Below are 69,600 nucleotides of genomic sequence, written 5' to 3'. Positions count from 1 at the left end.
TAAAACAGAAAAACATAGATATAGATATGGTGATATGATAAGTGGGAGTGGTCATTTCTCTATCACAGATTTTCACTGAAAGAAAAACAATGAAAATCCTGATGATGTGACATTTGTTGCAGTCTGCACCAACCAAAAAGCTTTTCTTACATCTGGAGAACAAGATCTGTCGGCCAGGGCAGCTCTGCAGCCCTACAGTATGTCATGATGATGCTGCTTTGTCACACATTTTACCTTTATCAAAAATTTAAGCTTCTTGGAATTTGGACACTGCACTTGGCCCTACTACAAACCTAAAAATGATCAAAACACAATTTGAAGGAAAAGGAGCAAATCCTCGCATTTGTGACACTGGAAACATGAAATGTTACTTCAACAATTATCAAACTATAGTTACTGATTAATTTTCTGTCAACTAATACTTTCAGCTCTACTTACATGTTTTAAGGTTTGTCTGCAATACTATTTTATATATTTATATAAACACACATTCACAGATACCCCCCACACAACCATATACTATATAATCACTACATTTCATATGTATACGTATTCCTTTGAAATGTGGACAGTGTTGTGATGTAGGGAAGTAAGTAGAAAGTACAAATGAAAAGAAAAGAAAAGTGCAAGTATCTCAAATATGTAAAAGGAATAGGATAAAGGAATGTCTCACCATCTTGTCACCAACTAAGACCAGCTGCACATCATCTACCATGAAACCAGACAATCTCAGTTATGAATTGCGTCATATGTCCATAACTACTTCTTCTTCTTCTTCTTCTTCTTCTTCTTCTTCTGTTTTTAGTTGGTAGGCAAACAATGACATAGCACCTTGCAGCCACTGACCGCTATGGAGATTATTTGTGGGTTTGGCCTTTCCTGTGAGCAGAACCCCGCCACATAGTTTATAAACAGTTTGTGTTAGGTACCCACTAAAGTTCAGAATCGATGAATGAAGGATTTGATGTTCCCTTAATGGTAAATCTGCTCCAACGACCGTTAGCATTAGCTGTTAGTAGGAGGTGCTTCAGGTAACCGTCCCTTTACAGTTACCAACAGCTCGTTTAGCAGCGGTTGATATTAACCTCTTTGTATTGCCAGGTAGTTAAATCTTTCAATTAATTTTGTAATTTAGAGGAAATTGAAGTTAACTCGTTATGGCCAATGGATATCCTATCCAGCAGTAAAGCTAACGAACTTTCGCAGCAAGCTAACTTAAAAGCCATTATTCCAAGCTAGCTACAACTTAACTGCTAAGCTAATTGTTAGCTCAAAAAACAAAAGCGCTTGAAATGTGTTTTCTTTGTTTACTACGTCATTCTGTCATTTTCCCAATTAAGAGATGGGCCGCTTTGCTTTGCACATATTCCTAACTTTTCTTTATTTGAATAAGCCTATTAGTGAGAGATGGTAATTCGGACTTTATTCCACTAGATGGCAGGCGTGTACAATTTCAGAGTCAGCACTGCTGCTTGAATCTGACTTAATCAGCGTGAGTGACAAGTGTGTTTAAGGGTTAAGTGGTTGAGATACGAGGACATGAATGAATTGTTTATAACACTTTGTATTTAAATTGTATTTATTTAATCGTTTTTACCTAAGAAAGATTTTAAAAATCACAAAAAATTGAGGCAGATCCTGAAAAAAAATTACAATATACTCACATACTCAGTGTATACTTTTAAAGTAGGAGACATACACAAACACCTTTATTTATGTATTTGTTTATTATAAAATACAGTGCCATGCTTGCGAGGAAATTTATTTATTTACACACACACATAGACACATTTTCACAGGGTGTACGACATATTAAAGACAAGAAATGAAAAGCTAATTTGCAAATGAACGTGAATGCAAAAGATATCTTATGTTTGTACTAAAAACCGAAAATTAATGTAAAGAGTTCGAATGTGTCCTTAGTCTTAAAGCAGCATAAGGGGACATCAGTGCTGATGACCTTGGATTATACAGTAGTAAAACACACACTGACTGCCACCCTAAGCTATTTATCTTTTTTTCCTATACTTGCTGCATCTTTTCATTACCCATGAAAATGTATTCATTTTGTAATGGTTTATTACAAAACCCTTGGGTCAGAGGAAATGTATTCTGACTTATTAGTTAGAATTGTTTTGTCCTAACTTGTGTTTAAATCCAGCACAGCTGACTCTGAGGTGTGTTTATGTGGAGTGCCCTTTCTTTAGAACAGACTCAAACTGTTCAAAGGTCAAGTAGCAGAGGTTCAATCTCCCCAAGGGATTACATATCTTCTATCTGTATCTTTCCTTCTCCAGGCTCCCAGGGGGGAATATCAGATGCTGTACAACCTTGAAGATGAAGAGAGTGAAGGAATGGTAACAGGGGACAGAAATCCACCAGAAACAGAGCAGGAGACACCCTAAAGAAATCTCCAGACCACTGCAATGCAGACAGGTTAACTTTCACATATGCATTTAAACCTGGAATAATGTGTGGACAAAGCAGTCAACAGCCGTACATCTGCCCTAAATCTCACAGTTCCTCAAATACCACCGCGTTCATATAGCTGTCAAAAAGTGAATCAAGCTGTGATGAAACAAAGTTGTTCATAACCCAGAGGATATTTGGTGGCAAACTCTCTGGCTGCTTGTCAAATGTTTATCTGGTAGCCTGTCAAATTCAGAGCAGTTATTCTATTAAGCTTACACACTCATTTGTCTTTTCGGTGATCCAGATGCCAGAAAACTTTATGACAAGCAGCTACAACATGCTTGCTGCTCAGAGATGCTGCTCACTGCAGCTGTATCCTGAGTGGGCTACAATGTGCATGTGATATTAATTAATGCACTTATTGTGCCATTTCAATTATACAAAGAATGTGTTTATTTTTCAGCAGCTGGGTGTCTACCAGCAACACATTAAGGTACAATTAATCCTGCAGTAGTCTCCTCTGCAAGGCAGAGTTTAGGGTTGAGTGACCTTTCAACATTTCTTGATAGTTGATGACATTTACAGAGCAATTTCCATTATTTAACTAGCAAGTAGAATTTAACATCTCCAAATTCAACACATTTGTACATAAAAAAGCACTCACGGCATCTGCAGTGTAACTCATCAGAACTCATGAGTTACAGTCGCACAATATTCATTTAGAGGCCTGAAGGAACTTTTTGGGGTGCAAAATGTACTGAAAGGCTGCTGGCACAGTTTGTAGGACAGCTCTGGCTCTGGAAGTGATTAGCCCTCAAAGCTTGGGTGAGAATATTGCAGAGAGACAAGGGCGGCTGGGCGCAGCATGTGTGTGTGAGTGTGAGTAGGACATGGAGAAAGAACTTATGTGTGTTTTGAGAGAGAAAGAGAGAGAGAGAGAGAGAGAGAGGGAGATTGGGGCGGTTCTGTTATGCAAGCAGTTCTCAGTATGCATGTAGATTGGAAGATGTGTGGCTCCTGTGGTTGGCTGTCCCCTGTGTCACTGCCTTTAAAAAACAGTTGCCAAGAGAAATGTCTTCTTTACAGGCTTTGGCTGCCAGATGCTGGGGATAATGGATAGAACTGCGAAAGGGAAGATGGAGAGGTGTGTGTGCAGCCAGCCACGCAGACATGCAAGTGAGCATGCACACACATTATCAGCACACACGCACACACGCACGTTTGCACACTTTGTGGGCAGGAATCACCATAATGCCGAAGTAAGCCGTGAATAATTCATCTACCAGTCACTGTTGTACAACTGCCACACACGCTGACACACAGGGGAAGCATTAGGCTCAGTAAGTCGTGTCACACGAAGTCGTCATGAATGAGCATATGGTTTGGGCATGCTTACAGATTCCAGAGGTGCCACATTTTGTGGATGTGTGCAGGATGTGTTCGGAGCGAATAGTTGTGTACATCTGTGCAGCTGTGAACCAACACATGGGGCGCCAGCATGTGAACGCGATGTGTGTCTGTGAGTGGGAGAGCCAGTGACACAGGAATGTGTCACAGTTCCTGCAAGCCACTCAGCTCCTAAACTGCAGCAAATAAACATTCCTCTACTGCTGTGTCAGTGCTGAGCCCTTGCCCAATGTCGCTGTAAAACACAGCTTATAATTAAAACCAAAAAGTGAGCATTTCTCCCTTTGTCTCCAACAGTATTACTAGATTAGAGATAATGGCCTCATGCCTTCAGACATATATCACTGCTGTTATTGACTCAGTGATGGGCACACTGTGGTCCAGATGATGTTAAACTGGGCCAACTAGTATTACAAAATTATTTGAATCATTCTAGTTAAAGGTCCAGTATATAAGCTTAAGTGACATCTGGCAGTGAGGTTGTGGATTGCAACCAATATGACTGGACCTTTCCAATATGCCGTCTTCAGCCATGGTGATTTCTCTTGTGTCACACTGGTATTATCACAATGTTCACATTGCCATTTATCTGATGGAGATAGGAAAGCATGGACACTCATGAACTTGTTCAGAATAATAAGCTATTAATCAAGTCATCAAATAACTGCTTGAAAACGCGGCCGCACTTTATGGGTAAACATTAGAAACTTGTGCTCCTACCCTGTCGGTCTGCACTGATTTGAGAGGAGCGGTACTAAGTTCGACAACTTTACAGCTGGGCTTGAGTTAAATTTTGGCTGTTACAGTTCTATCAGGCGTTACAATGTAACGGTAGGTAGCTAGATAGTTAGCAGCTGTTCTAGGGTAACAAAAACACAACAATTCTTAGTTTCAGGTGATTATACATCAGGCATGGGGCCCAAATCATTTTGTCCAAGTCACAATCATAATTATTGATATTATGTTTAATTTCTGCCAAAAGATCCTAAGATAATTTTTTTAATTAATTTAATTGCATGTAGTCATATTGTCTTACTGTGGATATTGATATTTCTCAGATCTCATATCTTGACACTTAAAACAAGACATAATACTTACCGAAACTTCATACATTCAAATCCAATGTTAGAGATTTGGATGAAGAGACATGTTAACATCCGATATAGCCAGACCCATACTTCTGCAATTTATCACTGACTAGTCTGTTTGATGTGAATAAATGCAGGCTTCATCCCTGCTGACAGGTGAAATGATGCACTGGCTCATGTTGTGTCATATAGATTCCACCACAGTTTGTGGTCCTATTTCATGTGGATCTCAGAGCTGAAACGTCACAGTACTGTACCGATACATTGTCAGATGTCTGTAAACATATTCTACTGTTGGTTGTCTGTGTCTAAAGTCTTTCCCTGTCATTAAAGCTCTGTTTACAGGATGACTAGCAGTGTTTGCTAGCATATGATCTCCCCTAGAATATACAGTGGGTTACAGTCGCGCTCTGACGCACAGTTTTCCACCTAAAACACTTAATCCTAGTGGAACAGATTTTGACATGTCACTTTATCTGTTTGTTGTCTCTTGTCTGGTATTGCCAGGTTAACCATTCACAGATGTGTGATTGGGGAGTCTAAGCTTTTCTTGTTGGATAATTGTTCTCACCAAACTACTGCCTGTGCATTGCAGTTTGTTTGTTAAAAGCTACTTAAAGTTGACCAGTGAGTGTTTGCAATGGACTAAAGGACCACTTTAGGTATCTTTCTCAGAGGTGTTTATCGCAGCAGCCTTGAGGTTGAGAAAAGTATATAATATCAACAAAAAATGGACCAATAGAGAAAAGGGCTGTGAAGCCAAGACAGTCAAGAGGTCACGCTGTGCTCCTGCAGAGGGGTGGAGTGGTGTTGATAACCCCTATATATTATCACCTCATGCACATTAACTCCCACAGGCAGGAGGTGAACACTTACAATGTCTTCATACACGTGTGAAGAGTGCTGGCATATTACAAACGCACATGCACGCACAAACACCGCAAAGTTCTCTCCCTCCCACCTTAACTGCAGGGCTCGCTCTCCATCTCGCTCCACTGGGGCACCGAGCCTGACCACAGACATCATACTGATTGCTCACCATGGTCGAGTGGTCTGTCCACATTCCCACCCTGATTCACTATGTGCACAAAACCCAACAACGGAAAACGGCGGTTTGAGAGTGTCTGGAGGTTTGCGGACAGGAGCAACCGTCCGCTGTGTCTCTCCTAAATCTCTTCTCATCCCATCTCGACTGCCCTGCTTCATACTCCAGGAACACAGGAACAGCGGAGACCCAAACTGATGTGTGTGTGGAATGTTTTGGACTCTTGTGTATGCTGCATTTTCTGGACTGAATGCAGGCTTCCCTCTCTCCTGTGTGACAGGTTGTGGCAGGTCGGTAGATGATGAAGCGATGGAGATGTTAGGAGGCCACGGCCATTGTGATGCTGGGTGGCTGTTACTCTGGAACCGCCATCTGCCGAAAAGGTCAGTTGCTAGGGGACGATTCTCCTGAACCGTGTCTGCCTCCCAGCTGCCATCCACACACCCACAGTCACACACAGACACACACACAAACACACACACACACAAACACACACACACAAACACTGGCTTGCACAAAACTCGAACACATATCTACACAATCTCACTCTTGTCATTGTTTCCTAGTTTTTTGGTACATTTGACCGCTATTAATCCACTTTTCTGTAACTTTAGGTGAAGTTTATTTGATTATAATTCTTTATGTAATAAGTGTGTGATGATTACATAATAGCCCTGCGGTCACTTAATGGCACCAAACAAATGCCTCTGATTATTACATGAGCGGTGTAAGGGTGTTCCTGTCATAACAGTGCCCCTAATTAATTGGAGCTTGGTCCACAGTCTAATGCTAGAATTACAATAAAATCAAATCAGTATTGCGTGCCAGATCTGATCCCAGCCATGCCACATTGTCCATCGCAACCACTGCGAGCAGCAGCCTATCATTCAGTGTGGTGACCCAAACCCAGTTCTAAATTCTTTATCATACGCCTTCAAATTAAAGCCAACTCCACCCAACAGGGCAAACAATTTTTCCACAATTTAGGAGGAATTTTTTTATGAAGCTGCTATGCCTTCATTATGCTGTATCATCTTCTCTGTGTATTCTGTGGCGGTTTACCTGATAATTCTGTGGAGCACGGTTTTGGGAAGTGAAGGCTGTTGAGCTTACATCATGAACACTATTTTCTTTTTAAATGTGACACTGCAATTAGAATATATTATCCCAGAATGTGAAAAAACTAACACTCACAATAAGCTGATTTTGGTGAATTTTCATTCAGAATAATATTGAATCTCATATGAGTGACTTAAGAAAGCTGTCTAGCTCGCTGACGTCATGTCCTTTATTGGTGTCCTGATTTATTTTGAACTGCCTAAGCCTGTCACAATGGCTGAATGCTTGGCCTGCACATTATATCCCACACAAAAACAATTGAAATCAGATGTGCGTAAATACTATGGATTCCAAACTAAAACTAAAAACAAAAGGGAGATATGGTTACCACCATTTATTTATCCTTCACTTGTTTAGGAGGGCTTTATGATTCATGATTACTTATTTGATGTTCTTTGATTGATTGTTTTCCACTTAAGCAAGGTCATATCAACTCCATGCCTAATGGCTGTTTTTTTTTATTGTCAGCTTACTTATTTGGCAAAATGGTTTCATGAACTTTGACCCTGTGCTCCAGTTTCATTTACCAAATCAATGTGATGATACACCAACAACAATAGTTGTATTTGCAATACAAAGATATGTGTAAACAGCGAACTGATTTTTGTATTTAAGTGTAACGTTAAAGATGTATAGTTAAACACAGGGGTCTGACCCATCTGATGTTTCTGTTGTGTTTACTGTGTTGCATTGCTAGTGTCTCTGATAAACCAACACTGGGGTCAAGCTGTCATTTTCTCAACTCTGTGGCCCTACAGGTAGATTTGGTCTCCAATATAAAGTTGTGGAAGTAAAGTACACATTTTAGGTTAATGAGATGTTTACACTTACCGGAAGTTATTGTAAACAAACATTGTGATTGGTTCTATAAAAACACCAGATAGTCTTTTTGCTGATGAAAGAGAAAAGGGAAATTCACCATGTAACAATTAGTAAAACTCAGAACCAAGTATTTTTATGGCATGAATTAAGGAAGTGACAAAGTAAACATTGCTGCTACAGTGTTGAAATAGCAATGTGAAGCAGTACATATGCCAATCATAAGCAAGCCGCGGCTGCATGTCAAGTGTTATTATCTTCAGATATTGGTAATACAGTAGCTGACAGGATCCAAACAGACTGTACAATTTTGTTCCCTTTTTTGTCCTCTCTTACACTCTGTCCTTGCTCTCCTTCCCTTTTTCCCTCCCCTCACCCTCACCTCCAGCCTGCACGGTGTCTCCACCGGCCTTGCAGAGAGAGACAGTGACTTTTGTGTAGTGGAGCCGTTGTTTTTGTTTGTGCCCTTCTCACCACGGCTGCCTGCTCACCGCCTGGCAGCCCCGTGTGTCAAAGGTGGCTGCAGCAGAACAGACTGTGGGAACAGCCGGTTAGCCTCCCCTGGTCCCCTGCTCCCCAACCAGAGGGGCAGCCATCAATCCAGCGCTCCCCCTGTCCCTGCACACACAAATGCCCAACCAAACACACACTCACACACAAAAAAAGCCTACAACGCTCACACCCTCTACCAATAATCCTCGGAAGCAATTTCATCTCGACTCGGGTGGCGGCCCATTGTCGCCAGCCCCTTCAATCTTTCCTTATTAACTCTCGCTTTGTCCCGCATCCGAGCTTCTGGACTCATCTCTCCTACATTCCGATCGGTGCTGCTCCCAGCACTCCCAGGCAACCTCCATTCGCTAATCCCACTGCCTCCCCCCGACCAGCTGCCCCACCCCAAGGAACTCTTACTGCTTTTTTTCTCTCCAACCTGCCGATCACCTACTTACAGAGTAAGGTAGGAGCATTAACTCCATGGGTTTTCTGAAGGCAGAGCGTGAAGGCGGGGTGGGTGAAGGAGGAGGCGGCCACAAAGTGACTCCAGCCCAGACAATTAGAACAATGAGCCGGGCCTGTAGGGGGCTAACTCGCTGCGTCACGCCTGGACGGTGGGGTATTTTGTCAGTTTAATGAATTGTCCGTCAGGCCAGGGCCACATCGCAGGCTGCGCAGGGAGAGGCCAGCAGGGACCCAGACACTAAGTCGGTATTTATTACACTGCCTTTGTCACTAATTGAGCTAATTATCACTGACTCCTCAGCACTCCCACAGGCAGCGCCCCCCTCCACTCACTCTCTCTCTACTAGCGCTCTCACTCTCACGCCTGGGATTTGAACTCTGCCTTCCCTCTTCTTTTCTTAAATCTGTCTGCCACTTTCTTGTTCTTTTGTTTCTTTCTGTGTATCCATGAGCGGTTCTCTCTCAAGACAGGTTTGTATCATCTTCATAATTTGTGAACATTTGCATCCTCCTGTCTTTTTGTGACTCTATTTGTGAGATACTGTAAAGATAAAATATGTAACATTTCTGCATTATCCCAAAAGTTTCCAATGATGTTCAAACTCTCAGAAAGCCGTAATTTTACTCTTGTGTTTCATTTGCTAACCTGTTGCTATAACCTTCGGGAGAGAGTCCAAGAATGAGCGAGTGTGACTAAATATAATGTGAATAAAACTTGGAACATTACCGTTTTCTTCAGCACTGGTGGTTGTTCAACAGTGAAGACAACAGTTCCCTTGAGCCCAAGCTACTAACATCTTTTGTTTTGATTGTGAGACCCCTAGCGGCAGAAATTTCATACTGTGTGTTGAAGCCAAATCATACATTCACCCCTGTTACTCAGTAATACAAGACAAAATGTTAGTGTTTTAGAGCAATCACATTTGTTACTCTGGGCCATTATATATTTTAAGTTCTCATCTTTCTGTTTTGGTAGGCTATCCACCCTCATGTGTCCCCATAATTTTCAGCATTTTTATTCAATTTGCTCTGATTTGTCCTTCGAATCCTTTTAAACGCCCTTGTCTACAGATTTTCTACTTTCTTTGAGATGCTGACCAATCTCTGCTCAATTTATTGATTTGTTACATAACGTCTTGTTAACTTTTCATGCCACAGGCTAAGCCACACATTGCGATCCCCCGCTTTTACCCTCAGACATCAAGTAATGTAATTTAGAAACTTTCACATCCCTGCTGTTCACCTACAACTTGTTGCTCTGTTTTCTGGACCTTTGGGTGTTTGGGTGCATGTTGATGGCTTTACTTTTCCTCCACTGCTCTCTATCTGGTTGACCCTGGCTTGCTCCTGTGCTGTGGTGAGAGAAAGGGGAAAGGTGTCCAAACTCCTGTGGTTAGTCAGGTTGCCAGGGGCTGGGGGATTGTTTTTTTAGTATTTTTCAGATTATTTCTTTAATTCTTTCCAACATTAAGAAAATGAAGCAAAACATTCAGTACTGTATAAAATAAGGTATGTGGCTGGATAAGCAGGGGCCATCTCTGGTTGGGAGCACAGATGCAGGGATGTTTTGTGAGCAGGAGAAAGAGGCTGCTTTGGTGGCGGTAATAGGATTAAGCAAAGGACACCCAGGGACAGGCTTATATGTTCACTTGGTTGGTTGTCAAAACTATCTCAGACAGAAACTACAACAGACATAATAGCATCTTTTGACACATTCAGGAGGGCAACTTAATTGAAAATATAGACTTTATTGTTCTATCATACAATACAAAACCAACTGGAATCTAAATCTTTTGATCAAAATCTAAAAAAAAAAGTCTTCTCTGACATCTCTCTATGACAGTATAAAAATTCTTAGAAATAAATATTTTGTATTTACACTAATAAAAAAGGTAAATATTCAGTGCATGAACACAAGTATTGTTTTTTTTTCTTTTCTTTTCTTTTGTTTTTTTTTTACAGTAAACAAGCAAAAAAATGAAATGTTCTGTTTCTAGTAAGAGTTGGTTGTGTTACACCAAAAGAGAAAAAGGGCATGAGATCAAAACTTCTCCTGACATGACACTAATGATAGTATGTTCTCCAGCCGCTGACATGTACATAAATCATTCAGCAAACTTACAAATGACATCATTATAAATATATTCATAGATTTTAATATTTACATCATTTTGGTTCTCTCTTAGCTGATATACAGTATGATTTTTTTCAGCAGAGGCTGCATTCTTCAAGATAAAAATGTTTATCAGAAACCTCAGCCTAGTTTGAAGTAATACATCATTTGCCTACTTAAAACCTGGTACACACATGTATCAACAGGAATTTGGTGTATTTTTTTTTGTTTTGTTTAATTTAATGTATATACTTCAATGTTCATCTCAGTAGGGCTATACTTTTTCATTCTGAGAGACTGTGCAGGTCACATTTTATATATCTTTTATAACATTGACCTATCAGATTTGCCAAACAACATCTGCTCATGCTGTGAGATTCAGTGTATTGATAATACATTCAATTTTCATTGCCTCAGTATGATTTGTTAAGTCAGTTTCTATTTTCCTTGGCGAGCACCAGTCCCAGTTATGTACATCAGGCGCATCTTGTGGTGTAAGTCAGAGTGGCAAATCAGGGTTGAGGTGTTTTCAACTCCAGAGAAATCTAAATAAAGGGGCAACTGTGGTGAGGAAATTATAAGTGGTTGGGCTCCATCCAGGGTCTAAGTACACAAGTTGGTAGGAGACGGCCCATCCCTGGAGATAAACTTCACACACATTCATGTGAGAGAAGCCAAACTTCAGCAAAAGAAAACAAAACACAGATTTTTTTTTAAAATAACTTCCCTCCTGTTAGAGGTCTTCACCAGTTTATGAGAGCACATGTTTGTGGCTCTCTGGCCACAGAAACATCTGTGAAGCATTGTGTCCAGTTTCTGCCCTCAGTGGGGGCGAAGAAGGCTCTCGTAGTACCTGGTTACAGAAATTGATTCTCCACCACATCATTTTGTCCCCTTGCTTCTATTTATCCACAGCGTAAACACTTGATGTGGGATGTAGATAATTTCCATTCTACAGGGATAGCTGTAGTGACAAATACCCTTGTATTACTGTTGAGCATCAAAGGCCAGGAGCAAGCACGTAGACTCCCTCTATACCCTGTTCATATATTTGTGCTTTATCACTCTTTCACAAACGCTGATTGAATTTTGTGCCGCAGTTCCCTGGATCAGTTTACCCGCCTTTAGGCTTTTGTAGCTTTTACCTAACATCTCAAACCACCTGTGTGCTAGTGGCTTCCTCAGCCAGCTACCTGTTTTGATAAGAAGTCCTTCTTTGCCTTTCATGAATGCCTAAATATTCAGTTGGTTGTCCCCCTGCGATCATAGACACTGGTGTAACGTCCGTGTACTGGTGCAGTTCAAGCAGCTGACATGACAGCACCAGTGGAAGGTGCAGTGGCAACGTTCAGTCACACTCTCCGTCCGGGTCTTAAACCCACGTCCGCAGCACAGTAGCTCACATCCATCCAGGCCCGGAGAAGAGCTGTTGCATGTTCTCCCAGAAGTTCCCAAAGTGCCAGTTTTGCCATTGTATGAGCAGAAGTTCGGAGATTTCTCAAAATAGACCAGGTCCATGGCTGAGGGGGGTTTGTGAGCCGGGTTTTCAGGCTCCAAGTGTCGGGGATCAGCTCTGTGAGAGGCACGATTGCTCCCCTTGTTGGCATAAACAACTCTGGATGCACCATCAAAGCGGTCTTTCAGGAAGTCTCCAACTGTGCGGAAGCTGGGCAGACGCATCCAACAGGTGCGCACAGTGCAGGAGCCTGACATGCCGTGGCACTTACACTCCTGACGCATCTCTGATGATACAGTCTGCAGAGAGGAAGACCAAAGGCTTACTGAGTAAATTACCATATTCAAAATACAAATACATTTAAGCAACTGGGAATTCTGACAACAACAGACAATTATGTCAGGGTTGAGTATCAAATCCTCACCATTCTGCCAGCCTCATTGTTGTGTAGGTTGGTGAGGTAGCGCAGATCTCTGCCCCTCTCACTGGAGTCCACAAACTCACGGCTGAACATCCGGCCAAAGTCCACATTGTCGCTGCAGCCCCCCCAATGCCAGTCTGGCCCTCCAGGACCTCTACGGCGATAATCGCATGTGCACGACTCAATGGCACCTTCTGAGCAGGAGCGGGCCACAGCATGGGTCACCCCTGCACTGGTGATGGCAAATATAAATGCGGTTTCTCGGCAACCTGAAGAAAAAGCACCAAAACTTCCCATCAGAACCTGATCCAACTTTTAAACTTGGCTTTGCTAATTTTTTGCCCCCAAATTGGAAAATATTTGGAAGACAATGCCTTTAAATGTCTACAAGAGATCCATTACATCCTGCCCAAAAATATCCAAATATTGCCTGGTTAGAAAGACAAGAGAGGCTCACCACGATTGACGATTTTGCCAAAAATTGCTGGGCTGTGGGTGGTCGGGCAGTTCCAGCGGCGGTTGCGGAACTGCCACTTGCACTCCTTTATGGCAGTGTGCAGCCCAGCAGCGATGGCATGCAAGATGCCAGGATTCTGCCGAATCAGCCGGCGCTGGCGACGACTCAGTAGGGCCAGGCTTGGATCCAGGACCAACTGCACGTTCTTGGAATTGGTGAGGAGGTTGGACGAGGAGGCAACATTGACAATACCCCTGGCACAACAAAAGGACAAGGGAAGTCAGAGTCAAGCAGCTGGCAGTTTGTGCATGTACCTCCTTCTGTGCCCCTCTACACTAGTAGACTGATGTGTCCTGGCATCTCATGGGTGTTTGTGCCTTTAAAATGCAACTGTGAGGAGAGAGTTAGTCTCTGAGTCAAAATGCAGGTGTCCGGCTCGACAGTTATCATGAAACTGCATTTGCACCTGTTTATCGATGACTTGGATGTCAACCAGATATATGTTTCATAATTACAGGACGTTCTCATACTCTTCTACTAAATACTCAGCATCTGTCATACTCTCATCAGGATCCAACACTGAGGGACTCACACATCCACAAGAAACCCCCCTTCACAGGGTTGCATCTGCCTTCTCTTTTAAAACAAATATTCTCTGTCTCATGCGATAAGCGAAAAATCTGAAGAGAAGTGAACAACTCTCTGGGACACTGAAGTGCCCATATATGTCCATCCTGTCAAAATGTCCCAAGCCACCTAACAGTCCGTTTTCTACATAAGGTTTTGTGTGCTTTAAATGTGAAATGTTCGCTGCCCAAAATGTTCAAAACTCATATTCAGTAGGCTATACTTTATGTCATGAGTAGTGTATAAAAGTTACTAAAATTCATACTGTTTAAATATTATAATATGAATATCTCAATTCTCTGCCACATATTAGGAAGTGTTGTGGTATTAGGGTTTGTCACCTGTCCATATTTGTGTCAGGATATGGCACCTGTGCTTTTTTTGGTTTGCTACAGATCTTGGATCAGTGAATGGAGTTTAGATGTTCATTCTGCTTGTCAGGTTTCAGAGCATGTCTAGTTTCCTGTGTTTTCAGTACACATGCTGTATAATTTTCCAATTTACATTCTGGCAACTTCTGTGAGGTTTTCGCGTTCAACGGTTTTTTTTTTTGGTTTTTTTTATTCTCCTGTAGTGTAATGTCTCCTGTTAAGCATTATCATCCGGAAAAAAAGCGGGCGAGTCTTGGCCTGTTAGAGGTCTGACCCAGACAGTTGTGTGGTGAGGCCTGAGGACATTAATAATCATCTCGTCTTTTTCTTCCAAAAACTCCGCGGTGTCGTTTTTTTCCCCCCTCCTACAAATGTTTTCTCGGATTTCAGCTGACATTTTAAATATTTGTAAAAACGCCTAACGTTGTGCGCAAATACTGCCCATCTAATGACACCGCAAAAACGACAAAATCTTTTCGTTAAATCATTACCCCAACAAACCCAGCCCACAGTTTATAGATTTTTAAACAAGCGAGACAATATGTGCGCTGACGCACGGACTCCACAGATCCTATTTTTATGTTTTTTTTTGGTTGTTTTCTATAACAAAGTCTTGTGAAATTGTCAGCTCCAGTTGTAGGTTCGCTGTATATATACAGGAATGTACAGTATTGGATCAACACGACCCTGGATAGGACCTCGTGTGGGATTCATTTCAGCTCCGAAATAAATCCATATTTAATTTATCCCACATTGGGTTGAAAAATGTTGTCTCGTGTTCAAACCACACTGCCCAAATGACAGGGAAGCAGAGGCAGAGAGAGAGTAAATTAAATCTACCGCAGCTTAAAGGTAAAACTGTAATTATTACAATGTAATTGCTTTATTGTTGAATAGATAGTCTGCTGTAGCTGATTTCACCGGAGGATAATAAATTAAGCAAAAGAAAATAAAAAAACAGTCAAATATGTCATGGTTGAGCTCACATGGAGCAATTTGGAAACGAAGCCCACAAGCTTTAATATCATGCGGTTGCGCCTTTTTTTTTCTCCCCCCTTCTCAAACAGAAGTTATGAACGGTGCCAAAACTAACACATTATTTCGAGCATGCAGCACTGAGTGTGGTAACCCAGTAAAACTTTGTTAGCGCAGCGTTAAATAGGACGTTCGGGATGCTGATAAGGGAATGATGAGACGGGCGCATCATCTCAGACAGTGAACTCACCACCACCGGCCGCTGTTGTTGACGGCCCCTGTGCCCGAGAGCGAAGACACCAGCAGGATGCAAGCGGCTTTCACCCCTAACAGCAGCGCCAGGCTCCTCATCGTGTCTTCAGGGCAAACATGAGGAGGAAAAAAAAAAAATCACTCAACTTTCTGTGTCATGGATTCTACTCAACTTATAGATCAGCTCCGAATCTGATTTACATGTATTCATCTGACCACAAATATGCTCTTTTTTTTAAAGGCTTAAAATAAAAAGAATAAAAAAGAAGAAGATATAAAAAAACAGATGCATGTTTCCATGCATCACAGTTGCTTACAAGAAATTTGACAAGTGATGATATTTTATACATGTATGATCTACTGAATAATGATTAAAAAAAAACATGAGCATGTTGCAAGGTGTTTTTTATACTCACCGCGCCACAGGACGTTAAAGGTGAAAGGTGAGAGAAGCAGGCAAGCCCTAATTGACTTAGAGGGATCTGGAGTGCAGACAGGTTGCTAAATGATGTGAAGTGTCCAGGGCAGGATGCTACTGCTGCTGCTGCTGCTGCTGCTGCTGCTGCAAGTCCTCTTCACTCTGTCTCTCTCAGTGATGCTCTGCACGGCGCATTGAACGCGTGGGACAGTCCCGAAGACTTGATCCCCTCGGTGAGTGATAGGCAACACATTCTTCTCTTATTGAGCGCTACGAGGGGAATAAAAAAGGGATTTGCTGCTCTCATCTCCCTCTGTTTTTTTCCGAGCCTTTTTCAATAGGATTGGAGGGAGGGATAGTTAATGCTCTTCATAGGGCGCACAATGAATAAGGAAACACAACTGGGCAGAGAGGAGAAAGGAAAAGAGAAGAAGAAGAAGAAGAAGAAAAAAAAAAAGTGCAATCCACAGAGTTGCGCATATTACTTGTGGAATCTCACGGTCGTCACAGAATCGATTCCCCTGTAAATGTGAGAGTATTTCTTTCTTTCTTTCTTTTTTTTCTTTTTTTTTCCTCCACTGGCCGTGCGCTCGCTCCCACATCCAGTCTTGCAAGAAAAAACAGGAGAAGTGAAGCCCCTGAAGCAGCAGTGATGTGTTGGTGCAGATGCTGTGGGTGCGCCCGGTTTGGTGCTCCGCCGCTGCTCAAAGCTGGTGTCACGGTGCAATACAGTTACAGCGGAATATGAGCCATCTAAAAACTGCCCTTTTTACCCGGTGGTTGGATTAGCCTACTCCCTAACCGCATCTCCTCCTCCTTTCTCCAAATGCGCTCTCAAAATGTGCTGTGACTAAGGGCATTTCTGTACATGTCTTTCTGCCGATCCCTTCACAAGTGCACCCTTATTTTACACGAGTGCACCTACATGTATTCATTAATATCACGTTAAAACTCGCCCGTGTATGAGGGCTTTCCTAAGATTTTGCCGAATACACAAAAGCTATAATCTGCAGTGTTTGTGCCCAAGACGCGCACGCCACACGCACTACTTAAATGCAGAAAGAGGCAATAATAAGCTCTCAGTTGTCATATAACTCACACTGCCTGCTGGGCTACTTAAATATATATATATATATATATATATATATATATATATATATATATATATATATATATATATATATATATATATATATATATATATATATTCCAAAGCGGGAGAGATGAAATACGGTCTCCGATCTGAAGTTTGATGTGTGATGAAGCAGGAAAAGAGGGGGACGAGTTAGAATAAAAACCATTCCAAACATCTGGCCTGCAGACCTCCCTCGACGCACATGTAGCCTAGTGTAATCACAGCTTGAGCCACTTTGCGGCATCTCCATCTAGCCCTCAGACAAGGAGCAGGCTTCAGTGTCCCCAAAAACGTCTTCACGTTGGTTCATGAGCGAATGTTTCGTTATGTGACATTTATCTGCTAATTTGCATGTTCCACATAAGTCAGTGCGGCGGTCGTAGCCGGAATAATCTCTCTCTCCCCCTTCCTCTCTCTCTCTCTCTCTCTCTCTCTCTCTCTCTCTCTCTCTCTCTCTCTCTCTTTCCCCTCAGATGACAGTAAAAGGAAGTGGGGCTTTTGTAAAACGGCTTTAATGACAGCCATCCTACGTTTATACTCCAGCCTTATATGAAGGTGCTCAAACGGGTTTCCTGGAGCAGTCATGCGACACCGAGCAGATTAGAGCTTCAATCCGGATAAAGGGGGCCTTTTATATACAAATCAACTTCAAATCACTTTTTAAGCCACTTAGATATACACGCCAAGGCAGAATGCTAATGCACTTTTCATTGCTGCAGCTTAGGGAATGGAAGGAGATTAGATGAATTGGTGTCACTATGCGAACCGTGTTCGAGGGGGGTTTTAACTTAATTTTATGAAAGTAGCCCGCATGCACCCTTCCTCGGTTACCAGCAGCAGCAGCAGCAGCACAAGTGTGTCTGTTCTCTTTAAAATGTGTTTAAATTTGCCGGACAATTATCAGCTTCAGATGAAGGACACTGACCTGTTGATTGAGCAGCGTATGTTTTTTGCTTAAGTTGGATCAACACGCCGACTGATTGGATGCCGAGCTGTCACATCCAGTCCGAGCAGCAGGCCTCTGCATCTGGTTTCATGAGGCCCAGCCGTTACTGAGCATGGGGAACTCATTTTAATAGATAATTCAGAAGATGTTTGGTCGTCTTCAATGTGCTTAAGATTTGTTCTCTTTAACGCGTCACACACTTATTTTATTGTGTGTCTTTTTGCCGGTTATATTTTTATATTCAGTCATGCCACGATGTGATAAATAATCCCAGAACTCAGACCTGTCACTCGCGTAATGTATGCATCCACATTTATACTGTGAAATAAAGACTTTGCAGTGACAGAGTGAAGTTGTTTCAAACACAACAATGAAGAACAGCCGCTCTGATGGAGGTGGGAGGAAGGGGGGACCACATGACTAAAAAACAGTATTGTTGGAGGGTCTGTTAGCGGAGCCGCCTGCCTGCTGCTGCCTCCCTGTCGTACAGTGGAAGCAGCAGCTCTCCCCTCCCCCCATCCATCATTTAACTCACCCCTTTATGAACAAAAATCTTCTTTGACTTTTCATATTTCATTTTACTGAGCTCTTCTTTGTTCTTCCTCTCCAGCGAATGGACGTATATGCTACGTAATCCACCGTCTCACCAATAAAAAATCAAGACGCAATACATTCATATTTCTGTATTCTATTAAATATGTTTGTAGGATGTGTTTTTGATTATCGGCCGAGAGTTGAGACTGTTTTGCGCACCGTTTGGAAAGTGGCGCTTGTGCGTAAAAGTTTGGAGACGTCGTTTTACGCTCGGATGAATGATCCACATTTTCAAATAGTAAAAGGATCAACTGTTGATCCAACTTTCATATTGGCCAATATTTTGCAAACAACCGCCTGTGGAGGCATCTCCACCCCCCCCCCCCCCCCCCCCACCCCCTCTCGTTTACTCTCGCCCCCGAGCTCCTCTGTTCTCCGTCTTCACTCGTCGGTCGTTTGGCGGTGCATCGATAATACTCCACTCCTTCTTCTTTTTTTTTTTGTTGTTGTTGATATTCTTAGGACACGGGACTTCATCACCGGTGTTTTAATGTCACGTCGCGAAAGCCGTTTAACAAAATGGAGCTATCAAACAAACTCCGTTGGGACCAATTCCTGATTTTGGCAGCAGCGCTTCTGTCACCTGCATTAACGTGAGTGCACTTGAGAGCGCCAGCAGAGTTGATGTTACATGCGGGTTGTGGCTGCATGGCATTCGGCAAGAGTTGAGGGAAGTTACTTAGAGTGATATAAACGAATATTTAGCTCATGTAGTTAAAAAGTGAAACATCTGCATTTGGTTTCACATGCTTATTTAGTGTTTTTGAAACAATGGAATAGATGTTTACTATTTTTTTTTAGAAAATCTAAACAATGCCATAAAGAATGCAATTTGGTTGTTATTTTCCCATAAAATGTATTTTGTAATTTATCCTCTGCGTTTATGATTTCTCAGCTGGATGATCTGTTCAGAATTATATTTTTCCCTGCTTGAAGCAGCATCAGTGGAAACACTTGTAAATTCTTGTGCAATCGATTAACACGTTTTATTGTTAATTTTATTCGTCAAATCCCTTTGAGATTAGAAACATTTTCTAGCTTATCCTTAAATCTTTTTGTATTTTTCTGATTATCGTGACTATCCAAAACATCTTCCAGTTGCCACATACTTCTCTGAATCTGACTAATGAACTCCTGACCAGCTCTGATGACCCCCCACACCAACTCTTTCTCTCTCCCTCTCCTCCCTCTCTGCAGGGTGCTGTGTAATGATATCCTCAGCCTGAAGGTGGCAGGAGATCCAGTTCTTACCCCTAACTCAGTGTGCCTGAGGCTGGCAGGCCTCAGTAAACGTCAGATGCGGATGTGTGTGCGGAGCCCCGATGTGACAGCCTCCGCTCTGCAGGGCATCCAGGTGGCCATCCATGAATGCCAGCACCAGCTCCGGGACCAGCGCTGGAACTGCTCCACACTGGAGGGCCTTGGCAAGCTTCCCCACCACAACACCATCCTCAACAGGGGTGAGAGCCTGAGGCAAGCTAATGCTGGTCCAAATGACCAGGGTCTGTGGGGGTTCTGGTCACAGATACAGGACTGTTTTAGAGCTACTACAGTTGAATCATTTTTAACTCTTCTGTGTGTCCTGTTCCTAGGTTTTCGCGAGAGTGCCTTCTCCCTGGCCTTGTTGGCAGCGGGTGTGGCTCACTCTGTGGCCTCGGCCTGCAGCATGGGCAAGCTGCGGGGGTGTGGCTGCGAGGCCAAGCGTCGGCAGGACGATGACAAGATCCGGCTGAAACTCTCACAGCTGCAGCTGCAGACCCTGCAAAAGGGCGGGGTAGGCCTGGGCATGACACGGTCATTACCCTCAGAGCTAAACGGTAACCATGGAGATCTGCCCGCTAACCTGCGCCCTGCCCACCCCTCCGCCCTGCTCAAGCCTTTGCCAGATGAGCTGAGCTCCATGCAGGAGACCTGGGAGTGGGGGGGCTGCAGTCATGACGTCCGTTTCGGTGACCGGTTTTCCAGAGACTGGCTCGACTCCCGCGGGTCTCCACGAGACATCCACGCTCGCATGAGAATCCACAACAACCGGGTTGGGCGACAGGTGTGTAGCATGCTTATCCACTGTATTCTTAATGTTCCTCAGAGCGCAGACTAGTGACTTACTGTCATATGTCATCATTTGTTTACATCTTTTGCCTTTCTGTCTACAGTTAGTGACAGACAACATGAAGAGGAAGTGCAAATGTCATGGCACATCAGGGAGCTGCCAGTTTAAGACCTGCTGGCATGTGTCTCCAGAGTTCCGGGTTGTGGGTTCTCTGCTCAAGGAAAAGTTCCTGTCAGCCATCTTTGTCAACTCCCAGAACAAGAACAATGGGGTGTTCAACCCTCGAACAGGAAATGGCGCCAGCGGCAGCACAGCAGGACTCAACGGAGGTCGCCGTCGAAGCATGTCCAGAGAGCTGGTGTACTTTGAGAAGTCTCCTGACTTCTGTGAGCGTGACATGTCCGTGGACTCTCCGGGTACACAAGGACGCATCTGCAACAAAACCAGCTACGGTACAGACAGCTGCGGCTCGCTGTGCTGCGGCCGCGGACACAACATCCTGAAACAGACACGCAGTGAGCGCTGCAACTGCAGGTTCCACTGGTGTTGCTACGTGCTGTGCGAAGAATGTCGTCTCACGGAGTGGGTCAACGTGTGCAAGTAGATTGCAGTTCTCCCACTCCCAGCTGCCTTTACCCATCCAGGACTCAAGATGGCGAGCCTGTCCCTTCGCCCACTCCTGTTGTTGGAGCTTTTGTTTTGCTCCTTGTGTAACTCTCCCAGAATCTGTTTATCCCCCCCTTTCCTTTTTTTGGGTCCATCATCTGGGATCTATTTTCTCTTTGTAGCCGCTGTTATTCTCAAAATGCCAAGTCAGAGATTGAAGAGGTGACTCACGTCGTTTGTCTTGCCTCGGTCTGTTTAGACGCGGCCCTCTCAGCCATGAAAACGGCCTATACCCCATCTTTTCAATCCCACAAAACAAAGACGAGCGACAGCAGAGAAGCATTTCTATTTCAAAGCCTACATGCTGACTCATCTCATTGTACAGTAGCTGTGTATTTTGATGTGTACATGTATATTTGTAAATGTATTATTATTAATATTATTATTGTGTCAGAGCCTGTCTTTTTGGTTTGGGTTAATGACGTACCTGAGCTGTCTGAGTGAACCTGTGCTGTCCTAATCGCGGTTTATCTTACATTTTACTCCTCTAATGATATTTACTCCATTTGCACCTGTGACTCAGACAGAGCAATTCTTAATAGGCAGTCAGTCTCAAAATCTTTGTAGTCAAGGGTTTGATTAATATAGGATGACAAGGTAAAGGACAGCGTTTTTTCAGGGGCTGAAAAAATGTGATTGAAAGTTTTCTCACTGAGGCTGCAGGGTAGAAAGCAGATCTTGTAAAAGTCAAGATGGAAAGATTGATACATCAGTTTAGCCTCTGAACAACATATCAGTCTAATTGATTTACATTTAGTAGTAATTATGTCATTAGAAGGGTCTTTAGTGGTCTTGAATCCATTCAGTGTTATGACAGATACACGCATCCTCTTGATATAACTGTGATGAGATGTGTGTCACTTTCCTATGAAATCATGACAGAGCTCTTGTTCTCCTGCGCTTGCTTTTGTCCACTTCATCAGTCTGAGCACTCCTTTAGATTCTTCCCACATGTCGTACATGTCAAAGTGAGGGATGGTCCTGCTTTAGAACTGATGCTGAAGGGTGTGTGTGTCTGTTTCTGTGTAAATGGGGGGCAAGTTCTACGCACTACAGATTTGGGAGGTGAGAGGCTTTTTTATGGCCACTTCATGCTGAGAGAAGAACTTTTTATGGCTGCAGGATATTGTTTCCTTCAAGTATGAGTTTTATTACTGGAAAGAAGCATCAAGAGAGCAGAGAGTGGGAGGGGGGGCGCGATTATACCAGTCTTTGCTGTGTGAGCATCTGAGGGGATCATCTGTCCAGAGTTCATAGCCAAAGGAGGGACTCGGTGAAACCACGTGGACTGCAGTGTCCCTGTTACCTGGGAGACAGACTACACAAACAGAAACACAGGGACATAAACACATGCATGCGTTTATGTGCAGAGACACTTACATGTAGAAAATCCTGGCACTGATGCACGATCAAAAACATCCATGCTGCTGCGCTCATGTGAAGTGTCAGACAGCCCTCCTGGTGACCCGAGTGATTTGCATTCTCATTCCAGTCACACCGCAGACTTAGAAAAACGCTAACGTCAAAACCTGATTGAATTTACGATGACAGCATTCCTCGATATCTGAGATGATCCAAACTGTCTCCGTGCTGGGGAAAAACTCCTCTGCCGTACAGGATTTAATGCCAGTTAAGTCTTGTTTGTGTGGACTTCTGTAAATATCTCTTGACTCCTGAGGAATGGCAGAATCGACTGTTCTGTTTGCTCGATATTTAGTGAGCGAATATAAGAGAGACAGCAACTGGTGAGGAATGATAAGGGAATGGATTTCTGGTTTGCATTTCTTCATTCCTTTATCATTTCACCCTGGAGCTGCTGCAAGAGGGAATTTCCTGTCACTGTTTGTCCCATGTGTGAGACAGAGGTTGGTGGACAGCCTGGGATTGCTTTCTCTCCCCTCTTCAGCGCTCTCTTTCCTCTCTCTCTCCCCCTCATCGCTGCAGATATAAGACACATGCATAGCAACACATTGACTGCCCCCCGAGTAATGACAACCAGACTTGGCTGAAATTAAAGAGAGGGAGGCAGAGAGAGGAAGTTAGGAGAGATAAAAGTTACCCACTTTGATTGACAGGATGATTATATGTATAAAGTAAGGCGATTTAGTATGTTTAGTTGGATATAAAGATAGGGAGATAGATCCTTGCTGTACGTACGGCGGAGATGCAGAAGCAAAGGACAAATGGGGGTATGGAGAAGGGGGTGAATAAAGTGTACTCTGTATAAATACATGCCTGAAAACATCTGCTTCTCAACTCCCCTTTCATTTTTTGATGTGGGACAGGCAGAGAAGGAGAGCGGGAGAGAAAACACAAGGAGCCAGCTACCCAGAACATCAAAGCCCCTGCCCTCAACACGCAGGCCCTCATTAGTTCAGCTAGCAGAACCAACGAGACTTGTGATTGTGTTTGCTGGGGTGCACGCTGGCAGACACTTCAGAGGAAAGGCTCCTTTAAGTCATAACTCCCCACCCCACCTCTCCTGCCACCACCCGAGCCCGCTGTAACCCCCCTGTAACCCTCTCGAAAAACTCCCCGGCGCACACAGACTCAGCAGGCTCCCCCACCATCCACTCCACCCCGTAATCTGGTCTGCAGCTGCAAACATCTGCTCCCCTCTTTATTCCTCTGCCTTCACCACTGGATTGATAAACACATCTATCACCGGACCGCTGACCGACACACAACAGAGAGGAAGAGGGAGGCGAATGTTGAATTCACCTGTGGCTGTGGGGATGGTTTTGGGCATGTCATGTAATCACTCTGGGGGTTGTTTTCTTTTATGGTTAATGGGTTAAACCCACACTTAGGAGTTCCTTCCTAATTCCTGTATGTATTGTCATCCTGCTGCAAAAGTACACAAATATAAAGTAACATGATACCTTGACGAAATCAGTACTCAGTAGTAGTAATCTTCTTTAATATTGATTCAGTCTGTGTTTTTGTGCCTCCCGTCACCTCATTATCTGTCACACACACAGAGGGCTGCTGCCAGGAAGTATCACTTGGCATCCTATTACAGTCAGCCATTTACTTATTCATTAAGATGATTCCTGTTTTAATTATTCAAGCATGTTTGCCTGCAGACTCTCTGCTACATATCATATTGGTTTAGTTGTTGGTACCCTGCCGCAGCAGCCACCACCACACAAATAACATTTAAACCCATGTCCATTTGTCAAAAAACAACATTGTGTATGAATCATGTATTTAAAACTTTACGCTGCAATTCATCTCACAAAAATCAGGTTAAGCCTTAAAGCAGGTCGATGCTGATGATACACAGTTAGTTTTTTTATGTTTTATGAGGAGAACATTACATTAGAGCTGCCCTCCAGCAGTGCTCCTGGCTTCTAACAAGTCATCGATGACAAACCATGAGAGGTGTTCTGGAGTCTGAAATATCGCGAGAGCGCTCAGTAACACAGCCGCTGCCCATCGCGAGACTATCATCCAGTCCTTTGCCTTAACTCCAGCTGGTAGCCTGCCTGCCGTTGACGGGTAAGTGTGAATGACATGCAAATGGTGAAAAATGCTTAAAGATGTATACGAGTAATAAAGGTGACCGCAGCGCATTTCACGCTGTTTTTAACGCCTCGTAAACGCTTCGTGGTAAAAGAAAAATGAGCGGCCGTTAAATCGACGACATCAGGCCGACGGGTGCGCTTGTCGTGACTGTACGAGGGCATTACAGCACACAAACTGACCCGGAGGATTTTCCTTTTCAGTATCGAAGACATTAGCTGATATTGTCGCCGGCTTACAGCGAAAATGATTCCCGTTTCACGCTGGAAAGCCGCAGTTTGAGCTCATTCAAATTCACCGCCTGCTTGTACTGCAGCACCAGCCGTCTTACCCTCGCAATATGACAAATGTACATGGATGTGCGGCCACTGCAGCTGTGTGACAGGTTATGCTAGCGGCTACAGCCCGTGTATTTGATGTCAATGAATGGATGTCGAGGCTAACAGCATCGGTTACCAGCGCTGAGATGGACGAGCATACACAAATAAAGGCTTTCTGGAGATGCCTCGTATGCCGCACAGGAGGCTCCCTTCTAATTTTGGAATACCCATGTGAACCCAAACGCACCTCAGGTGGGATAGCACAAGTTGACATCAGAGTTGGCCTGTTAAAGGGGCCATACAGAGAAAAAGACCACAAGTCACATTCAAAGAGGCTGCCTTTCATTCTCACAGCTTGAGGTTATGTGTCATTCAGCGTCATATGAAGTGATTATTACACAGGCATTTGTTCAATTGCCAGAAACAGCAGAAAAAGGTGGCTTACTGTGCAGCACATGAAAAGTGATCCAGCATGGCGGCCAGTTTCCCAAGTGAGCTGTCAGAGTGTAAAGCAACAGCCTTTTAAGTCAGGTCAGCCGCCTGCCGAGGTGTGAAGTATACTTTTACTGGCTTTCCTGTGAGGTGGCTTCAAGCCCTAACAAGGTGGTGATGTTAAGCATTTGAAGAGCTGCTGGGATTTGTGTGTGTGCGGTTTTGACTTTCTATATGTGTTTCAAGGTTTGTTTTGCTTTGCTGCCTCGTACGGAAAGCAGTCCCTTCAGTTGCCTGTGTCACAGTTCTTTCGCAGCTGAGGTGAGAGCCACCGGTCATCATGGGAAACATCTTTGGGAACCTGTTGAAGAGCCTGATAGGCAAAAAGGAGATGAGGATTCTCATGGTGGGTCTAGACGCTGCTGGGAAAACCACCATCCTCTACAAGCTGAAGCTGGGGGAGATCGTGACCACCATTCCCACGATCGGTGTGTGAGCAAAGAACTCATTGCAACACAGCATGTCACTGAGTTCGTCCGGCTTTTGTGACTCTTTTTGTTTGCTTTTTATCCAGGTTTCAATGTAGAGACAGTGGAGTACAAGAACATCAGCTTCACCGTGTGGGACGTGGGCGGCCAGGACAAGATCCGTCCCCTGTGGAGACACTACTTCCAGAACACCCAGGGTGAGCAGCGCCAGCTGCCTCTTAAAGATGATGCACAAGTCATCCATGTTGGAGTTAATTAGGGTGCTCAGTCCTGTGGCTGATCCTGCAGCACACTCTCGCCCCCAGCACCTGAGGGCATTTCTGACTAATGCTTAAGATGAGGTCATCTGCATACAGCTTCCAACTGTTTCAAATTATTATAGTGTTAGTCATGTTGAAAGCTTTGACGGTGAATAAATGTGGTTCAGCAGTATGATTTTTTAGAAATGTGATGTCAGCATATTATCAAAAAGAGGGATGATTTTGTTTAACTCTTTAAAAAGACACAATCTCTTATCTCTCCCTGCAGGTTTGATCTTTGTGGTGGACAGCAATGATCGTGAGCGTGTGAATGAAGCTCGGGAGGAGCTGATGAGGATGCTGGCTGAAGACGAGCTGCGGGATGCTGTTCTTCTCGTCTTTGCCAACAAACAGGTACAACATTCTTGTGTCTCCTCTTTTGTATTTTCTACTTTTTTTCCTACTGAAGCCTCCTGATTGACACACCCAATGTGATTTTCCTCCAGGACCTGCCCAATGCCATGAACGCCGCAGAGATCACAGACAAGCTGGGCCTGCACTCCCTACGCCACCGTAACTGGTACATCCAAGCCACCTGTGCCACCAGCGGAGATGGTCTCTACGAGGGCCTTGACTGGCTGGCCAATCAGCTGAAGAACAAGAAGTGATGGGTACGGTCAGTAGAGTGGGGAAGAGCCTGGGTGCCAGCTCCAGGTAGAGGTTTTAGTGGATCCATTGTGTTTACATGGAGAGGTAGTGCTGAAAAGCTCCCAGGGGGTGACTCTCAATGGCTTTCCCCCCAAAAATACTTCCATTTCATCTCTTTATTTTCAGTCATATGAATTATTTGGATCTGCATTGAGCATGTTGAAATATTTACAAACCAATGATGTCGAAGTTGACCGAAATTACTCACATTCTTACAAGCTGAATATTGGGATGTAATAGTATAATGTTACTGTAAAGGCATATGTATTCCTCTCTACTTTGCAGTTTCTATGACCTCTGACCTCCATCACCTTTTAAATCCGTCCAGAAAAGTTGATGATGGCCAAGCAACCTTCCCCCAGATACTTTAAACTTGATGTTAATTATAAAGAATGTCTTAATAGTATAGTGGGAGTACTATCTCAGAAAACTATCACATTGTTCAAAAACAGTATACTCATACAGGCTCCGATAAATGTCTTGTTTTACCACATCAGATAACGCGCTTCAGAGCAAAATCTTTATTTATTGAAACTTTATAAGTTATTTTAGATTTTATTTATTTAAATGTATTTATTTTTATTTGGGTTTTAATCATTTTATTGACACGAAACATGATGACACACTGGATAGTCTCAAACAGTTTATATTTTTGTCAACATTTATTTATTTATTTATTTATTCCCTGTACGTTTTAAGTGCATCACATGGTTTTCCCTCCTATTATTGCAATGTGCATTCAATGCTAAGGCAGCTGTTGGAAAAATGGGAAAAAAAGAAAAAAAAAGAAGCCCCGGTATCACTGTATATTGCTGCTTCCCAAACTGCATGGAGATATCCCAGTACCAGCTCGTGGGCTTGTGAAGAGCTGCGTGAACTACGGCAGGACGCTGCTGTAAATAAAGATTGGTTCTAATAGTCGACTTGCCTGGCTCAATAAGGGTTAAAAACAATTTTGTCTGGCGTCAGCGAGGTGTGACAGCTGAACTGATACAGACGACAGAACAGGCACACTGTACCACCTCTGTGTCTTGGGAAGAAAAATGATGCTGCTATTGGCTTGCCCCGTGGAGAGTGATGCAGCAGAGCATGTGATTGGCAATATCAGAGAGCTTACAAGGTTCCGAACATTTGATTTTTTTTGATACAGTTTGCGTGAGCAGCTGCACTACATCTATCAACAAGAACTCACATTGCTTGTCATCCTGATGTATCCATCCCTAATTGGCGTGACACTACATGTTTCTTGTTTTAACAGTATCTCTGTAACACTAAACACATTATTGTTGTAAAAAAATTTAATGTCTGTTTTTGTTTTTTTTTCTTTGATTTTTGAATGGAGTATTTATTTATGTTGGACCAAAAGGCAAGTGTTGATTTTTGTGTTTTTTTTCTTGATTTGCTTACTAGATCAGACGGTCGTCTTTTTGAGTGTTCACACGAATCACTTAATTTGAAAAAAATAGGAGAGGGGATGAAAGTACTTCTGCATCATAAGGCATGTTAATACTGTACAAGATCTGTAATAAAAGTGAATTATAATAGCCTGTTCCCTCAGACTATATTTGTTAGTCTAAATTACTGCTGCTGGTTGGAACAATGCTGTACTGATAAATGTTATGAATTTAGTGTAAAGTTTACCGAACAACCTTCTAATATGCAAAAGCATGCTTTTTCTATGTCAGCGCAACTGTATATATGTTTATGTAACAAGAAAAGTATACCATGGTACTCAAATTGAAAGTGTTATTAATACACCTGTAGATATTGGGGTCAGTGTGTTGGCAGATATGTACAACTGACAGCAGCTTGTGTGTGTGACGTGCCCTCTATTACATTTGGTTTGGTGTGAAAATTGTTTTCGTGGCCTTATATTGCAGGTGGTTAAGTTCTCTTTGATAACAGGTTTGTATGTAGGAATGTCCGACATTCAAGTATCTCACCTATGATCTGTAACGCTGATGCACTCCCAGTACTGTTGTGGCTAAGCATCCTTCCTTCAATGACTATTGGCCGACTTTTAAACTTGAAAAAATGCAGAAGAAGCGAGACTGCAGAACATTCCAGCTGACAATGATTATTCAAAAAAGGGAACAAACTGAACATGGATTCAATGAATTTCAGAGGAATATTATCAAATGGAGGAGGTAAAAGCAACACAAACTGGTGCAAAAGTGTTGAAAGATTTAATGATTCCTGGCACTACATCGATCAATCAATAAAAAGACCAAAACACAAATTTGCTTTGGCTCACTCGTTTTTCACCTTTTTAACATTTGCCCTTTATCCCTTATTTACCTGTTTTGTAGATCTCAAACCTTTGAGCCATAGCTTGGTGATATGGCCTTGAAATAATGTCGCAATACAATTAGGCTACATCATGAGACATGATGAATTAAAATATATACAATAAATAAACATATATAATGTGTGTATATATATAATATGATTATATATGTATATATATATATATGTATGTATGTATATATGTGTATGTATATATGTTTGTGTATATATACACATATACATATTAGTTATATATAATAGGTAGCTTTTACCATAGCACTCTGCTTGTCGTGACATATTATAATATTACATCCACTGCAGATACAGAGACACTTCAGAGGACAAAACAATCTGATGTGTTTTCATTTTTAATGCACAATGGGGGTCAAACATCTAAGTGAAATTACAATAAGACATAGTTTTGAGTGAAGGAGGACTTGAAACTTGAACAACATTCTGACTTAAAGATTTTAACTCAGCAAATGTTCCTCGCATCAGTTGCCAAATAAGACCGAAGTCAGATTAATTAACTTCACGTATAAGGAACCAGGTTACTGAGCATGTAGTGGTGGATATGGGCAAGGAAAGAGGAGGGAAGGACATGGATCTATGTGGTCTTTCTCTTTTGGCCTTTGCTAACTGCTGCCATGAAGAGAAGTTTGACACAGTCAGGTAGTTTCCCTGTGGAATTGCTGCTCTCCACAGAGAGTCATTTTGTCTGAGCCAATCAGAGGTCTGTGTGGAGGAGAGTGCCGCTGTGTCTCCAGGGGTGTGACAGCAGTATGTGGGTCAGAGCTGCTCCCGGGGCCACCAGCCCCCAGGGCCCCCTGCAGGACAACCACAATAGTAGCCCCAGGGCGGATGCCATAGCTGGGATTCCCACCCGTAACCGGGACGCCTTCGCCCAGGGCACAGACACACTGGCAGCAGCCCCACAATCAATTCATCAATCTACTGAAGGGAGTGGCAACCGCAAAAGGCCACAGCAGTCACCCCCACAGCTCGCCTTTGGAAGGGACAGGGCCACCAGGGCTGACACTGGGGCTGACACCACGGTGGCGTAGTGAACAGTGGTGGAATGTAACTAGGTAGATTTCCTCACAAGTATGGTGCTTAAGTATAAATTGAAGGTATTTTACCCCAGTATTTCCATTTTATGCTACTTTATGCTTCAATTCCACTACATAACAGAGGAAAACATTGCACTTTTTACTCCGATACATTTGTCTATCTAGTTACCAGTTACTTTTCAGATTACACATTTTAATTTCCGTCCTGTCCAGTGAAAACCACGTATCTCCAGATGTGTTGATCAACCAAAAGATGAAGTGTTTCCTTTATATGTTTTCTCCTTCTTCTTTAGCTTAATAAACTAATTAGAAATCCTCACAAAGCTGAAACAGGCTGTTTCTGTTCCTGAGCTCATGAAAATGAACCTTTTAGAGATATGTAGCTCTCACATGACAAGATATGATGATCTTACAGGGTTAGGGTTACTTTTTAGAATGGCAGATTTTGTCCCCATCACTTCTTAAATGCCTTTTTTGTTAAAAATGTCATAAAAATAAGAAGTGTTCCCATGACATTATGCATTTTTTCCCCCGGAGTAAATGTCTATTTTGACCTCATATGGTTGCCCCATCATATTGCCTAAAATGGCATCTGTTGAAGACTGTTTACAGGACTTCTTTTCATCTAAGCTCTTGTGTCCCCACCACTTTTCAACACAAAGTGACGCCCTTAACAGCATGTACTTTTTTTAACCAAAATGTTCCCTCCATTTATGCTGATTTCTTTTGGCTAAATGATTGAGCAAAATAAGCTGTCATTTCGTAATGAAATTAAATGTTTTACTACTGCAGCTGTAGTTTTGGTGTCTTGTGAAGCCTGTGTTCGCCACTTTCATGACATGAAAAAGTGTTGATTAAATGCTCGATATGTAAGACTTCTTTTTGGAGGCATTAGAAACTTAACTAGCCAACAATTATCAACAGAATTTGATAGAATTACAGTTTTGACGTCATGACATTTGTACTGTGGTGCAAACCATGTTCAGTATGCTAACCGGATAGCCTCGGCCCGGACTGGCCCACTCATCGTGTGCTTGCAGTGTAAACACCAACACTTCTCTGGTGTTATGAGCTCCCTGTCTGGACTGCTAGCTGCACCGCTAAGTGAGCTGGCCAAGGATGTTCTATTCAAATCTGGACACAGTGTCGGAGGCCGAGCCCCATTCATTCCTATGAAAGCTGCTCAGTGGAGTTTTGAAGCCAAAATAGCTCGACTTCCCGGCCATAAATTGACCCTGATCATAGAGCATGCTCACTAGAGACTTCTGGCAACTGAGCCGACCAACTTGAATAGAAATAAAATGATTTAATCTTGCAGCTCTTCTAGACTTTCCAAATCTTATTGGACCAAATGACTCCAGTTGTGACAGTCAAATGAGTCATTTCGCAGGGGTTAGGATCTCCAAAAAATGATCCACAATGATGATGATTTCACTGACGCTGTTTTACCAATGTAAGCTTATGGAAAAAGTATTTTTGGGCCTCAGGGCATCCCGTGACGTTGTAAATGCAAGGTTTGGCCTCTGCAAAAGTCGGCTTCAAAGCATGGCATTCTTCCTGGAGGTTTGAGGCAAGGGATGCTGCTTGACAGCAATAAGCAGTTACTTGGATATGCTGCCCCCTATTTGTTTTGAGTAGGATTCAACAGGTGGTCAAGTCTTACATAATGAACCTTTATACCTCCCAATAGTATATAAAGTAGCTCAAATGAGATGGACCTGAACAACTACTGTAGTAAAATGTAAAATACACATAAAATCACAAAAGACCATATATGACAGTAAAAAAACGACAGGGAACATTTTACTGCCCACGACTACTTTTCATTTGATACTCTCACTACATTTCAAGTAAGGCCTGAAATGCTTTCACTTGTGTACTTTTACTTGAGTAAAGGATCTGAAAACTTCCTCCACCACTGGGTGTAAAACTGCTAGACTCTGCACAGACCCAGAGATGATCAGGCCTTTATGGAAGCTGCTTTTCTAGACCTGACAACGGAGAAACGCCGGAGAATGTGAAAATAATCAACGATAATTTATATGTTTGGTTCTTACTGTAGTTAGTCACTGCAGTGTGTTTTACTGAGTAGGAGTGAAAACATTCACACTCGACTCGGCTCAAGCTGTGAAAACTTCATCCAACTTATTGAGTAACGTCGCTCTGCAAAGTTTTGTATTCGGTTCAGGAGGCAAGTGGACAAGAATTTTAACTGACCATTATCAGATCAAATCAGATTCAGAGATTGTATTAAAACGTTGAAGTCAATGAAAAATAATGTTAAAACACTGGCTTTGAGTTCACCGACCAGAGGGCTACGCAGCACCAATCCTCAGACTCTGTCTCCTCCTGCTGGACAGAACTCTGCTGGTGGAGGGCAGTGTGGGTCCAATAATGAGTACAGGCTCATGAAGACAGAAGCTTGCACTCATTAGTTTTCTATACTTTGTGTTCTTACTCTGCTGGTGAACATGTCAAATGGATTAAGAGATCAACACCACAATCACATTTCCATCAGCAGTTTCAGCATTGCCACATACTTCCCAACAAACAGCCACTCCCTGTCTCACACAAAACAAGATTTACAGCACATCTGTCAGAGGCAGTTGCTGATCTCCATCCATTAATGAGTCGTCCCCCTTTTCAGTCCCAGTTTCATGCTCAGGCATCCTGTCTTCTCAGAAGCCATTTTCTCTCAAAATTAAGCATGTTCTTGTTTTGGGGGTTCAGAAGTCACTCGACCGTCTGACAATGTGGCCCATTGTGACAGGCTGCTTCGTACGCATCAAAGAGGTGATTAACCAGTTGACAGGGCTGCGGGGACAATACTGCTCTTTACAGCGAGGAACAGTGCAGCCACTCACAGCACTGGGAGCTGACTGGGAGAGCACAGCACTGCTTCCACATGCTGCAGCTGACAACATGGGACCGAAACAACTGCACATAAAGGGAAACGTATAGGGGACATGGTGTTCATGTAGCACATGCATACAGCTTAAATTTGGTTTGCTATATTAGAAGTATCAGAGCTAGTAGTATGTCTCATTTTGATGATTCATTACTTAAATGTTACTCAGCTTTATTTTTCTGTTTGTCATGAGGTATTTTATTTGGATGTGAGAGAACATGAAAAACAAATCTCATTGTATATTAAATGTTGTACATGAAACTAATGGGGACTTTTATTTGTGTGGATGCTCAGTGGAACAACTGAGGCTGCAGCTCCTAAAAAAATGACGGACCGACCTCTGATTGGTGAATAAATCGGGCCCCTGGCCAATCACATGCCCCTCTCCGGGAGGGAAAACCCAAGCGTCAAAATAAACTGCCACTTGTTCGTTTCCATTTTGCCAATAAGCGTGATTTTTCTGCTCTCGTTGCTCATGTTTTGTGGGAAGTTTTGAAGCAGGAGTTGCATTTTCTTCTTCACATCTGACTCTGGATATTTGGGATATTAGATTTTTTTTATTTTTTATCTTACAGTTATTTATTTTTTTCCTTTTATACTCGAAGGACTACCTAAAACCTGTGTGATATGATAAGACTCCACTATTCGACATCAACATGATCCAGTGGCGAGTCCTATTACTGTGTGTGGCATTATCATGGAGGCTACGATCAGCATCATCCCAAACACATGAAGGTAGGAAAATGTTTCATTCTACAGCAGATCTGATGCCTTGATCTTTGATCAAATGTGATAATATTGTTATATAATTATATAATTATAACATAATATAATATAATTATATTTTGTGGAAGTGACAGGCAACATCTCATAAACTATCAATCCTGATCTCTTCTTTTTCTTATCTCAGACCACACAGTTCTTTCTGTGCTCTCCTCCTTGAGAGCTTTTTTACTGTTATAACTGGATTCTTATCAAGGCAGCACTTCATCACCTCTTTATAAACTGCCAGTGCTGAATGTGGGGGAGACTAAATTGCCTCCATGGCACCGAGCCCAGATGTAAAAAGCCACTGAGGACAAAAGGTCCCGTTCGTGTTGATAAGTGCAGTCTGCAGACGACTGTTGTTGATTTGGTACATGATGATTGTCATTTTCATTTTCTTTATTTAAAAAAAGTTATTTAGCTGTTTGAGTTCTGCATGTGTTATTCAAGTTACAATGCATCTCTTGCTGTGCGCGCCACCTATATTTGGTGCATATGTTTACTCAACAGAACCAGGTGCACATGAGTAGTGATGGAATGTAACTAAAGTACAATAAATTAAGTGATGTAAGTACAATTTTGAGGTACTTGTACCCAGATCATGAATGCCTGAACTTAATTTACCGAGCACAATCAGTTTGACACCATCTTTAGGAGATAAAAATCGACTTATAGTCACTAACAAGTAAACTGAATGCAGAGAAATAATGTTTTGAATAAGGTACTGACTGACTACAGATAATCAAATCCCTGTCCTCTGATTATGTTCATATCTTTTTGAAAAAACATACATTAAATATCATCTCTATTGTGTCCATTTGAGTTAGTCTGAGATCCATTTTACAGTCTCCAGGCAATTTTTTTATTGTCATTATTATTTGATAACTTATATACAGTGCACATGTGAATTTGATAATGTAATATATAGCAATTTGTCAGCCACAGAACATTGTGTTGCAGTAAAAGTACTACATTTTTTTAAATACTGATTCTGAATTCCTTTTGATTGACGTTTACTCACAATTAAGTATTTTTACATTGTTGTGCTGGTACTCAGTGAAGGAATGTAATCAAGTACATTTACTCAAGTACTCAAGTGTTGAGTATTTCGATTTTCTGCTATTTGCTTCTGCACTCCACCCCCTTTAGGAGGCAAATATTGAACTTTTTAGTCCACCACATTTCCTGTATAAGATAACTTAGTTACTAGTTACTTTGGAGGGCTGCATTAGAGCCAAAGTACCACAATTTTAAACAAAACTGTTTAGATGGTAGGTTGCGCTATAGTTTACAGTACAGACATTTAAATATATTTATTGTTTACTTTTACTTTGAATACTCATAAGTTAATTATTTTCAGATACTTTAGTCAAGTGCTATTTGTATGGATGACTTTTACTTTTACCAAAGTATTTTAACACAATATCTTTACTTTTTACAACACTGAGTGAGTGCATGAAGTTGTGAATCATGCTACAGTCATCTGTCAACATCTGACTGTAATTTTTCCCTTACGAATCAATGCAACGAGTTGTTTATGGACAGAGTGAGTATCTTAATTGGAGATCCTGCCTTAAACATCTGCATGTTCCCAGTGATGACAGGCAACACTGCAGCTGCAGGTGCCACCAATCTTTGCACATAAAGTGGCCAGTTCCACAGTTTTTGTTGGTCAGTTTGAGATGGTGTGCATGTCTCCTTCCGTTCACGATATTTCCCTTCCCTGTGCCAGAGCGGCCTACTCACACATGACCCATTGTCTGTTGGTATGATCTCAGCAACGCAGACGCCTCAGACACACACACACATACGCACATGCACACACACAAGAAGCACTGTCTGACACTGCATCACTCTTCACTCACCGAGACACACAGTCCACATTTATAGCTTTATCACAATGAGGCACTTTGTGTCTAGAAAAGCCCCGCACTCCACGACCCTCGGCCTCCACTCCGTCAGCCCCGGGCCTGGACTGTCCGAGAGTTACAGCCCGCCTGTTATAACTCTGCTTCATCTCAAACTGTCCAGCCAGCACAGCATCAGGAGAACTCGTAAAAACTGCTGAAACAATAAAACAGAAGCACTCAAATGTTTTGGTCAGCTTCAAAGGACCATACATTGCTGCAAATAGCATATAATTTCACTGCCGATTAATCTGTCGATGTCAGGAAATGGTGAAAAAAATATCAATTAGTGTTTCCCAAAGTCCAAGATGGCATCCCCCAGATGTCTAGTTTTGTCCACAACACAAAGATGCCACTTTTCTGCAGTGTTGACTTGAGTAAAAGTAAAGATATCTCGCTAAAATATTACTAATGAAAAGTACTTGAGTAGTATCAACATCTTCTCTTATCATCTTCTCTTATTTCATATTAAATGCACTCAAGTATTAAAATTAATTTTCTGGCAATAAATGTAAGTATAAGTGAATCATACATTTATTCACATGTATGTATACCTTGCATGCTTTGGATGGTCTGGCTGATTATGAGAACTGATATTCAGTCTTTCTTTTACCTGCGGAATAAATTAAACCAAAAGCGTGGTGATTTAGAGTGCAACTTCTTTTTATCAAAATAAGAGTAATATGTGTGCTTCCTCAGTGGTGTGTCCTGGCACGCAGAACGGACTGAGCTCCACAGGTTCTCAGGAGAACCAATACAACCTGACTAAGGACCGCTACAATGGCTGTGAGATCATCATGGGAAACCTGGAGATCACTCAGATTGAGAGTAACTGGGACTTCTCCTTCCTCAAGGTAAAAATCCTTCCTTTCCCCCGTCTTTCATTTGATTTGTATGCAAAGGGTGTAGAGGTGCCCAATTCTTTTTTTTCCCCTCCAGACAATCCGTGAGGTGACTGGCTACGTCCTCATCGCTATGAACCACTTTCAGGAGATTCCTCTCGGGAAGCTGAGGGTCATCAGAGGAAACAGCCTTTATGAAAGACGCTTCGCCCTCTCTGTCTTCTTTAACTACCCCAAGGACGGCTCGAATGGCCTGCGGCAGCTGGGCCTCGCTAATCTAACTGGTAAAGATGGTTAATGGGGAAACTGCAGCTTTTTAAACGGTGTATAAGGTGCTTTTGCTGAGACTTAAGGCTTCCAAAACAGTGATTTAAACACAATAGTAGAAAAAAATGAAAAAAGTGTGTCCTGCTGTAAGCTTTTGATTGTGGAAAGCTGCTTTATGGGTAAAGAATGGAAGATGGTGACAGATCTTATTGCTGACAGTAACTGTTTGAAAGTATTACAGAACAAAATTTAGGGAAGATTTAGAGAAATCAACTTCTCAACCAGTCATCAACGTCAGCTATGTCTTGATGTCTACTTCCATTCTAGGACAAAAGGTTATCCGAGGTTTACCTGGCCTTGATTAATTTTAACATCAGATGGTTTGATTGGTCATAGTAGGAAAAACACAGGTGGTATTCATTACACTGACGATGACGCTGCTCTAAACTAGTGTCCTGAAGCATTGAAGCAGCTGAATTACATTCAGCCATCATCGCTGTATTATTTGCACGTGTGCTTTTCTTGCTGTCACATGTCAAGAAAAAATACTGTTCTGAAGCAACATGACTTCACATGTGACCCCAGCCTTAAAGGTCCTATTTGTATGAAACACTGATTTTTGAGTGTCATCCCCAACTTGTCACATACCGTCAGTTTGTGACAAGTTGGGGATGACACTCAAAGGAACACTCAAAATAAACAAAGGAAGTCCAAATTAAAATCCAGTAAAAGATTATCTTTATAAAAAGTAAAAGTAAAAGATTATCTTTTACTGAATCTTGTGTTGATGTCTGCGTAGAAACTCAAAGAAACAAAAGCAGTACCCTCGTGAAAGTACTGTCACTGTATGTGTTAATAAAGAGCTGCTGAACAGGCAGTTAATGGTGCCACAGAATGAGTGAAATAAATGAGTGATGGAGGCCTTGAGTATTGTAATATTGTCTCCAAACTTTGTTTTAGTTTGTTTGTTACAATAAATCCCACAAATGTAGAATAAGAAAACATTTGAGTCTCAGATTAAAAAGCTACACAATTGTCTGTTTAAAATCTGTCCTCCTGTGCAAGAAAATAAAAAAAACCATAACATACAACAGATAGGCTTCCTTCCCCCTTTCTTATGCAGTTATTAAATGTTGAGAGTATGCCTTATAAACAAAGATGGCCTGCTGACAGTTGCGTGCTTCACTACTTAAAGAGCAGACAGAAGCTGAATATTGGGTGAAAACTACACCACATAACTTTACTACAATATAATGAAGCTTCAGGCTAAAGGACTGCAGAAGGTTTAGTCCAGTGCATTGCAGCTTCTCGGAGGTGACGCAGAAGGTAAATGTAACGTCAGGGACACTTAATTTCAGCTGACCAATCACAGATTATCTAGTACACATGCAGTGTCAAGTGGAAGCCTACTTAAAGGAAATGTAGGTATCCAAAATAAAAATGTGGTCATTATCTACTCCCGTCCATGTAAGTAGATGATTTATAACTGGGAATAATTTCTGCTGTATGACTGATGATATAAAAGGATGATGAAGTTTTGGAGGTATAATGTCAGATCCACTTGACAGTCAAAACTAACAGAAGGAGTATGGTGCCACACATTTTATGACCTAATTTAAACCAGTGCTTATGGGTAGGGTTATGACTCCCTCGCTTGTACCTACTGACATACACCCGGCAAGTGTTTGATAATTTACCCAGTATGTACAAAATATAGGCACTGTAATTTCTGGGCTGCAGTCTCAAGTGTTACCACTGCTGTATCATTTCCTGTCTGCTCTCTCTCCCTCTCTCTCTCTTTGATTTTCATATGTTCTCACTCAATACTTCACAGAGATTCTGGAGGGAGGAGTGCAGATTATCAACAACAAGTACCTGAGTTACGGGCCCTGGATCTTCTGGCGAGATATCATCAGAGACAACAATGCTCCTATTGACATCCAGTACAATGGAGAGAGGGGTCAGCGCTGGGATAATCCTGTTTCACCATTCCCAAAATCATCTCTGGATTGTCTCTCTCTTTTAGGAGCTAACTGTCTTTCTGTCATTTCCTCTTGTTTCTCTCTTCCAGGCCCGTGCCACAAGTCTTGTGGAGATTACTGCTGGGGGCCAAACAAGGACCAATGTCAGATCTGTGAGTACTCAATTGTTCTGTTTCCCTTTTTCTCTGTGATTTTCTCTGCGTTTCATCACCCTCCTCCTCCTCCTCCTTCTGTCTCCTCGCAGAATGTCTCTCTTCATAGACAGAAATACACAGAGACAGAGCGACACAAACACAAGGACACACACACACACACACACACACACATACACGTGCTCACTGCTGACCTCTCTTCAACCCGTCTCTCCTGTGTGTCTCAGTGACTAAGACGGTGTGCGCTCCGCAGTGTAATGGCCGCTGTTTTGGGACGAGCCCCAGGGACTGCTGTCACATAGAGTGTGCAGCAGGATGTAAAGGCCCTCTGGACGTCGACTGTTTTGTAAGTGCTCCGTCTTTGCATACACAATCCTGTAGGTTAAAAAGACGGCTTCTTGAATGTTTTGCCTCCTTTGTAGTAAAATACTTTGCTTTTGTATTTCAAGTTTGATGCTTCCAATCACACTGGATTTTAAGCACCTCCGGGTGGATGTTACTCTCGATTTTATCCGAATACATTGATTTGCTGTTGATTTGATTCCCTTCTTTCATGCAGATATTGGTTTTTTGTTTTTTTTTGACACGGTCAGACTGTACAGTAGAGTGGTGGTGAAGTCCCCTTCGTGATACATGAAACGTGCTCACTGTGGTCACTCAACCCACTTGTTGGTGCATCTGATATTAGAGTGTCAGCTTCTAAACAGCAAAAATTCACATTATTCTTCACGAGCTATTTTTTGCCTCCCTGGTTAGATTTTCTAATGTGAATACAATAGTTCCTGGCAGCTGACTTTAAACTCCTGGGTGCCTGGAGAGTAACAACATGCTTTCAGCTGTGTTAGACTGTGCTATAGATAGCAGGGCTTTCAACTAAATGTTACCCAGATAGCAAATGTTTTGGCTGTATTATGGCATTCATTTGGCATTTTTGGCTTCCTTTTGGCATTAAGAAAGCCTTTTGGGTTAACTGTGGTATGATTAAGGTTGTCCATAGGCGCCAGCAATATATGGCTCAGTTATGGCATATGCCTGGTAAACCAAAAGACTGGGCAAAGAGCGGGATCAAGTATTAGGGATGGTATGGCATGTTTATGGCAAGCCAGAAGATTGAGTAAAGAGCGGCAACATCTGATTCCATATATGGATGTGTTTTGGATGTGTTTTGGCATATTTCTGTAAAGCCAAAACACTGCACAAACAGCGGGAATTTCTACCCAGAAGAGAACCTTCATTTTAAAAGCCGGATCAACACTGAGGTATGTGCATATTAAAATATTATAAATGTATACTTAGTAAAGGTTAATTGTAAACTCAGATTTTCTGTCATTGCCTCATCAAAATACCCAGTAAGGTTGACGTTTTCCTTTAAGGTTGTTAAAGTAACTGTAACTGTAGGCTGTGTGGTGGCTAATAAACGAGCTAACTGGTAGCAAACTAGCTTCTAGTAAAACAGGCAGACCCAGTCCATTAGATTAAATTACAATATCAATGTTATAACACGGAGAGAACTTAATATGAAGGAATAGGACAGTATAATTGATAGCTTTCCAACCTTTACGCAGATAGCTAGCATATCATTGCTCATTCATTTCTCCGCTCGGTTCGTCTCCGTTGTGGTTTAGCTTCGACTCGGATCAAACTCTTTTCCATTGCATGCATCTCCGCTCCGTCTTTGGAGCCCAGAGCAGCTGGAGACCGGTGAACTACGTGCTAACGTGATAACAACCAGGGGTGTAGTGTTTGGGGGACGCGGGGAACAGCGTTCCTTCAGTCTTTTTGCCGAGAATTTTTTATTTTATTTGTCTAAAACATTTTTTTTTAAACATTGCCTATGTTATCATTTTCACCATTGTATAGCTTTGAATAAAGTAATAATACATACTGCAATTCACAAATATTAATAAAATATTTATTGTGTCACGGCGGGCGCGGTCACGGCAGGATTGGAAGCCTGTGTGAAGTGGCAGTGCCTATATGAGAGAGGAGAGAAGCAGCGCCGTCTCCTATTTGCAATGCCATACGTCTATACTTCAAGCATTCATGCAATTATTAGTACTATAATTTGTCACTTTTTGCCATGGGGCCAAAATGTGCTTAATTTTGAATCTGTGTGTTGAGAAGCGCCGTGTGTGTGTGTGTGTGCAGGGCCGTAGCCACCATTGAGGACACCGATGTCATGTCCTCTTCCTCCAGCAAGAAAGGCAGAGGATGATCAAGCAAAGATGAGGAAAGGTGAGAATTGTAATAAGCTAATAGAATGAGAGAAATAGTGAACGAGCCTACAGATGCAACAGATAGCCAATAGAGATGCTAACCTGTAACCTACTGTAAATGTAGCCGAGGCGAACAAAATGAAAGGACATGCAATGAATCAGAATATTTTAAGGCCATGTTCAGTCACAGTATGAATTATCCATCAATAATATTATTTGGATGTTTGGATGGATAGGTAATGATGTGGGTTAAACATGGCATTAAAATATTAGGTCATGACTCAGTAGTGTACTTAGACTTACTTGATACTTGATTTTAAAAATTCAACAGAGGATGAGACAGGAGAGAGAGATGAAGAGGTTGAAGGGACAGAGACAGGAGGAGAGGAGAGAGAGCAGGAGAAGGAACCAGTGAGATACATGTGGAGTCAGGTCCAGGAGATGCAAGCCCATTATCAGCCCATGACCCAGCTACATACAAAGGCCAGAGTCACTACTTTGATGAAGAAAAAGGTAAGCTATGGTATTACTATACTTATTGTTACCTATATGCATTCTTTATTTATCAGCAGCTTTGAGTCAACTGATTTGATATGGGTTAAATGTGTATTCAATGAATTCAGAATCATTGCAGAAAAGAACTCCACCTTTATCATCTCTCTCTCTCTATCTCTCTCAATCACCATAGCCTATACCAAACACTTAATGTATACAATTATAAATCATTTTAGTTGTAGTTTTTGGTGAGGCAGCAACACCACACACACACACACACACACACACACACACACAAATACTTAAGTTACACTTTTATATATATTTATTTCACGATTACAGCAACACACTGATACAAACACACACACTGAACAGTTTTGCCTATGTTTATGTTGTGTGTATGTGAGAGAGAGAAGGAGAGCTGTCTAATTGCAACGATATATGGCTCAAGCATTCGCAATTTGGCTCTATCCAGGTGACCAAATTAAAATAACATCAACAAAACAAAACAACATTAACAATAACAACAACAAAAACGTTTTTTTTTTGGAGAGTTCCCTAAGTGATAAAATCCCCACTACACCACTGATAACAACCGTGTATAAAGTCAGATTGAAATGTAAACAACGGGTGACTTTGCCTTTCTGAAGGCGAATTACTATTCAACATTACTCGTCCGTGCGTCTGTGCATCATGGACAGGCACAGTTCCCTCCAGTGTTGTGCCAGACAGGTGTTGTGTGAGATCTGGTTTCCCCTCACGCTGTCTCTCTCTTCTCTCTTAAATGGACGCCGAGGAGTTTTTTTTTTGTTTTTTTTTGTTATATAAGACTCTCATATTAATGTGGATGAAGCTACGTTACCCACACTTGTTAATGGGTCCATTTTCGATAAATATATCGTTTTGTCTTTATAGTTATTTTGATATTATTATTTAGTGGTCGACTCCCCCGGAATTTCCTAGTTTCGGTTCCCCCGACGCTGCCCAGCGGGTCATGGGAACCATTCACCATTTTTGGTCGGAACTACGATGGTATCTGATCGTCTTCGAACCTCCGACTTTCATTCTTGATTTGAAAACATTCATGGGAAATGCTTTCGCTTTCATACATCTTGCGCCGGTCCAAGAATATACCCGTGTGCGCGGAGGCTTATAGGAAATGTAGTGTGAAAACACTTCGCTTTCCAAAACTCCTCGTAGTCATTTTAATTATTGCATACTGTAGCCTACACTCCTCTGATTTTCAATGCTGATTATTTGTTAATGGTTAGGAATGTTTTTACTTCTCAAATGTAAAAATGTGTCAGGTATGACCCTCATCATTATTTAAGGGTTAAAGTGTTACTTATACTTTTTATATATTCATTATATATATACTTATACATTCAGGAGGAAGCGCCAGGACCTAGCCAGGACCAAGCCAGGACCCAACCAGAACCCAGCCAGCACCCAGCCAGGAGCACATTGAATGGAGGCTATTACTGTGTAGCCTATGTTATATGTTCTATAACATGTTTATAACTGTTGTCTGATTTTTTGCCTGCATTCTAAACTGTTCTTTGTGTACCTGTCAGACATTTCCAGGGCCATACAATTAATAAAAAAAAAGAAATGATTTAAATCTTCGCATCTGTTTTTCCAATAAATAATTATGACATGGGTAGGGGTGGGGGGTTGCTTTGGCATTGGCTACTTTTTGGCTGGGTTGTGGGGTTTTGGGGCTCTTCTGGGGCTCTTATGGCTGTATTTTGGAAGTCCACAATTAGTTTTGGGTGAAGTTTGGCTACCTTTTGGCCTCTTTTGGGGCCAGTTTTGGCTACTTTTTGGCTGGGTTGTGGGAATTTGGGGCTCTTCTGGGACAATTATGGCTGTATTTTGGAAGTCCACAGTTAGTTTTGGGTGAAGTTTGGCTACCTTTTGGTGTGATTTTGGCTTGCCTAATTCGGGCCATTTAGGGCCCAGAAGCCCAACCATAACCTTGCCAAAATGACCAGCCAGATTTGGGCCAAACTGAAGCCAAAAGGTTTTTGCTATCTGGGTAACTTCTAGCATGCTTAGATGCTCACAATTACGTTTAGCAGGTGCAATGTCAACCACACTGACCGTCTTAATTAGCGTGTTAGCATGCAATGTTTGCTTATAAGCACTAAAGACAATAATTGAAACAAATGAAAGCACAAATGAAAATTTTGACCTGAAGGTGGCGCTGGATGAAAAGTCACTTTATTTCTATTCATCCTGTGAGGAGCATGAATCTGTGAACCAAACATCACAGCAATCCATTCAATAATTGTATTGCAAATAACAAGCACAAAAAGTCAGGGGATCACCAAAATCTGTAAGATTCACTCTCAGGGGACCATGGATGGATTTATAATGGTAATCGCAAGGGGTTCTTGATATTCTTTAGTCAGGATTAAAGTGGTGGATTGACAGATTGGCATATATTGCCAGCACCCATGATACTTTGCCTGAATTACTGGTGCGACTTCCTCTCCTTTGACTGAGCCTGTGTTTTCCATGGTAACAGGATGCTAATTCTCGTTCTTAAAAGTGACTTTATCAAATTAATACTACCAACACTTTATTATTGCCTAGCCTAGTTAGCTAACACTCGTGGGAATTCTGTGTGTGTGTGTGTGCATGTGTGTGTCTTAATGTATAGGCATGTCGCCATTTCAACGACTCCGGAGCCTGTGTGCCTCAGTGTCCCCAGACTTTGATCTACAACAAGCAGACGTTTCAGATGGAGACAAACCCTAACGCCAAATATCAGTACGGATCCATCTGTGTCTCCCAGTGCCCCAGTGAGTGGCCTCTGTTTGTTTGTGTGCTCCACATGTTTTCTATTACTTTTTGTACAAAGTGGAACATGACATAACTTTCTGAAGATTGCAGGGGATTCAATCCTGATGTCATACCGGGTCTTAAAATGTCCCTCTCCTTGTAGCTCATTTTGTGGTGGACGGCAGCTCCTGTGTGAGCGTTTGTCCTCCAGACAAGATGGAGGTGGAGAGAGAAGGCCAGAAGTGTGAGCTCTGCAGCGGACTTTGCCCTAAAGGTTGAGTCACTTAACACTTGACACTCTGTTTCTTAGTTCACTTGTCTGTCTTTGAAGCTAATGAAGTTGTTTTTCTTCATTACTATAGTGTGTGAAGGCACCGGTGCTGAACACAGACAGACTGTGGACTCAAGCAACATCGACAGCTTCATCAACTGCACCAAGATCCAGGGCAGCCTTCACTTCCTGGTCACGGGGATTCTTGGGTAATATCCGTTCCGGCCTGAAGAATCTCGGAGTGCAGTGTCGTACAGTCAGTTTCATATTGTGTGTTTTTATTCCTTACAGAGATGACTTTAAAAACATACCACCCCTGGATGCCAAAAAGCTGGAAGTGTTCCGCACCGTCAGAGAAATAACAGGTTTGTATTTACGGTAAAATTTGGCTCTTAATACTATCATCTATTTCTCAAGGGATGTCAATAAGTTTTATTCTGATTTTCCACATTCCTAGTGACAATTTGGTGACAAAGTTTTAATATCATCTGTTTTTTATTGTTAGATATCCTCAACATCCAGTCGTGGCCCAAAGAGCTGAATGATCTGTCAGTGTTTTCGAGTCTCGCCACCATTCAAGGGAGGTCGCTCTTCAAGTAAGGCTTGAAACACGCCACGTTAGATTGGCTAATGATGTGCATGTGTATTAGCGTGTAAGTCAGAGCCGACCCAGAGGAAGATTTTCTTTCATATAAGAGCACGTTTAATTTTAAAATGCATATCTGAAACCACCCAACAAATGAAACACAGGTGAACAGGAAAAAGGGCGGGAAAAGCACAAAGACAGGAAGTGTGAAGCTGAATATGACACATGAAGAGAGAACTGACAAAATAAAACAGGAAGCCGTGACACGAGCCTGGGTTTAGTTCAGGGGAAAGAAAATAGTCCCTTAGTGAATCTGTTCACATCAAGGTCTGTGGATTGTCTTGACTTCAGGGGAGATGCATTTCTGTATTTTTTGAGTGCCATCTGGTTCCATTATATTGGAGGGGCAGCAGACATCTCTACGGCTAATATCTCCAAAAGTCAACCACTCACATGAAAACGATCTGGATGGATAAAAAGCATTTCAAGTAAGAGGAAAAATCTGTTTGATTGATTTCGGTTTGAACCGAACCTTCAAAGGAAAAATGAACAGAGGATGAATCAGGTGGCTGCGGGGGGTGCTTGCTGGTTCTGATACTGCTGCTCTAAAATTAATATCCATCATAAGTTAAGTGCGTTGCATAACCGTGTGTCATCACTGCCCTCGCGCACACACACACACACACACACACTACACCCTCCTATCTGTCTGATCAGAGTTTGAAACCGCTCTCTGTGTTAACACCTCATGACGAGTCCGCTGTGCATTGTGTGGACTCTCTCTAACCTCTCCCCTCTCTCTCTGTGATTCACAGCTGTGAACAGGTGTGTGTGTGTGTGTGTGTGTGCATGCTATTTGTCTTCCAACTACACTAAAACTACACTTTGAGTAGTTCCTTGACATTTGCCCCACTTAAAATCTCTCTCTGACTATCTTGAATGTGATTTTTTTCTCTGTTGTCTGTCTTTATGTGTCCTCCTTTGCCCTCCAACTCTCCAACCAAAGACGTTTTTCCCTGATGGTGATGCGTATCCCCACTCTTACCTCACTGGGTCTGCGCTCTCTCCGGGAGATCAGTGACGGCAGTGTGTACATCAGTCAGAATGCCAAACTCTGTTACCACCACACTGTGAACTGGTCGCAGCTGTTCAGAGGCCGCCGAGTTCGAGTCAACAACCTCAACAACAACAGGCCACTTGCAGAGTGTGGTGAGGAGAAGACCTCGCTCTCTTTATTCAGATATCACACTGTGGTCAGAAGCACTAACATCATCCCTTTTTAAATACTGCAAATTCGTTATGATAAATGTGTTGCTCCATTGTTGCGTGTGCAGTTGCAGAAGGCCACGTGTGTGACCCGCTGTGCTCAGACTCAGGCTGCTGGGGCCCAGGGTCCGACCAGTGTCTCACGTGTAGGAACTACAGCCGGGAGGGAACATGTGTGGGCAGCTGTAATTTTTACTCTGGGTAAGTAGATGCAAGTGTGTGTTAATATTGTTTGTGTGTTGAATTTAACTATATGTGTTTAATACTGTGTCCTCAGAGCTCCAAGGGAATTTGCAGGGACGAATGGCGAGTGTGTCGCCTGCCATCCAGAGTGTAAACCTCAGAGCGGGGAAGCCAGCTGTACCGGACCGGTAATCGCTTCCTGTGATAATAACACTTTGGCCCAGTGCCTTCATATGAGATCTCACTTGCATTTCACCGCCCACTCATGATATTTGTGGGAGGTATGAAGCGCTTGCAGAACATAGGGTTATGGTCATTTTTTACAGTCCTAGGACGTAATTTCTTCTGTCTCCTAAATCCTGTTTTTGCCCCCAAGTTTTAGTTTGTTTTACTGTGTCCCTCCACCTCCAAACACAAACCTACAATGTTAATAGAGCAAATCTGTTTTTGTTTGCCCAGTGGGTTTTCACACACATCGTATTTGACCTTGCCATGTTGGTGTATAACAACAAACATAGTACAAGAAAAATATAGAATCAAGATAAGAGCAGGCACTGCAATTCAAGAAGCATAAATAGAAAATAGAAAATTGACCAGACAGATAATACAAAAAAAATTATACAAGAAAAATAATAAAAACAATATGTGGCCATTTTTAAATGAAAGATAAAAGATGGAAGATAAATGAGGAATGAGAGAGAAACATCATGTTGTGTTTGATCTGCCTTTGAAGGAAATTGCAATGAAAGCTGTCTGTGCCGCAAAAACCCTCATTTAATGCTGTCAAATTACAAACATGAGATGATGGTCAGGGATAAACAGTTCATCCTGTGTTGGAATCATTTACCAAACAAAGGCAGTGTCTCACTCTTTGTCTTGGTTCAGTGCCTCAGATTGTCTCATCTTCTCTCATGATTCTCTCCTGTGATAGGGTGCAGACAAGTGTGTGGTGTGCGCCAACCTTCGAGACGGCCCTTACTGCATGTCCTCCTGTCCCACTGGAGTGAATGACGGACAGAAGGGGCTGATCTTCAAATACCCCAACAGGGAGGGTCACTGTGAGCCATGTCACCATAACTGCACACAGGGGTGAGAGTGGACTCAGAGTGTTTATTCCATGTGTCCACTCGCAGATGTGTAACAATCATTAAATCGATGAAATTTCAAGGGGATGTTTATGTGTTGCAGATGCTCAGGACCAGGATTAAATGACTGCTTGGAGGCAGCCAGGTTGGCGGTGAGTAGGTGAGTGTTTCCCCCTGCTGGTGAACATGCAACACTACACTGCAATAGGTGAGATCCATCCACAGTTCAAGCACCAATTCAGGCAAACCTGAACCTCTTATTTTGTCTATCTCTTCAAGCAGGGTGATAAAATCCATTTCTGCAGCCCTCTGCTTGCTTATTTATTTACCTATTTTACATTTTTAGTTTTTTTTCTAAAACTTCTTATAGCAAAGTGAACCTACAAACCTGTTTAACATTTCTACACTTTGCATGTGCTATTCACATATACCTGCTGGTGAGTTTCTCTATGTCTGCGACCTTTGAAAACATTATCGAGACACAAAACTAAATCATAAACAACCAAAAAAAAGTGATTTTAAATGTGTTGCTACACATTTGATCAGGTCTGCTTGTTTCTGCTGCCGCAGAGCCACAGTCTCTGCCAAAACGAAGTCCTGTCATGACATCATATCTCTCCTACCTTGGCTCGGTTTCCGACTAGCATCTCTCTTTCCTTCTCCCTGCAGCGGTCAGATCACAGGCATAGCTTTAGGTGTCCCGGCCGGCCTGATTTTCTGCCTGGTGTTGTTTTTCCTGGGTGTGCTGTATCATCGAGGCCTGGCCATCCGCCGTAAGAGGGCAATGAGGAGGTACCTGGAGAGCGGAGAGGTGAGAGGCCATCCAACCTTGTGAGCTGCTTTGGAGAAAAGAGAAAAAAAAAAACATTGGTGGAATTTATCTTGTTTTTTGGCAGAGCTTTGAGCCTCTGGGTCCTGGGGAGAAAGGTACCAAGGCTCACGCCCGAATCCTGAAGCCCTCAGAGCTGAAGAAAATCAAAGCACTTGGCTCGGGAGTTTTTGGCACAGTGAACAAAGTTTGTATTAACCTCTTTGTCTTTTTGGACATCCACTGATTTATGTGCTCAGATTTAGAGTCACATCCTCATGTGAACCTGTGTATCTTTTTTTTAATGTAAGGGTTTTTGGACTCCAGAGGGAGAGACAGTGAAGATCCCTGTGGCCATTAAGACCATCCAGGATAGCTCAGGCCGGCAGACCTTCACTGAGATCACTGACGTGAGAATAAGGGCTTATTGAAAGAAAGAAAGAAATGTTTTGATATTTGCAATGATGCCTGTAAATATTGTCAAAAAAGTACATAGTGTTTGACAGCCTGCTCTCTGTGTAGCACATGCGGTCCATGGGCAGCCTGGACCACCCCTACATCGTCAGACTTCTGGGCATCTGTCCAGGTCCCAGTCTGCAACTGGTGACCCAGCTTAGTTCACAGGGCTCCTTACTGGAGCACATCAGGCACCACAAGAACAGCCTGGACCCCCAGCGCCTACTCAACTGGTGCGTGCAGATCGCTAAAGTGAGTGTAGCCAGACTCTTACGTGCAACCAAATCTTCTGAATAAGATGCCAGGGCGCATAATATTGTACGTGTGTTTGTGTGTCAGGGTATGTATTACCTGGAGGAGCACTGCATGGTCCACAGGAACCTGGCTGCACGCAACATCCTGCTGAAGAACGACTACCAGGTCCAGATCTCTGACTACGGTGTCGCAGACCTCCTTTATCCCGACGACAAGAAATACATCTACACTGACACCAAGGTTGTTATGACTCATTTTGAGACACTGCTTGAATCGTTAAGTCACATTTTTCCCCGTCTCCTTCAGTAATACGATCAATCTGTCTGACTTGTCTGCAATCTGTCTCTTTATCCAGACACCCATAAAATGGATGGCACTCGAGAGCATCCTGTTTCGTCGATACACTCATCAAAGTGATGTTTGGAGTTATGGTAAGAGGCTGTGTGTGTATAAGAGAGTGAGCCAGTAAATAAACTGTCCTCTGGAGAGCTGCCGAATTTTGGCAGGCAGAGCTTTTTTCAATGTGGCGTCTCTCTTCCCGGGCAGGGGTGACAGTGTGGGAGATGATGTCATTCGGGGCAGAACCGTACGTGTCGGTGCAGCCTCAGGAGGTGCCGAGTCTGCTGGAGAAGGGCGAACGACTTTCGCAGCCCCACATCTGCACCATTGACGTCTACATGGTCATGGTGAAATGTGAGCAACGTCACAGCAGTGTGCACAAACACACAAAGACAAAAAGAAGTGATCTTTAATTGTTTTTACTCGTTCTCTTCAGGCTGGATGATAGATGAAAACATAAGGCCGACCTTCAAGGAGCTGGCCAGTGACTTCACTCGCATGGCAAGAGACCCACCGAGATACCTCGTCATCAAGGTGAGGCTACCACCGTCATTTACTCGAGATAACGATCTGAGTATTTCCTCCACCACTGACTCACACCTCACATCCTGTACATTATGTAGGTGGAAGGAGTAGAAGCATCCTCAGGAGAGATCCATCGAAGAGAATCAGAGCGAGGGCTCCTGGACGCCGATTTGGAAGACCAGGACGAGGAGGGACTGGAGGGCGGTTTGGCTACTCCTCCTCTGCAGCACTCTCCATCTTGGAGTCTGTCTCGTTCACGGATTAATTCTTACAGAGTAATTAAATACATCTTACATTCAGTACATTTTAGGGACCGTGGTAACTGAATCTGAGACAAGAGAACCAGCACATGACACTCATTCTTCTCTGATTTGTAGAGTGGCACCTCTCAGGCCGGCCCCATGGGATACCTGCCAATGACCCCCAGCCCTGTGGACAGCATCCGCCAGGTGGGACAGACACAAATGCATGCAAACAAACACACTTCCACGCTGTACGACTTAAGCTCTTTGACGCTTGCATTTCACAGGTGATATACTCAGTTGTAACAGCCTTACTTTAATCAGTGTCATTATTCTCTGCCAATAGCCATTTTCAATATATTCTATGACACAGCACTAGCCAGCAGGCCATTATCTCACACAAAAAATGTGTCATCTGGTCCCTCTGGTGTCATTTTTAAAATAATATGAGCTTCAGGACGAGTCTTTTCTGTTCTGTCTCAGCTGTGGCTTCAGAGGTCCCGGCTGAGCTCGGTGCGGACGCTGCCCGAGAGGTTAGAGTTCAGGGGCAGCGGCAGAGAGGCAGAGCTGCGTGAGGAGGCTTCACGGACCGGGAGTCTTCACAGGGCCAGGTTTGGCTCCGAGAGGGGAAATCCTCGCATATCCATCGGCAGGCACAGGAAACTCTCGACGGCATCGAGTCCATCCTCGTATAAGGTGTGGACGGCAGAGGAAGAGGAGGAGGTGGACAGCTATGGCTACGTACTGGCTGGGTCACCTGTTACACCAGAGAGAGGTAAATGACTAGGATGAAGATGGGAGCGTACTGACTTATGATGACTTATTGTTTTGAAAATAGTTGGTAAATTATAGCATGAACAATACATAATCAAGGCTCCTTTCCCTGATCTTCTTCTCATCAGTCTGTAGATTCACTCATTCTGGGCGAAGAAGCTCAAGATTGAAGAAAAATCCCTCCCAGGAGTATGAAATCATGAGCAAAGAGTCTCCTCCTTGCTCGACCAGCAGCATCTCATCACAGGCTGCTTGTCATAAAACCTCACCTTTACCCTCTCCAATTATCACGGCTCGATCACCTGGAGGGGACAAAGAAACTCTGACACCAACTTCATCTGTGAGGAGAAAACAAGGAGATGAAGAGTGTAAAGGAAGTGTTGCAGAGCAAAAAGACTCCACGGGGAAACGTCAGCTTGCTGCAGACTTTGACGCTGGGTCCAGAGCTGTGGACGACCAAGGAGAGGCAGCCCAAGGGATAGGCAGGTATGAATACATGGATATCAGGCGGTCCGACTCTACGGAGGGAGAGGATCCAGCATGGGAGAGGCGTGGGAGTCAAACATCTGCAAAGAGTGCAGCAGAGACAGAGGACACAGACCAAACAGCGGAGGTGTTGAGAAAAGATCATGAGGAGGAAGAGGAAGAGGAGGAGTACCACATCACAAATAAACAACCCGCACTTGAGGGGAATCTGAGCAGTATGGTCATACCCAGGCCAGATGTGCTCACAGCTGGGGGAGACGAGGTGGAGGTGGAGGAGTATGAGGAGATGACCAGACTTGGAGTGGCGCCCGGTGGGTGGGAGCAGCCAGACTACCAGAACCTCCCAGTGAAGGGGAGGGCAGCTGCTGAGGAGACAGGGAGCAGCAGGTGTGCAGGGATCGGGGGATACATCAAGGTGTGTGCTGGCGTGGGGGAGCCTGGCAGCAACACATCATTCGACAACCCGGATTACTGGCACAGCAGACTGTTCCTCAAGCCAGATGCTGTACGCACCTAATAACGTGGACTGGGACAGAGGCTTGGTGATGGCTGCAGTTACTTTATTTCCTGTCAGAAATGTGGTTACTTTTGTAATTTTTGGCAGCTGTTCAAGCATCCAAAACAATAAAAGTATTAAAAGAACATTGAATCGTATTACATAGTATTATGCAGAAAATACATGTTTTTGAAAACTGACTTGGTGCAGAATCACAAAATAAAGGTTGTAGCAGAAATGTGTGGTTGAATGTGAGTGTGGTGCAGCTCCTGAATTAAAAAGACGCAAGTTCACAACTGAGATGAGGTGACAACGTCCAGTTCCCTGGGAGCAGTTTTTTTGTACAGTTTATTACAACGTGAATCATTATGAATAAAAACTATAATTTTGCAAATATCAAATTACTTGTGTTATTGATCAGTCTTTTAGGATTATTTTACTGTGTGCCTATTAAATAAAAACCTTTAAATACCAGCTTTACATGACAAAACATTCTTTCATTTGTTATACCCATTAATTTTTATTTCTCTGTTGAAATCTGGGTGTATTGGCCCTTTTACTGACGCTGTGAATGGCGGAACTGAGATGGTGGCATGTGAACGGACTCGCGCGCGATTTGGTCAGAGGCAGATCGAAGATGATGAGAAAAGCGAGAGTTCAACCATAACATTCTTCCGTTTTCGTTCAAACCTAGCGTACAGGTTGTAACGTTTTCCAAAAAATAAGTATGTAAATTGGTTAAAAGCCTTTAGCAAGGGTAGCAAGCCTTTAAAAATGTCCTTAGATGAGAGGTGCGCTGATGCACCTTACAAACAAACAAAATTAACTAAACTCCATGAAATGACACCATGATGAATTGGTGGGTTAGCACATTTACAGATTTTTCCCATCTTATCCAGACTTCAGACAAGTAATGTTTAAAGGTGCAAAATATATGAACTGGCCTACCATCAAACTCAGATAAAGGGCAGGGCAGCTTATAACAGTGAACTGCTGGTAACTACAGCTGTGGCTAGTAAGTTAGCTCAGGTTGCTGTGCAGTTAGCAGTTCCACTCATCAAGTAAAGGCACTTATATGATGTTGAATGAAGAATGGAGAAGAATTATGAAGAAAGGTGAATTTTATGGGAAATTTGATTATCAGGGATACATATTGACAGGTGGAGCTGTGGAGTGTAATACAGAGTATGGACTGCATCAGTTTCATATTGCATAATGTGATAGATCATATTGCACTTTTGATTATTTGTAATTAATGGTGTAAACGTAAATTCTTACACATTGCACTCTTAAATATGTATATGAGAGTAAAACAATCTCAGAAGATATCACTTATATCTATTTTGTTTAATCTACCAGCCATGTTGACTTCCGTATACATTGTTAATATTGTGTTTTTTTCATAAATATGTAAACAAGGAATGAATAAAATAAATCAGATGTGTATAAGCAGACAATCCTATTGGCAGGCTGTGACTACTCGCTCCTGGTCTAATTTTAAATGTCCTGGTATGATTTTAAATATAATCCTCGCCTTTTTCGGGCGCTACTCTCAACGCAACTCTCGAGGGCCGTGAACTATCTTGACTCCGCAGTGGGTCTTTGGCAGCGGGCGGGCTCTAGTGATCGTAGGCTGGCAGTCTGAGTCGGGCGGGCCGGCTCACAGAGCAGCGTGGTCGATCCAGTGAGTGACTGACACCCGCCGGGGAAAAAAAGTTACTCTGACTTCGAGGACACACTGCCAACATGTCTGGAGATGACGAGACGCAGGAGCAGACCATCGCCGACGACTTGGTGGTCACCAAGTATAAGATGGGGGCCGAGATTGCCAATCGTAAGTGAAAAGCAGCGTTAGCGTGCCGTTTTTGATCCAACAGTCCACAAGTATCTGGATCCGTCTTGTGTTAGCTAGCTGTGTCAGCTAGTCAGACCAGGCAGCAGCTGTGCCATGTGCCGCAGCAGTGCCAGCAGGCGCTGGGTTATTTTAGAAAGAAGGCCCGCGTTTAATACGAAGGAAACGTAAAGTGTAGTGTATATTTAGGCAGAGCTCGTCTACACGGTAGCTTTTATTTGTTTAACGTCACGTTGCTGTCACATTAGCCTGCTGAGCTAGGCGGCTAACAGGGCTGAGCTACATCACTAGCAAGCGTTAGCTAGCTGTGAGTGCTAACGTGAGAGATAACAATGACAAGTGCAAAAATTGAATGACAATTAGAGCCTGTCTCACAAAGTAAACAGCCAGCAGTTGTATAAACCCACAGCTATTTTAAGTCCATGCAGTCGTTATGTAAGAGACTTGGCTGAGGACTGGTTGTGTTAGATGGTGTCATTTAAAGTCATAATGAGCAGAAGCTAGTTAACACGCCAAGTACTCTGCCACAATAAATCACGTCAAACATGGAATATTTATTTTACTCTGCGCATTACAACATAGTCAGAAATGCAGTGCAAGTCACCAACATGAGTCGTACTACTATTTTTTTTTTCAAGCTGTTGTTGTGGTTGTTGCAAACATACCATGCATAATGTCATTTGCAAGGCCACATGCACACTTTAATGGGAGATGGTTTACATATATACATGCATATAATCTACATCTAACAAACCTGAAAGTATCACATGTCACTGTTTGCACCTGCACTTTCAGTACAGGAATAATTCCGAAACTCTGCATTTTAAACACAGATGAACCTCCTATAACTTGCTATAACCTGGGGGGGTAGGCTTGCTAAGCATGGACACACTTTTCTATCAGTGCCCACACTCACACACAGAGCTTACACTCACTCAACTGACCAGCTTAACCTCAGCCTTTATGTTTGGCCATTGTCCAGTTAGTAGTTTGAACAGCTGACCTTCCCACTGTGTAACATTTTTAAAACATATAGTAAAACCATTAAGCATAAAAGGACTGATAATGACAGGTCAAACCAAACTCATCTCAGATGGTGTGTTAGTGTTGTAAGGGACTCTCTTCACCAACATCCAAATCACAATCTGACTTAGAGCATTGGGGTAGGGCTCAATGTCGATATACAAAATTCTAGTGACTTGTCATTTTTCGCTCAGTCTGTCCTTGTGCTCCTGCTCAGGTCTGGAGCTGACAAAACTCTTGTGTCCTTGTGATTTTGTTATGTAGCTTATCACAGCTGACCTACTTTACCCTAGTTAAGACATCTAATTTACCAGCAGAATTATGCTGTTTTAAGCTGATATACAGCTGTTGGATAATGTGTCAAACGTTTATTGTCAAGTGAACGTAACATCAAGCTTAGTCAAAATGAAATGAGTTTTTCACGGTGTGATGTGCAGTCAACACTCACATGTCATTAACTGAGCCTTGATCAGTCGGTTAGAGTTTTTGCTCGTGTTACAAATCCGTCCATGTGCAGTGGTGGAAGTCTGGCACCTGTTCATTTAGAATAGAATTCATCACAGAAAACTGCAAACTATAGCAGTACTGAAAGACTATTAATTAGGTCAGTAAACGGATAATCAATAGACGGGTATTGGACTATCATTTTCATGATTTTCTGGCATATTATGAAACAAACGATTAATCAACTGACTAAGAAAATTATCAGCAGAATAGTCAATGGAATTAATGGTTAGTGTACCCCAAAAACTATAGACACTGTGTTACCATTTTAACTACATCAAGGCTCTTTGTGTCTTTTGTCCTGCAGAGGCTTTGAAGACGATAGTCGGGGCAGCTATGGCTGGAGTCTCCGTGCTCAGTCTGTGTGAAAAGGGAGATGCCTTCATCACGGTAGAAACTGGGAAAATCTTCAAGAAGGAAAAGGACATGAAGAAAGGTAAGTCCTTTGTCCCGCTTCATTATTCCTTGGACACACTACATGACTGTCAAAGCTGTCAGATCGCTGTGCTTTTCACTACATGACTGATCGGTGAGAGGAGGTCACCCACTTCAAGATCCCACACTGGAGATGTGATGCAGTTTAAACACACAAATAAATGCATGATAAGACTTGGTTGCGTGGATGATGGCAGAGGAGTGAGGGAGAGGCCCCTCAATCAGATTTTTAGCCTGCTAGCTATCTTGCAGACGATGGCGATGCGCAAGTAAGCTGTCCCCGACCTCCTGAATCATGCATTGGAACAGTTCCCACATACCGTTGCATACATACATTAGTTATTTACGGTAGCGCGCCCCAATCCGCCTCTTATCTGTGCCTATTGTCGGCAAACTCGAAAAACCATCGGCGAGTGGAAGATCAGAGCTAAAATCCTATAGTGCGAACTTGGCATGAGTCACCATCATGTCTCAGTGACTCAGCACCCCCTCATTCACTTTTTCTTTCACAGGTATCGCTTTTCCTACTTGTGTGTCAGTTAACAACTGTGTATGCCATCACTCTCCTCTGAAGAGTGACCCCGATGTCATACTGAAGGATGGAGACCTTGTCAAAATGTAAGCAGCCGAATTTATACCTGCCCTGTTTACTAGTTAAACTATGGTTTATATTTCAGATTCAGCTCATTCTCTATTTACTTCATGCTTTGCTGTTCTCTTCTGTTCACAGTGATCTGGGTGTGCACGTTGATGGCTTCATCTCAAATGTGGCTCACAGCTTCGTTGTTGGAGTGACCAAGGTGTGTTATACCTGCACAGTAGCTGACAGCTACTCATACTTTGTTATTTCAAATCCTGTGATCTTTAACCTTTCTTCCTGTGTGACTTCAGGACAACCCACTGACAGGAAGGAAGGCTGATGTTATCAAAGCAGCTCACCTCTGTGCTGAGGCTGCTCTGCGTCTTGTTAAGCCTGGGAACCAGGTAAAACTCTGCCACTGTGACCTCTGATTGGACCAACAGCATCACTGTCAAATCTAATAAACATCATTGTGTCTCTTGCATCAGAACACACAGGTCACAGAAGCCTGGAACAAGATTGCAAAGTCATTCAAGTGCACTCCCATTGAGGGTGAGTGTGAACATTTGGTAACTTCAGGCTCTGTGACATTTACCAATCATGATTTGACAGCTTGACTCAGTTTATTCCTGCGATGTGTACAGGCATGCTGTCCCATCAGCTCAAACAGCATGTGATTGATGGAGAGAAAACTATCATCCAAAACCCAACGGACCAGCAAAAGTGGGTATAGTCAGCAAGTGTGACTCATCACTGGCCTGATAAGTGTTTCGACCCGTGAATGATTGTGTCCCTTTGTCTCTGCAGAAAGGACCATGAGAAGGCGGAGTTTGAAGTGCATGAGGTCTATGCAGTGGATGTGCTCGTCAGCACTGGAGAGGGAAAGGTAAGAGTTTGTATTTGACTTTTCCTGTTTGATTTTGAAATTTTGTGATGGCAAATCATTTATGTATGCTTTCTTTTTCAATTCAGGCAAAGGATGGAGGTCAGAGGACCACCGTATACAAAAGAGACCCCAACAAGGTGTACGGCTTAAAGATGAAGACATCTCGGACATTCTTCAGTGAGATGGAGAGACGTTTCGACACGATGCCATTCACTCTGAGGTAGCACCTTTTAACTTCACGGCAAAAGTTTTGCCGTCATGTCATTTTCATTTTTCAGACGCTCATCTCCCTTTTTTCTTCTTTGTTGTCTACTAAGGGCGTTTGAGGAAGAAGGCAAGGCCAGGTTGGGCGTGGTGGAGTGCGCCAAACATGAGCTGCTGCAGCCATTCAACGTGCTGCATGAGAAAGAAGGTGAGTGGAACAACGAGGGATTTAGTGACCATAAAAGTTCTTCACATGTACTTGAAACCTCATGGTCCAGTCCTCTTCTCACAATCAAACACTCAACATGAGGGTTGTCATCAATTGTCCATCACCAGACAAAGTGTAAACTAAGATTTGAGTTTTGTTGTTTACAGATCACATAGCTATGACTATTTCCCTTTTCTCCATCGGGGGAAAAAATTTAATCAAGTATTGGGATCGCCTCAAACAGAAATGTTTTTCTCTGATCAGCTTAGAACGTGTTTGGCAACAACACTGTGTCGGAAACGCGCAACCTCCTTGTTTTTTTAAATTAAGTTCCTGCAATGTCATCCAGGACCTCACTGTGTTGGCTAGTCAAATGCATCCAAATGCCCTTATTGACTCCTTACAGTATAAAGTGAACCCAATAAAATTAATTTCACCAGAACAACTTTCTTCTAAGATTCTGTCTTATACCATGGTACTATAAATTCTGGCACAGTCTTGGATGTCTAAGACGGAACTGTTTCTAATTTATTGGCCGGTTTTCAGCATGACTGACCAGTGTTTGTTTGATCAGGGACCATGTTCCAGTCACATTTGATCTGAGACAAGGGAGTAGGAAATGTGCACTCAGTTTATTTTTGGCTCACTGTGAGTCTTCAAAGCATTTTGATGTCATTTATGGGCGGGCTTTTTGGGAGCTTTCTCTCAAAGCAGAGAGGAGACGTTACTCAAGCTGTACCAAAGGTGTGATTTTATGGAGATCTGCTGTACCTGTTTCTTTTGGGGAAGTTAATCGGTTAAATAAAATAGGATATACTGCAATAAGCTGGTGCCTTTTTATTTATTTAGAAGTCGGGTGTTCAATTAAGAACATACAATTTCATTTTCCATTTAAAAACAAAAGTTTCCAGGAATGTTTGTGTATGCTGTTAGTTAGTTATTAGAAAGAAAGACAGACATCTGATTTGGCAGGTCTCACTGGAACCCGTAGCACCTGCAGCAGACTTGTTTTTGACTTCTGTTTTTTTAAAACTTACTCTGAGCACCCTTTGCATCATAATATTTCATTAACTTATCATGTAATAAAATGGAGCTTACAAATTTCCCCTCTGCAAAATGGTAGCAGAAAAATAAGTATACTGTTTTTTCACAGAAGCATTGATCATCCGTGTTAACTGAAATATTTGATGATTGCACACCAACTGGGACTGTTTAATTCAACTTTCACCCTCTTGTTCTTGCAGGTGAATTTGTTGCCCAATTCAAGTTCACCGTGCTGCTCATGGCCAATGGACCTCTGCGAATCACAAACAGCCTCTTTGAGCCAGAACTCTACAAGTCTGAGCATGAAGTGGACGACCCAGAGCTCAAGGTAAAATCTGTTTGATGGATGGGGTAGTACATCCTCTTCCCGAGAGGAAAGTACCAGACTAATAGGACCGTTACAGCATGCTATAAGCTGACTTAGCATCCCCAAAGCCATTATCTGTTGATGCATTGTGCGCTGCACGTCCTGAGGTTAAAAGTCATTTTTGTGCCTTTTTTTTTTCCCATTATAAAGGCTCTGCTGCAGAGCTCAGCCAGCCGTAAGACTCAGAAGAAGAAGAAAAAGAAGGTGAGGGTTGGAGTAGTGTGTTTTATAAAAACAAATCCAGTTGCCAAATGTTTCCTCTAATTCCACTCTCCTTATTTTTCAAGGCCTCAAAGACTGTTGAGAGCGCAACAGGGCAGGCAATGGAGACTGAAGCTGCAGAATAGATTTTTCTCGACAAGACATCTGATGACCCAAAGAACAGACGTCACAAATCCTTCTGTCCCAGCTGTTCGAGGCACTTGCGGTCATAGCCGCCGTGAATACCTCTGAATCTAACTGATGTCAGTCTGGGATGATGCTGCTCCTAAATTCTGTCACTCCACCTAAAACACACACACATGTTCGTCCCTAGTAAATCTCATTGTCCTTGAGACAGCCTCTTCTCTTAGTGGACTCCAATTCTGCTACAAGAGAGGATATTTTGTGCAAGGGCATTAACTCACTGGAACATTTAACCATTCGACTGACCTTGAGCTTTCGTCCCTTTCTCCATGATAACTGTAGTGAAAGATAAGGAAAATAAAATGAGTTTGACAGAGCGGCCGAGGATGATGAATGCACAGTACTGTGTCAGTGTAATTGTGTGGCATTCTGATAACTTCCTTGAGGTCATAAACCTATAGCCATGCCTTTTTGAAACAAGTGTTAACTTGTCGTGGGCACACAAGTTATAAGCATGACATCATTAGTCTTCATTACTGTTGAATTCAGCATAATTACTGCATTTATACTGCTCTGGCTTAGGTCCGTCTACTAGTACATTGTGTATACTTCTAGGCATCTACTGTAGGTCACTCAGCTAACAATTTCTAAAAATGACGTTGTAAGACCTACCATTGAGTTATTTAACTAGTAAAAAAAAACAAAAAAAAAACATACTTCCTTTTTCTCAGTTGTGGATGGTCTTAACTCCTGCCAAGGGTTCAGCATTCAGTCTTCTGGTGCCACCACCGAGTCTGACAGTCTGTGTTTACATAAGAAGTCCATACCTGTTAGATATATGGATGCTTTTGTAAAACAAATCCCAGTTTCAGAGACTATTTTTGGAAACATTAAAAAGCCACCTGACATCACTTGTGTTGAGTTTCTTTGGTCTTTGTGTTTTCAGGAATGTGTCCTGATGAGTGAAAGTGTGTTTTTCATGATTTTGAACCATCTCAATGTATTTTGCTGACATTGCACTAAATTTATCAAAAGGCAAATCAGGTACTTGTGAGAGAAAAAGTAATAGCAACAGGTCCAACAAATATAGAATTGCCTGTTAAAGGGAGAGCTGAAGCCTGGATTGTAGGGGTTGTGCCCCCATATCACTCTTGGAAAAAGTTCATTTTAAGTCTATGTAATTTATTTTTTCAGGTAACTTATGTAATTTTTATTTTTCCAACATGGAAGTCTACATGCAGTTAGAAAGCATTCGCTGCTGCTGCTGCAATTATATTTTAGAGGAGAATGCTGAAGCAAAGTATTTCTTGCAGTAGTTTTGAAAAGAAAAGGCAGCATACCAAGTGTGAAAATACCCACAAGGGATATGCTTTTTAAATTGCCCTAGGTTAAATATCCAAACTTGCCTTCATCCACTGAAAACAGTTCAGTGTTTGGTTTTACTATCGTGTTTACAAACATTACTGATGCAAATAATCTCACAGAATTGTTTAATAATTTACTCAATTTGTCAAAACCAGTCAATCTGTTTGAGGCTGATGACAGGTTCTAATCTTGTGTTTTTTTTCCCCACCACTTTATTACTTAACTGACTGTTTTAAGGAAGAAAACAATTCCAGACAAAATTAAAGCACAGCATTGCAATCAACACACAGAAACAGCAACAATAACAAATATATATGTATGTATGTATGTGAATAGATGTATGTGCATAGTAAAAAAAAAAAGGAGGACAATAAAATGAATCACAGCCCACTAGCGGTCAGGTCAGTTCATTGTTCGGTATATCATTTTGAATGTCATTTTGTTTCACTTCTCCAAAACATAAAAATATATATATATATCTTGCACTATTCTTTTTTAAAGTTGTATCATCTTAATTTTATATTGCGACTAACTGGGTTGGCACTTGTTGGACACTTAGTTTGCCTTATTTCTGTGAATAATATCTGATTTGAGTGAGAAAGATGTAAAGAAACAAAATGGGACAAAATGTAATAAATAATTCAGTATCATTAATCACAGGTATACAATGTATGTGGTAAAATTCCTGACTTTAATATAATCATCTTATTATAGCACCTGCGACATCTGCTGTGCCCAGTAATGTACAAATAATGAATAACATAGAAAATCGTCTTTTAAAGCTGCAATAAAAGCCTAGTACTTCACTAATAACTTTCTGTATCGTTTGCCTTGTAGAAAACTACATGTCCCATGGTTCACACTGGTCCAATACAAATGACGTACGCAATCCATATAAATACCACGTCGCCGGATTGTGACGTCCTTCGTGGAGACGGTTCCTTAGCAGTCGGTACGTGAGTGTTGCTGTTGGTATCACCATCCAAGTCAATCATGGTCTTTCTAAATAAATCCATCTAATCTTTCATCTTTTCCCTTCTCTTTCCAGCCTCCCGTATTCGACATGAGGGCTAAGGTTTGTGTTTATTGTCTGTATGATCAAATAATTGTAGTTCCCCGTGGGGCTAACATTTGCTAGCTAGCCAGTCGACGGGCTGGCTAACGCAGCACGCACATTAGCAGTCAACTACAAAATTCGTGTTTTGCCATTTGTGTGTATCTGTATTCCAGTTCAGCTGGACACATGTGTTTTTCAGAAATGCATATAGCAAACGTGACAGTAATTTAACGTTGTCTTTCTCTTTGACAGTGGAGAAAGAAGCGCATGCGCAGGTAAGATTGTGTAGCTCGTGTTTTGCCGTCACTCTTTTAATAAGTCTCCATTTTTTTTTTTTTTTAATTTATTTATTTATTTTTCCCCCTCTTGTATCCTGTTTAAAAAATTTGGCTGACTATTTTTCTGTCGTAATTTTCAAGGCTGAAGCGCAAAAGGAGAAAGATGAGGCAGAGGTCCAAGTAAGCTGTCCTCTCCGCCATGGCTGTGACGACACATGTTGCCAACAACCAGACCGGTGAGCTCAGCGGGAGACCCAGGACCCTCCCGGTGTCAAGTCTGCGGCCAGTGGCCCCTAAATCCACCTGAGGCAGCTGAACGATGCAGGAGAGCTGATTTAAGACCTGCTGGATGACAGGCTTTTCCCGGACATTCTGGACTCTTTGTTCTTAATTCCTCGACTTTTGTCATTTAGTTTTTTTTGTTTTGTTTATACTTTTGATTAAAAGTTTTGGTTTAAAAAAAAAAAAGGTGTTTTGCATTCACAAATTCATTCCAGTTCTTTATAGTGGTTAGCATTTATAAACTCTCAGGAGGTGTCTGGCCTCTTCCAGGTGGTCGTCTTGAGCTGTTAAAGCAGCCTGAATTTTAAAAAAAAACACACACCAATGGCCGATATTCATTTAGCTGCTTTATTTCAGGGCACATGATATGTGTGTGTTGGGTCAATGTAATATGCCCGTTTCACGGCAGACATTTTGACTCAACACCAGGCAAGCACAGGTGTAAATGCTTGCACTACAGGTGGCTTCATTCAGTGTAGTTGAGCATGCTCCAGGGCTCTGGCATTGTTGATGCTCCCTGACCAGACATAACTTGGATAATCGATGGTTTGGGGCCATCATTACCATTATTAGTCAAGTCTATGTTGTTCCTGCATTGACAAGCCAGAATGTCTGCTATGAAAAAAGGTACTCTTTAAAAGCTTTTGTCATTAGCTACACCTGTGCTTTTTTTTTGCCATGAAAGGGCAATTACAGAATTCACTCACCGAGGGAACTCCTCTGGTTCACCAGAAGGGAAATGAATTATTCAGGTCCAATCCAGTGGCTTTACTTCTTTTAGTGTAGAAATACCCCCTCACATGAAAATGACCTGCATTCAAAATTTAACTTGGATAAACTGACAAGTATTCTCAGCATGGACAGAAAAGACTCCTCAGCACGTAGGACAAAAACCCCTTTCTCAGTGCGTTAGAGCCTTATTATCATTGCATAAACATAATAATCTTGTGGAAGTGGAGATAACTTGAAGTGCTTTGTACAGTTTCTTGAATTTACTCTGCAACACCCCATATTTATTATGCTTTTTAGGTAAAATGTTAATCTGCAAAGAAAGTACAGTAAAGCTCTAAGTGGAGTCTAAAGTACTTTTACAATAATACAGAAATACTGGAGTAGTAGAGAGTATAAAGTCAGAAATGGAAATGTTCAAGTCTAAGTACAAAAAATTGGCAACGATTTGATTCTGACTGACTTGCAGCCTGGTTGTGGGCAGACTTATCTGAAAAAAACATATCACATTCAGCCCACATCCCATGACTTCAGTGGGTGTGTGAATGCTGTAACCTTTACACAGAGGGCACTCAAGACAAACAACTCACTAATATACCTTGTTTTTACCCTTCAAGACAAATCCATGCAGAGCGTGTCCTTTTCTACAAGTCCACTGTCTTTGCAGTTGAGAATTCTGATATTGGTGTTATATTTAATACATTTACAACACAAAATGACTACATTTTTCAAGGCAGACGTAAAAGTTATGGTACAATAAAATATAGGGTAATCTACTGTACAGTATATTTTCTAAATAGGGGACAAAAATCGGCCCTAGAACTGAGTCCCAAAGGACACATTTCATCTGAACCTGAAGTGGTCATTATCTGGTTTCTGAAGACACACAAAGAAATGTGTCTGATGCGTCAGTGCACAGCAAAGACCATCTTGAATAATGGTCCTTTTGTGTCCTCAGCTGCCCTGATACTATTGAATTCAGTGTTTTCTGGCAGAGCCGTAGATTTCCTCTCTTAGCAGTGACCTTATCTAACTGAAGGGTGTAGTCCTGGCAAAATAGACGATGCAGCTTAAAGGGCACCGACCAAATATGCCTACTCTGTGCTGGCCAGTGAAAAGCAGCATGAACTTTCAGGATACTGAATATTTAAAGAAGATAAAATAGACTGGGTGGAAAGGTCGGGGACTCTTAACCGACTTAGTGTAATTGAAAGAACAGGTCCAACAGATGACTAAACTTTGTCTTGCTTCTCAGAACTTAACTTTCTGTGTTGCTCCTGCACCTCAAAGATAACTGAGGAACATCCAAATAAACTCACTCTGCTCAGTTTGCTGTTGCAGCCACTTAAAACATTCAGTAGATGACGTTTGTTTACGCTCTTTGCAGAACAGTGATGCTGAATATTCTGTGCAGTTATCAGCATTATGTGACAGCATCTGTCGCTACATTCTGAATTTTTTTAAAAACCAAAACAATCAGTTGACCAATTACAAAAACTAACCAGCAGGTTAATCCATAATGAAACAATTGTAAGTTGCACTCCTGTAAAAAAAAAAAAAAAACTTATTACAAGAGTTAAATTCTACTACTGCCTACATTAATGCATGAGTTATACTATTGCAATGATTTAATATGTAATAGTATAACAGTCACAAGGGCCAGCTTTCTGTCTTGAGGACTTTTACCCTCATTTTCCTATTTTAACATACTTTTATTTCAACATTTTTATTGCAGTACTTGTAACATGTAAATTGTAATCGGAGTATTTGTACAGTATTGTATTATTTTGACTTAAGTCAGTGATCTGAACTCCTCCACCTTGTATCGTGTCAGCATTGGAGATGAGCCCGATCATCTTGTGACTGTTACTTCTGCTTCTCCCCAAAGGAGAAGAAAACTGCTGATTTCATCAGTCATGCTTGTTTATCATTGCTGATAGGAAATAATGTGGTAGACTATTGAAATATGCGTGTTCCTTACTGTTGAAGTCCTTTCTCAACATGTTAACGGATGTGAACAGTCATAGTTGCAATGTGTGGCCTCGAGGCATTTAATATTTCTGTCACTGTGATCAGTGAATCGGTTTTCAATCCATCTCAGTAAAGGAATCTGTGGGGCAGAACAGAAATATGATGCTACTCGTTTACTCTCTTCCAGGGAATTATCACTATACTTGATAAACACAGTCAGGTGCAAACCAGAGAGACAAAACGTTGCAGTACCAGTTAGGAGGTTTACTGTGTCAACAAAACAGGCATGTGAGGAGCCGCTCCACGTTCTGGCAACTGTGATCCGTGTGACTTCTTTACAATTAAAAGCAAACATAATTTCATATCAAGTAATGGGATGTTGCAGCTGTCATTATCAGTCCACCACCATGTTAAATCTGAATATGGAAATTAAAATTCATAAATGGATTAAAGACTAAAGAAACTCCAGATTAAGAAAATCAAGAGTCAATAGAAGATTTGGATTCTGATAACAAAATTCTGATAAAATCTGATGCCTTGTTTTATTCAAAGATATAAATAAAAATACCCTGCCAATAATTTCAATATTAAAACACTTTATCTATACTAATACATTTGAGAAGAAAGACAGCAGATGGATTAAAAGAAGGGCATGGGCATACATCTTAAATACAGCCTACATGTCGAAATGCAATAAACAGAATGGATGGTGTAGTTTCCAGCATGTGTGGAGGTGTGAGACAATTCAAACCTATTGCATTTTGTTATTTGTCCACATTCACATCTGTGTCATACATAATCGATCGATCCCAAATTGTAGAAATAGCCTGAACTTATTGATCCCACACCTCATTAAGACATCTCAAAAATCAATATTGGAAACACATAAGAACATGGAGGCATTGCTGTCCCCATTTCCTGTGACTCTCATGCTGTGTGCGCTATAACGACCTGTGCTGCTGCTGCTGCCTGACTCACAGCATGTCCGTGTCTTGGTGTGTCTGTGAGAGAGACATCTAACTCTTCACCTCTGTGGGCAAATACAAGCTAATTGGCTGCATCCAGGCAACCAGAGAGGGATTTCTACCTGGTCTGCTTCAGTTGCTAAGCACAGGTCCTAAACGACAGACTCCCAGCGGTTCACTTTAAGTGCACTGGTGCGTAAAAACATGGGTGACATTTGGCGCATCCTGGCGATATCACGAAGGTGCCGCGTGCATCTTCCGCGCGGCAGCTTATCTATAGGTGGATAGGTGGAGCAGTCACACACCTTTCTGTCAGTGGACCTGTTGGTGGACTCACATGCTGCTGCAGTGAAGATGAGCGCTTGCGCACACAGCAGGATTTAATCCGGTTATGTAAAAAGAGATAACGGGTTGAGCGGCTTGTGCACCGTGACAGTGGGCGTAGCGGGTCCATTAGCTGACACGGTGCTGATGATTTAATTCCGAAATTAAAAAAAACAAAAACGCGTCTTAAATAAACAGTCAGTCACTTTTGCACATCGGCCGCAATTCGCTCCGCCCGAGTCAGCCAGTGCGTGACGCGCCAAGTTAATTCTGGGTTTTGTGTTTCTACTGGGTTTCATGTGAAGGAGGGCTTGAAGCAGAGCCCGCCCTCACAGGTCCTGGTCTCTCTGCCTGCCCTGCTGTGGCAGAGAAGCTGCCTCACACGTCAATGAAACACGGAATAGACTCTTTTCGGTGCCCTGCGGAACTGAAGAGGAGGGAGAGGAGCCGTGATCATGATCTAACCGAGCGAAACCCGCAGTTTTTTCCGCCGATTTCTGGATGGTTTCTGTCACACGGCGGTGGTAAAGCTTCAGTGAGGGCGATCGAGAGGCCAAGTCGAGCCAGTGAAGTGAAACGGATCTTGCGATGCCAGCCGCGGATGCAGAGCCTGGCATGGGCAGAGGCACGACGGTCCCTGCCCCGGCCTTACCGAGCAACCCCCCCGGCGAACGCGCAGTCAGCGTGCTGTGGTCGTTTGGGAAATGCCTGGGCGCCCTTCTACCTGTGTACCTGGCCGGGTATTACGGCTTCAGTATCAGCGTAGTCCTGTTCGGTCTGATGATCTACATGGGATGGAAACACAGCCGGCTGGAGAAAGTGATGAGGCTCAAGTCTGCCATGTACCTCCTGGAGAACGAGAGGAAATTCACCACCGAAAACGTCTTCAGGACCAAAAGGGACCTGCCTCCCTGGGTAAGAAGTGGCCCCCTTCTCTGCAGCTTGTTATCACCTGTCACATCTGCAACATCTGTCAGGCTGAACTCGAGCTGCATCTCAGCCACATCCCTGTCATATGCTCGTTACACGCAATTTCACTCATCACAGTCTTTTGTTTTGAGCCTCCAGACTTCTCAAAATGAACGCAATTACGCACAAAAGAACGGGGAGATTGCTCCGTGCAAATCCTCGTATTATGTGCATGACTCTCCTTTCTGCTCAGTATTTTCCTGCTGTCCCCGACCAGCCCCATATTTAGACATTCCTCCTGTGCAGTGCCTGGGGAATTAGTCTGAACTGCTGCCACACAGAGGCCTGTGAGTTAACATGCCAGATGAGCTCTTTGCAGAGGAAAGAATGTCAGGAATATGAAGGACAGCTTACACTAGATCGTTGAATCCATGTGTATACTGAAAGAAACATCTAGCAAAATTAGTAATTCTCCATATGTGTGTTTCCCCTTCCTGTTTCACCACAGTAGAGCTTCCACTGACCTTATCTGGCTTCAAAAAACTGATGACTGTTAAACATCCTTCAGAGCAGAGCAGAGGCGGTCACCAGGACCACCATATCTGGATAGAGAGCGAGAGAATTAACTATTTGTGTACACGCGTGTATGTGTGTGTGTGTGTGTGTGTGTGCAGATGGACTTAATGGTAACTCTTCATAATAAGGGTACAAATCACACACTAAAGTAATGACTCGTGACTATTTGAAGCATGTATGAATGCAGGATGAGAGGTGAATTCCTGTTGCTCAAGATAATCAAGTTACTGTGACTTCTTATGATTAATTCTCGCATCATAGATCAAATTGATTCGATTTAGCTACGTAATACTTTGATTTCATGGCACCGCATAAAAAGGAGTGCATGAAGTAGCGGTGAATTTACATTCATTAACTGATTATCTACTATGTGTGTGAGTGGTGAGCAACGGGAATTCATTATACATCCTTGGATTAATTCATGCATTAAGTCATTGCGAATGATGCATTAGTCACCCATTAGGATTTGTATGCTTGTTGTACTGGCTCTGTCTCTGTGGTTTGGAAGAAAGGCTGATGTCCCCTGAATGTTTGGTAGGAACCATATTAGCTTAAAAAAGTTTCAAAATGGTTTGATTAAGTAGAAATACGTCCTCTTCTGATGTAAAACTAAGCATGGTCTCAAAAGTGCGTTACAACTACCACTTTTGCCTGTTCCACATGCTCAGAGAAATGTTACTAAAATAAGCTTCTTTGTAATTTTTTTTACTTCTCTGCTCAGAGCTGGAGGTCATTTTGCACTGCTGTGTTGTATTTGAGCTCATGCCTGACCAATATTACTTGTCCACAGGTCAACTTTCCAGATGTGGAAAAAGTGGAGTGGCTGAATAAGGTATGTCGTTTTCCTATCTGGTTTTGCATTCATGCGTTTGTAAAATACTACAGAGACAGCATCAAAATCATGTCGCAGTACGTTTGGCCAAATGACCTCAAGATTGATTTTTTTTTTTGACAGTATTGTAGGGATGACTATCATCGTTTCACAAAATATTAACACACTAAGATATTTCTTTAAAAGAAATTACCAGTTTTGTCGATATAATGACTAAGTGGGTAAAGATAAGTGTTAGAACAAGTAGAACAGTTTGGTAAGTTCAGAAAATTATATCATGTTCCTGTAAAGCAGCCTTTTAAAACCAGGAGAAGACAACACTTATGCCATATTGTGATATAATGATGTCCAAAATCTAAGACGATATACAGT

At 42.4% G+C, this 69,600-nt stretch overlaps 6 protein-coding genes across 14 annotated transcripts in view; 5 read left to right on the top strand and 1 right to left on the bottom strand.

The window, feature by feature from the left end:
* The first annotated feature begins 817 nt into the window (after window positions 1-817).
* Window positions 818-24,226, top strand: wnt10b (wingless-type MMTV integration site family, member 10b). Of its 5 annotated transcripts, none has more exons than XM_030421664.1 (7): window positions 818-978; window positions 2,298-2,436; window positions 3,499-3,556; window positions 6,233-6,335; window positions 19,813-20,075; window positions 20,208-20,659; window positions 20,769-24,226. In XM_030421664.1, exons 4-7 carry the CDS (start codon window positions 6,262-6,264, stop codon window positions 21,267-21,269), a joined length of 1,290 nt encoding a protein of 429 aa, XP_030277524.1. In that variant the 5' UTR covers window positions 818-978; window positions 2,298-2,436; window positions 3,499-3,556; window positions 6,233-6,261; the 3' UTR covers window positions 21,270-24,226. The 5 variants fall into 5 exon arrangements, with proteins under 5 accessions (XP_030277524.1, XP_030277521.1, XP_030277523.1 ...); XM_030421661.1 differs by having other exon boundaries at window positions 3,499-3,588; XM_030421663.1 differs by having other exon boundaries at window positions 818-1,031; window positions 3,499-3,588.
* On the bottom strand, window positions 10,578-16,666 carry wnt1 (wingless-type MMTV integration site family, member 1). The gene is made up of 5 exons (XM_030421667.1): window positions 15,939-16,666; window positions 15,521-15,626; window positions 13,298-13,551; window positions 12,844-13,109; window positions 10,578-12,718 (listed from the first exon to the last, which is right to left on the bottom strand). Exons 2-5 carry the CDS (start codon window positions 15,619-15,621, stop codon window positions 12,227-12,229), a joined length of 1,113 nt encoding a protein of 370 aa, XP_030277527.1. The 5' UTR covers window positions 15,622-15,626; window positions 15,939-16,666; the 3' UTR covers window positions 10,578-12,226.
* A 508-nt stretch (window positions 24,227-24,734) lies between the features above and the next one.
* On the top strand, window positions 24,735-29,282 carry arf3a (ADP-ribosylation factor 3a). Of its 2 annotated transcripts, none has more exons than XM_030423804.1 (5): window positions 24,735-24,832; window positions 25,914-26,096; window positions 26,183-26,293; window positions 26,625-26,749; window positions 26,842-29,282. In XM_030423804.1, the coding sequence occupies exons 2-5, from the start codon at window positions 25,949-25,951 to the stop codon at window positions 27,001-27,003; spliced, it is 546 nt and encodes a 181-aa protein (XP_030279664.1). In that variant the 5' UTR covers window positions 24,735-24,832; window positions 25,914-25,948; the 3' UTR covers window positions 27,004-29,282. The 2 variants fall into 2 exon arrangements, with proteins under 2 accessions (XP_030279664.1, XP_030279663.1); XM_030423803.1 differs by having other exon boundaries at window positions 25,855-26,096.
* A 4,437-nt stretch (window positions 29,283-33,719) lies between these two features.
* Window positions 33,720-52,893, top strand: erbb3b (erb-b2 receptor tyrosine kinase 3b). Of its 4 annotated transcripts, XM_030424031.1 has the most exons (28): window positions 33,721-34,042; window positions 36,679-36,833; window positions 36,919-37,105; window positions 38,923-39,048; window positions 39,160-39,222; window positions 39,450-39,568; window positions 44,599-44,740; window positions 44,884-44,994; window positions 45,083-45,200; window positions 45,283-45,356; window positions 45,497-45,587; window positions 46,584-46,786; window positions 46,912-47,044; window positions 47,121-47,214; window positions 47,958-48,115; window positions 48,215-48,271; window positions 48,781-48,922; window positions 49,008-49,127; window positions 49,231-49,329; window positions 49,442-49,627; window positions 49,715-49,870; window positions 49,986-50,061; window positions 50,177-50,323; window positions 50,406-50,503; window positions 50,593-50,769; window positions 50,872-50,943; window positions 51,220-51,511; window positions 51,639-52,893. In XM_030424031.1, exons 1-28 carry the CDS (start codon window positions 33,964-33,966, stop codon window positions 52,511-52,513), a joined length of 4,350 nt encoding a protein of 1,449 aa, XP_030279891.1. In that variant the 5' UTR covers window positions 33,721-33,963; the 3' UTR covers window positions 52,514-52,893. The 4 variants fall into 4 exon arrangements, with proteins under 4 accessions (XP_030279890.1, XP_030279891.1, XP_030279892.1 ...); XM_030424030.1 differs by having other exon boundaries at window positions 33,720-34,042; window positions 38,923-39,222; XM_030424032.1 differs by lacking the exons at window positions 33,721-34,042; window positions 36,679-36,833; window positions 36,919-37,105; ... (1 more) ...; window positions 39,160-39,222; window positions 39,450-39,568 and adding exons at window positions 39,580-41,457; window positions 41,770-41,951.
* Window positions 52,894-54,107: 1,214 nt separating this feature from the next.
* Window positions 54,108-60,851, top strand: LOC115584558 (proliferation-associated protein 2G4-like). Its single transcript, XM_030422050.1, has 13 exons — window positions 54,108-54,326; window positions 56,179-56,307; window positions 56,819-56,924; window positions 57,037-57,106; window positions 57,198-57,290; window positions 57,375-57,438; window positions 57,531-57,609; window positions 57,694-57,772; window positions 57,859-57,992; window positions 58,090-58,184; window positions 59,429-59,556; window positions 59,746-59,799; window positions 59,883-60,851. Exons 1-13 carry the CDS (start codon window positions 54,239-54,241, stop codon window positions 59,940-59,942), a joined length of 1,179 nt encoding a protein of 392 aa, XP_030277910.1. The 5' UTR covers window positions 54,108-54,238; the 3' UTR covers window positions 59,943-60,851.
* Window positions 60,852-66,976: 6,125 nt separating this feature from the next.
* Window positions 66,977-69,600, top strand: part of esyt1a (extended synaptotagmin-like protein 1a) — a 19,029-nt gene continuing 16,405 nt past the window's right edge. Inside the window, exons 1-2 of the mRNA XM_030422049.1 lie at window positions 66,977-67,826; window positions 69,187-69,228. Coding sequence (XP_030277909.1) covers window positions 67,500-67,826; window positions 69,187-69,228 — 369 coding nt within the window. The 5' untranslated portion in view covers window positions 66,977-67,499. The remainder of the gene's footprint in view (window positions 67,827-69,186; window positions 69,229-69,600) is intronic.

Source organism: Sparus aurata, chromosome 7 (assembly GCF_900880675.1).
Source record: "Sparus aurata chromosome 7, fSpaAur1.1, whole genome shotgun sequence".
Taxonomy (NCBI): Eukaryota; Metazoa; Chordata; class Actinopteri; order Spariformes; family Sparidae; genus Sparus; species Sparus aurata.
The sequence above is the reverse complement of the archived record's forward strand: the minus strand, read 5'-3'. Positions and strand labels throughout refer to the sequence as shown.

What these genes read in the sequence shown, in the direction of transcription:
- wnt1 (XM_030421667.1), bottom strand. Translation starts at nt 15,621, where the DNA reads ATGAGGAGCCTGGCGCTGCTGTTAGGGGTGAAAGCCGCTTGCATCCTG. An exon ending in TGGCAAAATCGTCAATCGTG is followed by an intron (nt 13,110 to 13,297) that starts GTGAGCCTCTCT and finishes CTTTTTCTTCAG; the next exon opens with GTTGCCGAGAAACCGCATTT. An exon ending in ACAATGAGGCTGGCAGAATG is followed by an intron (nt 12,719 to 12,843) that starts GTGAGGATTTGA and finishes TCCTCTCTGCAG; the next exon opens with ACTGTATCATCAGAGATGCG.
- arf3a (XM_030423804.1), top strand. Translation starts at nt 25,949, where the DNA reads ATGGGAAACATCTTTGGGAACCTGTTGAAGAGCCTGATAGGCAAAAAG. An exon ending in CTACTTCCAGAACACCCAGG is followed by an intron (nt 26,294 to 26,624) that starts GTGAGCAGCGCC and finishes CTCTCCCTGCAG; the next exon opens with GTTTGATCTTTGTGGTGGAC. An exon ending in TCGTCTTTGCCAACAAACAG is followed by an intron (nt 26,750 to 26,841) that starts GTACAACATTCT and finishes ATTTTCCTCCAG; the next exon opens with GACCTGCCCAATGCCATGAA.
- wnt10b (XM_030421661.1), top strand. An exon ending in CAACACCATCCTCAACAGGG is followed by an intron (nt 20,076 to 20,207) that starts GTGAGAGCCTGA and finishes TCCTGTTCCTAG; the next exon opens with GTTTTCGCGAGAGTGCCTTC. An exon ending in ACAACCGGGTTGGGCGACAG is followed by an intron (nt 20,660 to 20,768) that starts GTGTGTAGCATG and finishes TTCTGTCTACAG; the next exon opens with TTAGTGACAGACAACATGAA.
- erbb3b (XM_030424030.1), top strand. Translation starts at nt 33,964, where the DNA reads ATGATCCAGTGGCGAGTCCTATTACTGTGTGTGGCATTATCATGGAGG. An exon ending in ATCATCCCAAACACATGAAG is followed by an intron (nt 34,043 to 36,678) that starts GTAGGAAAATGT and finishes GTGCTTCCTCAG; the next exon opens with TGGTGTGTCCTGGCACGCAG. An exon ending in AAGTGATGTTTGGAGTTATG is followed by an intron (nt 50,062 to 50,176) that starts GTAAGAGGCTGT and finishes CTTCCCGGGCAG; the next exon opens with GGGTGACAGTGTGGGAGATG.
- LOC115584558 (XM_030422050.1), top strand. Translation starts at nt 54,239, where the DNA reads ATGTCTGGAGATGACGAGACGCAGGAGCAGACCATCGCCGACGACTTG. An exon ending in TCGTTGTTGGAGTGACCAAG is followed by an intron (nt 57,107 to 57,197) that starts GTGTGTTATACC and finishes GTGTGACTTCAG; the next exon opens with GACAACCCACTGACAGGAAG. An exon ending in TCAGCACTGGAGAGGGAAAG is followed by an intron (nt 57,773 to 57,858) that starts GTAAGAGTTTGT and finishes TTTTCAATTCAG; the next exon opens with GCAAAGGATGGAGGTCAGAG.